This window comes from Trachypithecus francoisi, unplaced genomic scaffold (genome assembly GCF_009764315.1).
Source record: "Trachypithecus francoisi isolate TF-2019V2 unplaced genomic scaffold, Tfra_2.0 Lachesis_group10, whole genome shotgun sequence".
Taxonomy (NCBI): domain Eukaryota; kingdom Metazoa; phylum Chordata; class Mammalia; order Primates; family Cercopithecidae; genus Trachypithecus; species Trachypithecus francoisi.
The window spans coordinates 15,037,564-15,109,652 of record NW_022681455.1 but is presented as its reverse complement, the minus strand read 5'-3'; the positions used below and the strand labels follow the sequence as shown (position 1 = coordinate 15,109,652).

General features: G+C 44.6%; 1 non-coding gene across 1 annotated transcript; it reads left to right on the top strand.

The window, feature by feature from the left end:
* Positions 1-37,055: 37,055 nt before the first annotated feature.
* On the top strand, positions 37,056-37,118 carry LOC117088862. The gene has a single exon (XR_004439380.1). It is a non-coding gene; the product is annotated as a U7 small nuclear RNA (small nuclear RNA).
* The last annotated feature ends 34,971 nt before the right edge of the window (positions 37,119-72,089 follow it).

Here is a 72,089-nt window from a genome sequence, read left to right as displayed (position 1 = left end):
TAGTATTCCATTGTATGTACAGACCACATCTGCTTTACTTATTCATCCATAGATGGACATTTGGGCTACTTCCACCTCTTGGCTATTGTGAATAGTGCTGTTGTGAACATGGGTGTGCAAATATCTCTTCAAGATCCTGCTTCAATTGCTGGATCACATGATGATTCTAGTTATTTATTTAGAGACGGGGGCTTGCTAATGTTGCCCAGGCTGGTCTTGAACCCTTGGCCTCAAGCTGTCCTTCCACCTCTGCCTCTGAAGTAGCTAGGACTATACGTATGTGCCATCATGCTTGGTTAATTTATAATTTTTTTTTTTTTTTTGAGATAGGGTCTTAATCTGTCACCCAGACTGGAGTACAGTGGTGCAATCATGGTTCACTATACTCTTGACCTCTTTTCTTGGTAAATTACCCAGTCTTAGATAGTTCTTTGTAGCAACATGAGAATGGGCTAATATAGGGGGACAGAATTCAACCTTAACAGTACACGTCAGGCACTACACTAGAAGTTAGACATCTTCACTCATTTACTCCTGACAGTGACCTTATGAGATCAGTATTTATTATCCCAATTACATAGATGAAGACTTGGAGCTTTAGAAGAACTCAGTGACTTGCTAGGCTTTCCGACTGGGGATATCACCCTCCAGCCACTTGCCTTTGCAAATAAGCAGGCACTCTGACACTTAGAGAAGAAGCTTTGCTTCTGGGGCAGTCTTGCATATTTGTGTTTTTTTGTTTGTTTGTTTTAAGATGGAGTCTCGCTTTGTCGCCCAGGCTGGAGTGCAGTGGTGCGATCTCGGCTTACTGCAAGCTCTGCCTCCCGGGTTCACGCCATTCGCCTGCCTCAGCCTCCAAGTAGCTGGGACTACAGGCGCGCACAACCACATCCGGCTAATTTTTTGTATTTTTGGTAGAGATGGGGGTTTCACCGTGTTAGCCAGGATGGTCTCGATCTCCTGACCTTGTGATCCGCCCGCCTTGGCCTCCCAAAGTGCTGGGATTACAGGCGTGAGCCACCGTGCCTGGCGCAAATTGGTGTTTTAAAGATGGTTTTTATTACGCTTCTGTTTGATCCAAAGATTTTCCAGACGGTCAGTTTACCTGGCCGCAAAAGGAAGTTTCCCTTAGACTGCAGCAGGCCTGTCTGGTCAGATTTTGTTCCATTCTTCCTGGACATGAATACAATGTCTGGGAAGACAATTTCCAGGAAGAAATTCTAGGTCTTTCTGTACTGCTGCTCCTAAGCCCAAAGCTCCTTTTAAGGAGTACAGAAAGATCTAAAATCCAAGACTTAGAGGAAAACTAGAGAAGACTGCAAATGTACATGGGTAGTGATTTCCTGGTTGCACAGATGTTATACATAGCCATACACAAGACCTGAGATGAATACATGGGTTATTGTCCTTCGTGGAGCAGAGTCTGTTTCTATCTCTGACCTTTCCTAATTCTTGCTTTCTTCAGACTGATCATTTTGGGGAAATGGAGGCAATTCCGTGTTACTCTCCTCCCTTGCCCTAAAATTGCTCTCAAGAAAACAAATGCCAGTGAAACCCAAGTATACATGTCTAACTCTTCTCAGGAATCTTTATCTCTTAGCAGAAGACAAAGACAAAGGAATTGAACTGGGTCAATTCTTGTTCCTTTTGTGGGGTCCCTGGAGCTCCTCTTTGCTCCTGGGGCAGCCTTCGAGGTCCCCTCCGCAGAATCCTTAGGGCTTTGGGCAGCCCAGTTACAAACCACTGGCCCGGGTCACCTTTCAATTTTCTTGAGTGAAGAAAGATCTCTAAGACACATGAAGAGAATAAAGTGAGGGACAGAATAGCACATGTGGTCTGGATTTCATTTCTCCATTATTTATGCACACACAAAAGAGAAAGAACTAGAGCAACCCACAAGGCCTGTGACGAGCATCTAGAAAGGCAGAGGGATTAGAGCGGGGAAATCAAGAGGACTTTCAATCCTGAGTTGTTCGAAAGATTTTTGCCAAGCTGGGTACCGTGGCTCACACCTGTAATCTTAGCACTTTGGTAGACTGAGGTGGGAAGGTCACATGAGCCCAGAAGTTTGAGGTTGCAGTAACTGAGGATTTTTAAGAAAAAAAAAGAATTGTGTGTTTGTGTGAGTGTGTGTGTGTGTGTTCATGCATTTAGATGTTACTTAATTAGAAAGAGATTTAGAGCTGGGCATGGTGGCTCATACCTGTCATCTCAGTCCTTGAGCCCAGGACTTGGAGACCAGCCTGGTCAACATGGTGAAATCCCGTCTCTACTAAAAATACAAAAATTAGCCAGGTGTGGTGGTGGTGCACGCCTGTAATTCCAGCTACTCGGTTGGCTGAGGCACAAGAATCGCTTGAACCCAAGAGGTGGAGGTTGCAGTGAGCCAAGATCACACCACTGCACTCCAGCCTGGGCAGCAGAGTAAGACTGTCTCAAAAAAAAAAAAGGAAATGAAAAGAATGAATTAAACCCCCTATATAGGGCTATATGTCTGTAATGAATTTCAGTTGTCAGCTCACAACATATTAGCAGAGTATTTTTGTTTGGATCACATAATAATTTTTTTTTTCTTTTTTATACACAGCCATATTCAGATGTGGTATACCTTTAGTAGCTCTGAGATATTTGATCCATCTTATTTGTGATTTATTTATAGGTAATGACATGGTGCGATTCTTCAAAGGATAAACTGATACAAGACTCAAGATGCCTTTGACAAAAAGCCCTGTGCCTCTTCCTCTTCACCTAATCAATGAAAAGTCACTTTTGACCAAAGGCAGACCCTGACCCAAGGATGTTTGAGGAGCCTTTCCGATAGAAGGCATTCTTCTCACATTGAGAGAAGTTATTTTATTTTTTCTCTGCCTAGCTGGGCAGGCTCCCAGAGCAAGGGTTTCCCTTAAGCCTGAAAGGAAACCAAGTGGACTATTTTTTTTTTTAAAAAGAAGGGTTTATAGCTGCCATAGCTTTCACCACCAGCTGCCTAACACAAGGTTTCTGTTTTGAAGAAGGGATGGAGGTGTGCAGGGCAAATAGTTACACTCACTCTTGGTTCCCTGCCTCTTGATATAATGTATTAACAGTTAAGACCTGCAGTGATTAAGATTTGTTGCGATTCCAATAGTATCATGCCTCTGCCAAACTAGGATTGATTTTCCAAGTTGTGGTCCTCTTTCTCTGTGCCTTTTTAAAACTGCATATATATATGTGTGTATACACACACACACACACACACACACACACACATATATATATGTTTGCAGCAAAACTCTGACAAGACACAGAATCATACCTGCAAACTAACAGAGATAGGGTAGGGAAGGAGGACTGCCTTGAGGACTCAAGAAAGTGTTCATTCATCCATTCACCTAGTAGTTCATTGAGTTTCTTTTTTCTTTCTTTCTTTTTTTTTTTTTTTGAGATGGGTCTTGCTCTGTTGCCCAGGCTGGAGTGCAGTGGTGTGATCTCGTTTCACTGCAACCTCTGCCTCCCAGGTTCAAGTGATTCTCCTACCTCAGCCTCCCAAGTAGCTGGGATTACAGGCGCCCATCACCACCTCTGGCTAATTTTTGTATTTTTAATAGAGATGGGGTTTCACCATGTTGGCCAGGCTGGTCTTGAACTCCTGACCTCAGGTGATCCGTCCACCTTGGCCTCCCAAAGTGCTGGGATACAGGTGTGAGTCACCGTGGCTGGCTCCATTGAGTTTCTATGTGCCAGCTATAGTAATAATTACTGGGGATGAAGAAGTGATTGGGACACGATTCATAGCTTAACCTAAACAGAGTCCACATTCTTAATAGGTTGATATTTTTGAAGAATCGCAGACCACAGATTTTAGAGTCAAAAGAAAATGTAAAAATACTTCCCATCCACGTCTTAGTAACTGGGCTTGTTTCAGTTACAAACTGAACACACCTACCTAGATAGTAGGAATATGCTCATCTATATCTGTTAGAAATTGATGTATCGGTATGTATAGCTTGATAAATTATAAATTACCATTTTAAAAATTCTTGTGTCTTTTTTTCTTTCTTTCTTTCTTTCTTTTTTTTTTTTTTTGAGATGGGTCTTGCTCTGTTGCCCAGGCTGGAGTGCAGTGGTGTGATCTCGTTTCACTGCAACCTCTGCCTCCCAGGTTCAAGTGATTCTCCTACCTCAGCCTCCCAAGTAGCTGGGATTACAGGCGCCCATCACCACCTCTGGCTAATTTTTGTATTTTTAATAGAGATGGGGTTTCACCATGTTGGCCAGGCTGGTCTTGAACTCCTGACCTCAGGTGATCCGTCCACCTTGGCCTCCCAAAGTGCTGGGATACAGGTGTGAGTCACCGTGGCTGGCTCCATTGAGTTTCTATGTGCCAGCTATAGTAATAATTACTGGGGATGAAGAAGTGATTGGGACACGATTCATAGCTTAACCTAAACAGAGTCCACATTCTTAATAGGTTGATATTTTTGAAGAATCGCAGACCACAGATTTTAGAGTCAAAAGAAAATGTAAAAATACTTCCCATCCACGTCTTAGTAACTGGGCTTGTTTCAGTTACAAACTGAACACACCTACCTAGATAGTAGGAATATGCTCATCTATATCTGTTAGAAATTGATGTATCGGTATGTATAGCTTGATAAATTATAAATTACCATTTTAAAAATTCTTGTGTCTTTTTTTCTTTCTTTCTTTCTTTTTTTTTTTTTTTGAGAGAGAGTCTTGCTCTTGTTGCCCAGGTTGGAGTGCAATGGCACGATCTCAGCTCACTGCAACCTCTGCCTCCTGGGCTCAAGCGATGCTCCTACCTTAGTCACCAGAGTAGGTGGGAATACAGGCGCATGCCACCACATCCAGCTAATTTTTGTATTTTTAGTAGAGATAGGGTTTCATCACGTTGGTCAGGCTGGTCTCGAACTCCTGACCTCAGGTGATCCACCTGTCTTAGCCTCCCAAAGTGCTGGCATTACAGACATGAGCCACCGTGCCCAGCGTTTTTTTCTGTTTTTAATGGCATGTGAATTTGCCTTTTCTCATCTAGTTAACTGTTGACAAGGGAACCTTCATTTATTTGAGTATGTAGAAAACAGCAAGAAAAAATGTGTGGGACTTTGGGACTGTCCTCTCGCCTCAAAGGCCCTGGACCAGCTCTAAAGATCATTCTTCGGATGCTTGGGTAACCTTAAATATGGGCTATGTAGCAGTGCTGTGCTGGTGCTAAGCTTCCCAACATGGTCACTGTGCTGTCGTCATGCAGGAGGACCTCCTTGTTCCTGGAAGTGCTGATGTTTTTGGGAGTGAAGTGTCATGTTGTCTGTTAGAAATTCTTCAATGATTCAGCTGAAAATAAACATTTAAAATAAACAGAAATAATTAAAATTATATGTATACATAGTCATGTGCTGCATAACAACGTTTTGATCAACTATAGACCCCATATACAATGGTGGTCCCATAGGATTATAATGGAGCGGAAAAATTCCTCTTATCTAATGATGTGGTAGCTCTGGTAATGTCCTGGTGTAATGCATTGTCTTTCCATGTTTAGATACACAAATACTTACCATTGTGTTCCAGTTGCCTACAGTATTCTGTACAGGAATATGCTGTGCAGGTGTGCGGCCTGGGAGTAATAGGCTGCACCATTTAGCCTAGGTGTGCAGTAGGCTATGTCATCTAGGTTTGTGTAAGTACACTGAGATGTTCACCCAAGGACAAAATTGTCTAATGACACATTTCTCAGAATGTATTCCCATTTTTAAGTCACACATGACTATACACAGACACACACACACACACACACAAACATACACACACACACACACACAACGTATCATGATTTGAATCTCCCCCACTGTCTACCTTTTGGGAAAATCTGTAATTGTTCTTATGATTTATATTGCTCCTCTCTGGGGGAAAGATTATACTTCCCCTGTCCCACAACTGTCAAGCTTTGGTCCCTTGACTTCCTTTGGACAATGAAATTTGCATGCAGTGGCACTCACAGGTAGAAGCTGAAGAGCCAGGTGTTGTTGTGGCCCCTCACTACAGAGTCCCAGTACCATGCAGCACACATCGGCACCGCTACCCTGGGGTTTACGTCTCGGGCCGGGTCTGGGATCCCCACCATGTTACTAACCTCCAAATAATAATTTGGGCAAGAGTAATTGGACATTTTATCCAATTTTTAAAAAGACATACACACATTAGTCTGTTCTTTTGGCCTTTTCCCTTTGCCCCTGTCTTGCTCTGCTGCTCCTCTGGAGTCCTCTTTACCCCATTGAGTCATCTGACAATAAACTCTCTTGCTTCTGGCTGGGACACGCCAAGGTTTCTGTAGAACAATTAAGCATCATTTCAGGGTGAGCTAATTTCATGACAGCTTTCTGTGGTTGAGAACCATCCGCTGTAGTGGATCAGAGCCCAGGGTCTGCTCGGCTGAGGCATGGAAGCCATCCTGACAAGCATTCCTTTTGTTTCCATGCCCTTGTGTCTAGATATTTCTGTGCCGTCTGCTTTCCCTGCGATTGGGCATTTACATGCCTTTCCTCTCCTCCACATCTACTTCCTCCTTGTGCTAGTGCTTCGCTGACTGGCTCCTATTTCAGACTCTTCTCCTCCAAATATCAGTTTGCTTATCTGTAAAATTGATATAGGAATGTTGCAGTAGGTAGTTAGGCAGACATGAGTAGGGCAGGAGAGGGCTCCCCCAAACAGGAACACTTGGGGACCATCAGGTGATGGTCAGGCGTTTGTTCAACTGTCTCTTTAAAATAATAATGGGGCTGAACGTGGTGGCTCACGCCTGTAATCCCAGAACTTTGGGAGGCTGAGGTGGGCAGATCACAAGGTCAAGAGATCAAGATCCTGGCCAACATGGTGAAACCCCAACTCTACTAAAAATACAAAAATTAGCTGGGTGTGGTGGTGCACACCTGTAATCCCAGCTACTCAGGAGGGTGAGGCATGAGAACCGCCTGGGAGGTGGAGGTTGCAGTGAGCCAAGGTTGCGCCATCACACTCCAGCCTGGGCAATATGAGCAAAACTCCATCTCAAAATAACAATAATAATAATGATAATGATAATGATGATGATGATAGGTCACAGCCAGTGCCAAGGAAAGGCAGTCTCCCAATAGATAGGGAACACCTGAAACTGGTGATCAACAGCTTCCCAATAAGATCTCAGGAGATGGGTGAGTGGGCTCATGAGTATGTACTAAGAGGCCAAGTAGCAGAGTTTAACTTACCATTTGAGCATCCCTAGTCGACTTCTGCAGTTGACAGCCCTTCCCCCTGATAAGGTATATGACCTCCCTCTAGGAACGCTCGACTGGTAAGGGAAAGACACCTCAAGTGAACATGTGCACAACTTCAGTAAACACATTGCACATGTGGCCCCTCCCAAGGGCTGGCAGGCCACTGTGCATGTGGACAGCCCACCCCAAGGGAAGAATCAGGGGAGAAGTAATGCCGACCATGGAAGCATGCCAACATATAAAACCCCAAGTCAGCTGGGCATGGTGGCTCATGCCTGTAATCCCAGCACTTTGGGAGGCTGAGGCAGGCAGATCATGAGGTCAGGAGATCGAGACCATCCTGGCTAACACAGTGAAACCCCATCTCTACTAAAAATACAAAAAATAGCCAGGTATGGTGGCGGGTGCCTGTAGTCCCAGCTACTGGGGAGGCTGAGGCAGGAGAACGGCGTGAACTCGGGAGGCGGGGCTTGCAGCAAGCCGAGATTGCACCACTGACTGCACTCCAGTCCGGGCAACAGAGCAAGACTCCATCTCAAAAAAAAAAAAAAAAAAAAAACCCAAGTCAAGGGCAAACCATGCACTTGAATCTCTCAAGTCACCTGATTGGCCCTTTTCCAAGTGTACTTTACTTCCTTTTGTTCCTGCTCTAAAACTTTTTAATAAAGTTTCCCTCCTGCTCTAAAATTTGCCTCTGTCTTTCCCTCTGCCTTATGCCCCTTGGTCTAATTCTTTCTTCTGAGAAGGCAAGAATTGAGGTTGCTGGCTGGGTGCAGTGGCTCTTGCCTGTAATCCCAGCAGTTTGGGAGGCCGAGGCTGGTGGATCACCTGAGGTCAGGAGTTCAAGACCAGCCTGGTCAACACGGTGAAACTAAAAACACAAAAATTAGCCAGGCGTGGTGGCGCATGCTTGTAATCCAACTACTTGGGAGGCTGAGACAGGAGAATCGCTTTAACCTGGGGGACAGAGGTTGCAGTGAGCCAAGATCGCACCACTGCACTCCAGCCTGGGCAACAGAGCAAGACTCCATCTAAAAACAAACAAACAAACAAACAAACAAACAAACAGTTGAGGTTGCTGCATACCCATATGGATTCGAGGCTGTTAGAGGCTTTAACAGCAATACCTATGTAGCAAGGCTACCAGAAGTTTCAAGCATAGGATAGAGGTAAAGCCCTCAGCACAGGGTCTGGGACAGAGCATTCTTAGCCTGATAGTGTTGCTTCTTCTTCCACCCTTAGCTTGGCTGATAGGGATGGTGGTGAATGGGGTTGGGGGGGTTCTCTAGCTGTGTCTTTGCTTGTTATAGATATACTTCTCTATTTGTTGTGGTGTCTAAAATTGCTGCTGCTTCTTTTTTTTTTTTTTTTTTTTTTTGGTTACCATAGCAGGTGTTACATTTTAGCCCTGCCAGTTGGGATTCATTTTGCTCTTCTGTTCCACTCCCAAGCCACTCAGCACCAACCTCCCCCATCTTTGGTTTTGTCTGTCCTCTAGGTTTTCATTGTCCTCCCCAGGGGCCGTGAACTCCTCTGCCATCTGCCCTCACCTGGCCCGGCTGCTTTGTAGGTCACCTATTTCTTTTACATTATCCCCTTTCCAGATAATCAACAAATGGCTGTATTTTCCAAGTAGCTCCCACAGATGCAGCCTCCATTTCTTCAAAAATACTTGGCATTGATGTTTCAATACAACTCCAGCTCCTGCAGATGCCTCCTCCGAACTTCTCACACCCACTCCCTTTCAAGGGGAAAGGGGATCTCTCTCACCAGCTCCTTGAGGGGCACATTCTCTTGAAGATGCCCCCACCACAGTCTTGTGCAAGGATAGAATCTCCAAAGTTGGAATCTATCCATGCTTTGAATATAGAGGCAAGAAGCCCTCAGAAATCCCAAGGGCAGCCTGAAGGGCACTTCTGACCTGTTCTGAATTTTATCTGTAGTTTCCAAATGAGCTGGGGATATGTTCCTTTCTATCCACCTGATTGGAGGAACTCATCCGTAACCTGCTAACATTTCAAACTGACTTCAGGAACATTTGTTCCCCTTTTCGAATACACTCCCCGTAGGATTTGAAATGAAGGATGACATTGTAGAGCACAAAGTAGTTATCTGTTCACCCCAGACCCCCTCCCCTAAAGTCTAGTCAAGAGACTTTCAAGGAAACAAACCAAAATCTCAGAAGGAAATATGGAAATAAAGAACACTGACTCTTTTGCTTTTTTGGCAGGAGTTCACACCAAGTGCTCAAATAACGCAACATATGCTGCATTGGTGTTCTGAGGTGACCAGAGTGGACTAGTCAGGAATGAGGGTCAGTGATGAAGGCTTTTCATTGTCACAGAAAGGCAGCTGAGCTGAGCCAGACCTTCCGTTTCTGCCTCTGCCCTTAACTAGTTGTTTGATGTTGGGCAAGTTACTGAACTGGTCTACGTTTTAGATTCCTGGGGATCATGAAACCTCTGTTACTGGGCTGTCCCACTGGAATGATGTCACACACAAGGAGCACTTGGGACCACGTGGGTACCTAGGGAGTGACCGTGATTGCTGCAGGAGTGAGAGTAGACAAACTCTGAAGGTCAGGCAGAGCTCTATTTGGAGTTGTCTGGGCTTTTCTAGCTACGGATGGACTGTGTTCATATGATCAGTCCAGAACTGGGATAACCCGCTAATTTCAGGCAAGGTTATATGATTCTGCAGGGCAAAGCCCACATTAGTGCCTGTTTTATAGCCTGTGACTTTTAATGGCTCCTGCAGCTGACAGTCCTTCTCCCTGAAGCTAAAGTGAACTTGTTATCCTGCACTTTATTTTGTATTTAAATAATGCTTTGCATTTCCAAGGTGCTTAACAAGCATTAATTCATTCTTCTTCCTGCTAGGTCCTATTCTTTTCTACTGTTTATTTATTTACTGACTTATTTTGCAGACTGGGGAGTTTACTTGGGGGATTTGCCCAAAGTCATGCAGACCTAGTCAGGATTTTGCAATTCTATTCATGTTCACACCTCCGTTCTGGGCTAAGTTCCCTTCTCACTGTCCAGGGGTCATCAGGTGAAATCAAAAGACTTTTGGGTCTTTGGGAAAGGATTCCCAAAGTGTCTTTTAGGACTACTCTTTTTATTTTGGGCAAATTTTGGCGGGAGAGAATATTTATGTATAGGTCCTCAAACTTTTATGATTTTGGAGCACCACATGATTCTAGGGGAGATATACCAACTGGCTGTCAGCCTCTGTCTCAGGTTACTGTGAGTCAGTTTGGCTCCAGTTCAAATGTTGATCCAGTCATTTGGGTAAAACGGCTGGATCAGATTTTTCTGTTGTCTTTTATAAAAAACTTGTGTTATAAGAAATCACTCTAATTTGTTCCCCTGAAACCAGAAATGATCTACTCACTGCTCCCCAAATGCTCACACCTCCTTTTTCCTTCTTCCAGGTCTGCAGCCACTCCTCAGACACTTGCTCAAGTTCAGAAAGTGTTAGGTATTTGGCTTATTTTTTATTTTTATTTTTTGGAGGCAGAGTCTTACTCTGTCACCCAGGCTGGAAGGCAGTGGTATGATCACAGCTCATTGCAGCCTTGAACTCCCAGGCTCAAGCAATCCTCCCACCTCAGCCTCCTGAGTAACTGAGACTACAGGCACGCAACATCACACCTGGCTAATTTTTGAACTTTTTTTTTTTTTTATAGGGACAGGATCTTGCTGTGTTGCTCAGGCTGGTCTCGAACTCCTGGGCTCAAGTGATCCTCCTGCTTCAGCCTCCCAAAATGCTGGGATTACAGAAGTGAGCTACTGTGCCCGGACTTTGTTTCTACTTAACAAAACATTCAATATCCATATCACAATTAAGTCACTTACCAGGAACATTTAATTCAGAGGTAACATACATATGCTATTACCACCAAAATCATTTTAAGTTTCTGCTATTCAGTTTTGTGAAATAGTGAAAGTTTTCCATTTTTTTGAGACAAGATCTTGCTCTGTCAATCAGGCTGCAGTGCCCTGGCACAGTCAGAGCTCATGGCGGCCTCCATCTCCCAGGCTTCAAAGGATCCTCCTGCTGCAGCCTCCATAAGTGTGTACCACCATAACCAGTTTTTTGTTTTGTTTTGTTTTGTTTTTTATTTTTTTATTTTTGAGACGGAGTCTCGCTCTGCCGCCCAGGCTGGAGTGCAGTGGCCGGATCTCAGCTCACTGCAAGCTCCGCCTCCGGGTTTATGCCATTCTTCTGCCTCAGCCTCCCGAGTAGCTGGGACTGCAGGCGCCCGCCACCTCACCTGGCTAGTTTTTTTGTGTTATTTAGTAGAGATGGGGTTTCACCGGGTTAGCCAGAATGGTCTCGATCTCCTGACCTCGTGATCCGCCCGTCTCGGCCTCCCAAAGTGCTGGGATTACAGGCTTGAGCCACCGCGCCCGGCCTTGTTTTGTTTTTTTAAGAGATAGGGTCTCACGGCCAGGCATGGTGGCTCACCCCTGTAATCCCAGCACTTTGGGAGGCTGAGGCAGTTGGATCACCTGAGGTCAGGAGTTCCAGACCAGCCTGACCAACATGGCGAAATCCCGTCTCTACTAAATACAAAAAATAGCCAGGCGTGGTGGCATACACTTGTAATCCCAGCTACCCGGGAGGCTGAGGCAGGAGATTCGCTTGAACCTGGGAGGCGGAGGTTGTGGTGAGCCGGGATTGTGTCATTGCACTCCAGCCTGGGGAACAAGAGGGACATTCCATCTCAGAAAAAAGAGATGGGGTCTCACTTTGTTGTCCAGGCTGGTCTCAAACTCCTGGGCTCCTGCCAAAGTGCTGAGATTAAAGGCGTGAGTCGCCAGGAAATATGGAAATTTTTTGACAGATTTTTTCCTTTTGTTGTGTCTTCCTACTTCATTTTAATGTAGTCATTCTTGGATGCCTTGAAAAATCTTGATTCTAGAGAAAACTCAGGTGACTGAAATTGCAAGTGCAGAAAAGCAAAAGAGAAGGATGTAGCAAAAGCGGCATAGCTGTGGAAAAGTATTAAAATAAAACCCTAGGCCGGGCGCGGTGGCTCAAGCCTGTAATCCCAGCACTTTGGGAGGCCGAGACGGGTGGATCACGAGGTCAGGAGATCGAGACCATCCTGGCTAACACGGTGAAACCCCGTCTCTACTAAAAAATACAAAAAACTCGCCGGGTAAGGTGGCGGGCGCCTGTAGTCCCAGCTACTCGGGAGGCTGAGGCAGGAGAATGGCGTGAACCCGGGAGGCAGAGCTTGCAGTGAGCTGAGATCCGGCCACTGCAGTCCAGCCTGGGAGACAGAGCGAGACTCCGTCTCAAAAAAATAAATAAATAAATAAAACCCTAGACAAACAAATTGAAGAGTTTAATTGAGCAAAGAATGATTTGTGAATCAGGCGGCTCCCAGAATCAGAATAGGTTCAGAGAGACTCTGGGCTGCCACATGGTCAGATAGCATTTATGGACAGAAAAACCAAAGTGCCCTACAGAAAACAGAAGCAAGGTACAGAAACAGCCAGATTGGTTGGTTACAGCCCTGCTTTTGCCTTATGTGAATACATTATGAACAGCTGGCTGCCTGTGATTGGCCAACACTCGGCTGCTGTGATTGGCTGAGCCTCAGCTGCTGCGATTGGCTGACTCGGTTACTTCTTATTAGAGTAGGTTACAGTTTGTTTATAGGAGCAGTAGGTAACAGCTCACTGTGTATAGAGAAAGCTTTAGGCTGAACCGAACTATGTAAGGAGGCTAAACGTAATTTAAGAAGTATTCAGGCTTCAGGCTAAACTTAAGAAGTATTTATCCTCCCAGCACTTGGGAGGCCGAGGTGGGTGGATCACGAGATCAAGAAATCGAGACCATCCTGGGCAACATGGTGAAATCCTGTCTCTACTAAAAATACAAATATTAGCTGGGTGCAGTTGCACGTGCCAGTAGCTATTTGGGAGGCGGAGGCAGGAGAATCGCTTGAACCCAGGAGGTAGAGGTTGCAGTGAGCCGAGATCGCACCACTGCACTCCAGCCTGGCAACTGAGAGAAACTGCGTCTCAAACAAGCAAACAAACAAACGAAGAAGTATTTATCCAAACAAAGTACCATTCACTCTTTTCAATCATTCTTGCTCTCTCTCTCTCTCTCTCACCAAAGAAGCTCAGTTCAGGGCCTGGGCGCGGTGGCTCACGCCTGTTATCCCAACACTTTGGGAGGTGGAGGCGGGCAGAACACCTATTGTCTTCCATAACTCTCAGTTGAAACATTTTATTTTCGCTAAAACACCATTGTTCTTGCCAGGCGCGGTGGCTCACACCTGTAATCCCAGCACTTTGGGAGGCCGAGGCGGGGGGATCACGAGGTCAGGAAATCGAGACCATCCTGGCTAACAGGGTGAAACCCCGTCTCTACTAAAAGAATACAAAAAATTAGCCGGGCATGGTGGTGGGCACCTGTAGTCCCAGCTACTGGGGAGGCTGAGCAGGAGAATGGTGCGAACCCGGGAAACAGAGCTTGCAGTGAGCCGAGATCAGGCCACTGCACTCCAGCCTGGGTGACAGAGCAAGGCTCACTCCATCTCAAAAAAAAAAAAAAAAGTTCAGTTCAGGGACGTACTACTTACATTCTAGTAGTGAGTCTTTAGTGAGCACTACACCTTTTTACACCTGTGACAACCTGCTGCTGTTTGGGGATGGGGACACAATTCACTCTAAACCAGTCCTTGACCACCAGGCAAACCTATCACATAAATATCCAAAATGCCCAATGAAGACTGTGGCTACTCTTGAGTGCAGAAGTGTTCTTTCACCTTCCCTGTGCACCTGCCATGGCTCCACAGTGCCTTTCTAAGGTACCAGTGTCTATTTTCCTATGGATATTTCCATTTTCTGGAGATTACCCAGCTATGGTTAGCAGAGTTGATCAATATACTTTACTGAGAATGTCAGGGTCTTTGAATTGCTGTTTTGGTCTTAAAATTTATTTTTCTTTCTGAAGAGTGGTTTCCTTTAAGCTACTTGAGAGCACACTTCAAGGACAAAGGTGGGCTTTCGGACAATAACATGGGAATGGTTGGGTAGGAAGATAGGTTCCAGAGATAAATGTAATCTTTGCTTTTCGGAAAAACATATGGACACAGTCCACATCATTCCTGAAAAGAGAATTCAATGTGAGGTCACTACTGTTATAATACCTAGTATTTCTATGAGAGTTGAAAGTATTTGAGATTTGAAAATATTTGAGAATGCAAAAAATTTGGCTTATAAATTTGTGAGTTCCCTGAACTAAGATGAAAGATAACTTCCAGGTAGATGAAATGAGCTCAAGAAAGGGTGGGGGGTGGCCAGGCATTGAAATAACAATTTATAAACTGATAAACATTTGTTACGAAGCCACTGTGAGTTCAGCCTAGAAATAACTGAGATAAGCCAGGTGCTGTGGCTCATGCCTGTAATCCCAGCACTTTGGGAGGCCAAAAAGGGTGGATCACGAGGACAGGAGTTTGAGACCAGCCTGGCCAACATAGTGAAACCCCATCTCCACTAAAAAAGCAAAAATTAGCTGGGCATGGTGATGCGCACCTGTAGTCCCAGTTGCTCGGGAGGCTGAGGCTGGAGAATCGCTTGAACCCGGGAGGCAGAGGTTGCTGTGAGCCAAGATCGGACCAGTGCACTTGAGCCTGGGCAACAGAGCAAGACTCCGTCTCAAAAAAAAAAAAAACTGATATGAGTAAAACAAAACTCCTGACCTAAAGTTCTCAAGTAAGTTATAATAGAACGTGATGAAAATTACAATAGAAATACGGAGAAGGCACAGAGTAACCTTATCCAGAAAGGGAGGACTACGTAGTTAAAGTTCCAAGGCCCGTGGTAATTCTGAGCTCAGTCATGAAGAATAAATAAAAGATCATGAGTTGGGTAAAGAAGAATGTTATAGGAATGGGAATTGTGGGCCAGGCGTTGTGACTCATGCCTGTAATCCCAGCACTTTGGGAGGCTGAGGCAGGCGGATCACCTGAGGTTGGGAGTTTGAGACCAGCCTGACCAACATGGAGAAACCTCATCTCTACTAAAAATACAAAATTATCTGGGTGTGGTGGCACGCACCTGTAATCTCAGCTACTTGGGAGGCTGAGGCAGGAGAATTGCTTGAACCCGGGAGGCAGAGGTTGTGGTGAGCTGAGATCGTGCCATTGCACTCCAGCCTGGGCAACAAGAGCGAAACTCCACCATCATATTTGGAAATAGGGTCTTTGTAGAGGCAATTAGTTAAATTAAAATGAGATCATACTCTATAATAATTTAAATATTTTATATTTATTTATTTTTAGAGACAGGGTCTCACTCTGTCTCCCAGGCTGGGGTACAGTGGCACGATCATAGCTCACAGCAGCCTTGAACTCCTAGGCTCAAGTGATGCTCCTGCCTCAGCCTCCCAAGTAGCTAAGAGTACAGGCAAGGGCCACCATCATATTTTTGTGTGTGTGGAGATGGGGTCTCACTATGTTGCCCAGGCTGGTCTCGAACCACTGGCTTCAAGAGATCCTTCTGCCTCAGCCTCCCAAAGTGCTGGGATTACAGGTATGAGGCACCACACTCAGCCCTATTTCTTCTTGTTAAATTATTATAGAGTATGGGTCAGGCATGGTGGCTCATGCTTATAACCCCAGCACATTGGGTGGCCAAGGTGGGAGGATTGCTTGAAACCAGAGGTTTGAGACCAGCCTGTGCAACATAAGGGACCCTATCTCTACAAAAAAATGTAAACAAACAAACAAAACAATTAAAAACCAGAAAACAAGCTTTGGCAAGGGTGTAGAGAAATTGGAAAGCTTGTGTTGCTGGTGGGAATGTAAAATGGTGTAGCTGCTGTGGAAAACAGTATGGTGGTTCCTAAAGAGTTCAACATAAAATTACCGTGTGATTCAACAATTCCAGTCCTGGGGGTATGCCCCAAAGAACTGAAAATAAGATTCACACAGATATTTGTACACCAGTGTTCATAACAGTGTTATTCGCAGTAGCCAAAAGGTAGAAGCAACCCAAGTGTCCACCAGCAGATGAATGGAAAAACAAAATGTCTATCTCCAGGCTGCAGAATGCTATTCTGCAACTAAAAGGAATGTGAGTCTGATACCTGCCCAAACATGGATGAGCCTTGAAAACATTATGCTATTTGAAATAAGCGGGTGGGCGCCATGGCTCACGCCTGTAATGTCAGCACTTTGGGAGGCCGAGGCAGGCGGATCACCTGAGATTAGGAGTTCAAGACTAGCCTGGCCAACATGGTGAAATCCCATCTCCAATAAAAATACAAAAATTAGCAGGGCGTGGTGGCAGGCACCTGTAATCCTAGCTATTTGGGAGGCTGAGGCATGAGAATCTCCTGAACCCGGGAGGCGGAGGTTGCAGTGAGCCGCCATTGCACTCCAGCCTGGGCAACAACAGCAAAACTAAAAAAAGAAAGAAAGAAAGAAGCTGGACCCCAAAGGACAAGTCTTATATGACTCCAGTTCTATGAGGTTCCCAGGATGGGCAAATCCATAGAGAAAGAAAGTAGAATAGAGGTTACCAGGAGCTAGGGAATGAGGACAATAGGATGTTATTGCTTAATGTGTACAGTGTTTCTGTTTGGGGTGATGAAAAGCTTTTGGAGACAGTGGTGATAGTTGCACAACTTTGGGAATGTAATCAGTGCCACTGTTGTCTACATTTAAAAATGGTTGGGCTGGGCGTGGTGGCTCATGCCTGTAATCCCAGCACTTTGGGAGGCCGAGGCGGGCGGATCACAAGGTCAGGAGATCGAGACCACGGTGAAACCCTGTCTCTACTAAAAATACAAAAAATTAGCCGAGAGTGGTGGTGGGCACCTGTAGTCCCAGTTACTCAGGAGGCTGAGGCAGGAGAATGGCGTGAACCTGGGAGGTGGAGCTTGCAGTGAGCCAAGATTGTGCCACTGCGCTCCAGCCTGGGGAACAGAGCGAGACTCTGTCTCAAAAAAAAAAAAAAGGTCAAAATGGCAAACTTTTAAATACATATTTTACCACTATAAGAATAATGAGGTTGGCTGGGTGTGGTGGCTTACCCCTGTAATCTCAGCATTTGTGGGAGGCCAAAGTGAAAAGACTGCTTGGTGTCAGTAGTCCAAGGCCAGCCTGGGCAACATAGCAAACCTCATCTCTACTAAAAAAGAAAAAAACTTAGCCACGTGGTGGTGCATACCTATAGTCCTAGCTACTCAGGAGCTGAGGTGGGAGGATGGCTTGAGCCTGGGAAGTTAAGGCTGCAGTGAGCTATGATCTTGACACTACATTCCAGTGTGAGTGACAGAACAATACCCTGTCTCAAAAAAATAAATAAATATAAATAAAAAAGAAAAGTATAAAAAGAAAATAAAGGCCCGGCACGATGGCTCATACCTGTAATCCCAGCATTTTGGGAGGCCAAGGTGGGCGGATCACCTGAGGTCGGGAGTTGGAGATCAGCCTGATCAACATGGAGAAACCCCATCTCTTAGTAGCCGGGCGTGGTGGCACATGCCTGTAATCCCAGCTACTAGGGAGGCTGAGGCAGGAGAATCGCTTGAACCCAGAGGTGGAGGTTGTGGTGAGCCAAGATCGCACCATTGCACTGCGGCCTGGGCAACAAGAGCGTAACTGCATCTCAAATAAATGAATAAATAATAAAAACAATGAGGTCATATTGATTTAGAATGGGCCATAAATTCAATCACTTGTGTCCTTAGAAGAAAAGACACAGAGGCAAAGAGAAACACATAGAGAGGAGAAAACCTCATGAAAATGGAGACTGAGATTGGTGCAATGTGTCTACAAGCCAGGGAATGCCAACGTGGCCAGCAACCACCAGAAGCTGGGAGAGAGGCATGGAACAGAGTCCTCGGAGCCTCCAGAAGGAACCAACCCTGTTGATACCTTGACCGAAAACGTCCAGCCTCCAGAACTGTGACTGAATTAATTTCTGTTATTTAAAGTCATTCAGTTTGTGGTAATTTGTTACATCAGCCCTGAACAGCGAACACAGATGACCCAGGTTTAAATCCTAGTTCTTCCACTTATGAGCATGGGTATATAACTACTGTCTGGAGCCCCAGTTTTCTCATCCGTAAAATAACTTCATACGGTTATTAAGAAGATCAAATGAGATACAAATATAAATTCTTAACAGTGTTGGAATGTTAATCGTTCAATAAATATGAGTTATTTACAACAATTTCGATAGTGATGAATAACACAGAGAAATGAGAATTGACTTAGCAGAGAATGGCTTGGCAAACCTGTATGCCAACAAAATTTGCTTGGAAATCAAAAGTATTTACTTCAGACTGGGCGCAGTGACTCACACCTGTAATCCCTGCACTTTGGGCAGATCACTTGAAGTCAGGAGTTCGAAACCAGCCTGGCCAACATGGTGAAACCCCATCTTTACTAAGGGAGGAGACCACCCCTCATATTGTCTTATGCTCAATTTCTGCCTCCAAAGAAAGAAGTAAAAACTAAAAGGCAGAAATGAAATCCACAGGCAGACAGCCCAGTGCCACACCCTGGGCCTGGTAGTTAAAGATCGACCCCTGACCTAATCGGTTCTGTTATCTATAGATTACAGACATTGTATAGAAAAGCACCGTGAAAATCCTTGTCCTGTTCTGTTGCGTTCTAATTACCGGTGCATGCAGCCCCCAGTCACGTACCCACTGCTTGCTCAATCAATCATGACCCTCTCACACAGACCCCCTTAGAGTTGTGAGCCCTTAAAAGGGACAGCAATTGCTCACTGGGGCTGCTTGGTTTTTGGAGACTTGAGTCTTGCCAAAGCTCCCGGCTGAATAAAGCCCTTCCTTCTTTAACTTGGTGTCTGATGGGTTTTGTCTGCAGCTTGTCCTGCTACACTACTAAAAACACACAAAAAATTAGCTGGGTATGGTGGGGTGCACCTGTAATCCCAGCTACTGAGGAGGCTGAGGCAGGAGAATTGCCTGAACCCGGGAGGCTGAGGTTGCAGTGAGCCCACTGCACTCCAGCCTGGGTAACAGAGTGAGACTCTATCTCAAATGGAAAAAAAAAAAGAAAGAAAAAAAGAATTTACTTCAAGGAAAATTTACTTTCCCATTCTCATTATGGAAAAAAGTGCGGGGGAAATATGTTATTTGAGCTAGCATCACTGAAATGGATATGAAAGTTGGATGATTTCTCAGGCTCTGAGAAGTTTAGAGAAATTGACAAGCTCATCAACCTCCCCCTTTCTCTTGATAAAAGAAAAACTTCAGCTGAATTAAATTTAAAGGAGTTTAATTGAGCAATGAACGATTTGTCAATCAGGCAGCCTTTCCAGCCAGAGCAGGCTCAGAGACTCCAGTGCAGCCACGTGCTGGAAGATGATTTATGGACAGGAAAAGGAAAGTGACGTACAGAATATGGAAGCGAGGTACAGAAACAGCTGGATTGCATTATTTGAGCATGGTTCGAACAGTTGGTTACATTTGATTGGCCAAAACTTGATGTTTGTCACAAGTGTAGGCTATGGTCTGTTTACACCTCCACTTATTATGGTTCACGATGTACAGAAAAACCTTTAGGTCGAACTTAAAATATTTAGGAGATAGCTTTAGGCTCTACTTAATTTAACACTGACATACCTACCCGTAAGCCCACTCGGGCTTTTACACTTAGAAGAGAGCCCTGTTCTTACATTCTAAGGGTGTTCTTTCTGCCCAGCGGCATGGGGAAGGAAGGTACCTCAGCTGCACAGGTTCAAGCTCCTCGGGAGCTCTATGCAAATTCGAGACCCTGCTGGGATACCCACAAAGCCAGAATCGCTTGCTGCAGGACTAAAGAGGGAGTGTATTTGATTTTTTTTTTTTTTTGGTGATAAATGGGGAAAAACAATGCATTTTTTCAAGAAGCAGTCCAATACCCTGATGTACTGTAAAGTGGAGTTTAATCCATAAGAGAGTGGGAGGCACCAGGAATGGACTGGGTGGGGTAGCAATAGCTGTTGTCTATCACCTATGGTTAGATTAGCTGTTATCTCTATCAACACTTTCATTGCCATCATTGTCATCACCAGCATTAATATGCCCACCTCCTACAGGGGCTGTGTTGGACTGGTAAAATGGGCATGCTTTTTGGAGCTTGCAACAATTTACAGATATGAATTCACAGGTCTGTCTAGGCTGAGCTTATATTCTTAGTGCAGACAGCCCTCCTCATTCTCAGATTCTGCATCTGCAGGTTCAACCAACCACAAATCAAAAACATTTGGAAAACACAGCAATAAAAAATAACAACACAATAGGACCTAAAGCAAATTTTAAAAACAATACAGGCTAACAACAATTTACATAGCATTTACATTCTATTTGGTATAGGTATTTTTTTTTTTTTTTTTTTTTTGAGGCGGAGTCTCGCTCTGTCGCCCGGACTGGAGTGCAGTGGCCGGATCTCAGCTCACTGCAAGCTCCGCCTCCCGGTTTACGCCATTCTCCTGCCTCAGCCTCCCGAGTAGCTGGGACTACAGGCGCCCGCCATCTCGCCCGGCTAGTTTTTGTATTTTTAGTAGAGACGGGGTTTCACCGTGTTAGCCAGGATTGGTATAGGTATTTTTGAGAGCAAGTTGAGTCCACCATAAAGCCAGGAGGCTGAGCCCCCTAAGCCTTGGTCTTCTGGTGACCCATCAAATTCTGCTTACCCAGCACCCTGCTGCCTCCCCAATGTGGGCCCATTGCCTGTACTGAACTCTACAGGATTCTCCAGACTAACGTTCTCTACCTCATCATTTAGCACGCTATTGGATATTGTGTGCTGAATTGCTTGCCAGCTGTTCCACAGAGATCAGCCTCATCCACCTGTCTTAGTTTTCCTTTCATTGCTCTTAGGATAAAACACAAACTCCTTACTATGCCCACCAGGCTCCATCCTCTCACTCCGGCTCCCTCTGGCCACGGCACCCCTTGCCCTGCATTCCAGCTACATGGCCATCTTTTAGTTCCACTTGGCCTTTCTTACTCAAACTTCATCTCTTAGTTTAAAGGTTGTTTCGAGAAGCATTCCCTGAATCCCTTGGGTAGGATGTCTGCCTATTCCTTCTTGAAACACTAGTGGTAAAATACATATAACATAAAATTTACCATCTTAACTATTTTTATTTATTTATTTATTTAATTTATTTTTTTTGAGATGGAGTCTCACTCTGTCACCCAGGCTGGAATGCAGTGGTGCGATCTTGGCTTACTGCCACCTCTGCCTCCTGGGTTCAAGCAATTCTCCCGCCTCAGCCTCCCAAGTAGCTGGGACTGCAGGCTTGCGCCACCACGCCCAGCTAATTTTTTGTATTTTAGTAGAAACAGGGTTTCACCATGTTGGCCAGGCTGGTCTTGAATTCCTGACCTCAAATGATCCACCCGCCTTGGCCTCCCAAAGTGCTGGGATCACAGGCATGAGCCACCAAGCCTGGCCTAACTATTTTTAAAGGTATAGTTCAGTAGTGTTAAGTACATTCACATTGTTAGGCAACCAATCTCTACAACTCTTTACATCTTGGAAAACTGAAACTGTATACCATTAAACAACAAATCTCCATTCACTCTCTCCCCAGCCCCTGGCAATCACCATTCTACTTTCTGGAACTTGACTATTCTAATTACCTCTTATAAGAAGAATCATACCATAGTTGTCTTTTTGTGGCTGGATTATTTTACTTAGCATAATGTCCTGAAGATTCACCCATGTTGTAGCATGTAGCAGAATTTCCTTCCTTTTTAAGGTGGAATAATATTCTGTTGTACATATAGACCACATTTTGTTTATCCACTGTCATCTGTCAGGGGACACTTGTGTTGCTCCCACCTTTTGGCTGTTGTGATTAATGCTATTAGAACATGAGTGTACAGCTGGGTGCGGTGGCTCATGCCTGTAATCCCAGCACTTTGGGAGGTCGAGGCAGGCAGATTACCTAACTAAGTTCAGGAGTTCAAGACCAGCCAGGCCAACATGGCAAAACCCTGTCTCTACTAAAAATACAAAAATTAACGGGGCATGGTGGTATGTGCTACTCGGGGGGCTGAGGCAGGAGAATCACTTGAACCCAGGAGGCAGGGGTTGCAGCGATCGGAGATTGCACCACTGTACTACTCTGTTGCCTGGACAACAGAGACAGACCCTGTCTCAAAAAAAAAAAAAAAAAGAACATGGGTGTACAAATATCTCTTTGAGACACTGCTTTTAATTCTTTTGGGTATAAGAGGTGAGCGCTTTGGGAGGTGGTTAGGCTATGAGGACTTTGCTGTCAAGGATAGGTTTAGTACCTTTATGAAAGGGCTTGAGGGAGCAAGTTCATCCCTTTTGTTCTTCCCTTTTTTCTGCCATATGGGGACACAGCATTTGTTCCATTTCCCCTTCTGCTATGTGAGGATGTGGCAGTAAGGTGCCATCTTGGAAGCAGAGCGTGAGCCTTCATCAAATCTGCTGGTGTGGTTGTTACAGAGGGTCCTGCTCCCAGAGCTCCCAAGATGGCGGCGGGCCACTTCCAAGATAGTGGCAAACTTGGTGTTCTCTGACCTGGGGTTCTTGGCCTCATGGATTCCAAGGAATGGAATCTTGGGCCAGCGATGAGTGTTATAGCTCTAATAGAAGCCCTGGGTCACGGATGAGAACCGTGGAACCCAGTGACTAGTGTTGAGCTCCATTAGGACAAACCCAGGCACTTAGCCATGCAGGAAAAATGGCAAGCCTTTAGCCGGAGGAGGAGTGGCAATGGGCGCCTCACTGGATCAGGAGCATAGCGGACACCCTGCCGGATCCGGAGGGGTGGAAGTCAGAGGCCGGTCTGTGACAGCGGCAGACAACAGTGGTAGATGGCGAGCGAAAGCTCAGCTCGAGCTGTAACAAACACGGACTAGAAGAGTGCAGTTGCAAGATTTAATAGAGTGAAATAGAGTGAAAACGGAGCAACTGTACTAAGGGGGAGGACCCAGAGAGGGTAGCCCTTGCCAGCTGGAATGCCTGGGTTTATATCCCCATCCTTGTCCCTCTCGCTGTGCTCTCAGGCAATAGGTGATTGGCTATTTCTTTACCTCGTTTTTTGCCTAATTAGCATTTTAGTGAACTCTCTGATTGGCCGGGTGTGAGCTAAGTTGCAAGCCTCGTGTTTAAAGGTAGATGTGGTCACCTTCCCAGCTAGGCTTAGGGATTCTTAGCCTAGGAAATCCAGCTAGTCCTGTCTCTCACTGTGATCTTGAACCTCCCAGCCTCCAGAACTGTGAGAAATACATTTCTGTTGTTTATAAATTACCCAGTCTAGGTATTTTGTTATAGCAGCAGGAACAGATTAAGATAGAGGATATTTTGTTGCAGTTAAGTCCAAGGCACAGACAGCTTTTTTCTTTTTTCTTTTACTTTTTTTTTTTCTCTCAAGAGTCTTGCTCTGTCGCCCAGGCTGGAGTGCAATGGCTCCATCTCAGCTCACTGCAACTTCTGCCTCCTGGGTTCAAGCGATTCTCCTGCCTCAGACTCCTGAGTAGCTGGGATTACGGGCACGCACCAGCACACCCAGCTAATTTTTTTCTTTTTTCTTTTCTTTCTTTCTTTCTTTCTTTCTTTTTTTTTGAGACGGAGTTTCGCTCTTGTTGCCCAGGCTGGAGTGCAATGCCGCGATCTCGGCTCTCGTGATCTCGGCTCTCCACAACCTCCACCTCCCGAGTTCAAGCGATTCGCCTGCCTCAGCCTCCCAAGTAGCTGCGATTACAGGCATGTGACACCACACCCGGCCAATTTTGTATTTTTAGTAGAGAAGGGATTTCTCCTTGTTGGTCAGGCTGGTCTGGAACTCCTGACCTCAGGTGATCCACCCACCTCGGCCTCCCAAAGTGCTGGGATTAGAGGCATGAGCCACTGCACCTGGCCTAATTTTTTGTATTTTTAGTAGACACCGGGTTTCACCATGTTGGCCAGGCTGGTCTTGAACTCCTGACCTCGTGATCCGCCCACCTCGACCTCCCAAAGTGCTGGGATTACAGGCGTGAGCCACGATGCCCTGCTCACAGATAGCTTTTTATTTTTATTTTTTTATTTTTTATTTTTATTTTTATTTTTGAGACGGTGTCTTGCTCTGTCGCCCAGGCTGGAGTGCAGTGGCCAGATCTCAGCTCACTGCAAGCTCCGCCTCCCGGGTTCACTCCATTCTCCTGCCTCAGCCTCCTGAGTAGCTGGGACTACAGGCGCCCGCCACCACGCCGGCTAGTTTTTTGTACTTTTTAGTAGACGGGGTTTCACCGTGTTAGCCAGGATGGTCTCGATCTCCTGACCTCATGATCCGCCCGTCTCGGCCTCCCAAAGTGCTGGGATTACAGGCTTGAGCCACCGCGCCCGGCCTATTTTTATTTTTATTTTTATTTATTTATTTATTTTTGAGACGGAGTCTCGCTCTGTCACCCAGGCTGGAGTGCTGTGGCCGGATCTCAGCTCACTGCAAGCTCTGCCTCCCGGGTTCACGCCATTCTCCTGCCTCAGCCTCCCGGGTAGCTGGGACTACAGGTGCCGCCACCTCGCCTGGCTAGTTTTTTGTAGTTTTTAGCAGAGACGGGGTTTCACCATGTTAGCCAGGATGGTCTGGATCTCCTGACCTCGTGATCCACCCGTCTCGGCCTCCCAAAGTGCTGGGATTACAGGCTTGAGCCACCGCGCCCGGCACAGATAGCTTTTTAATCAGCAATGTACACTCAGTCAACGTTAGCCTCCCGTACTGCGTATCTGAAAAAAAAAAAATTTTTTTTTTTTTTTTGAGACAGAGTTTCACTCTCTAGCCAGGCTGGAGTGAAGTGGCCTGGTCTCAGCTCACCACAACTCTGCCTCCTGGGTTCAAGCGATTCTCCCGCCTCAGCCTCCTGAGTAGCTGGGACCGCAGGTGTGTGCCACCATGCCCAGCTAATTTTTTGTGTTTTAGAAGAGACAGGGTTTCACCATGTTGGCCAGAATGGTCTGGATCTCCTGACCTCGTGATCCACCCACCCCAGCCTCCCAAAGTGTTGGGATTACAGGCGTGAGCCACGGCGCCCGGCCAATGCATCTAAATATTTAGAAGTTGCAAACTGCTAAATAATTTTTTGCCCTCTACCTTGTCAAATATATTGTCATTAACAAATCTAAAAATCTGTGTAAATCTGTGGTTTTTATATCAATTGGCACTATATCAAAGCCAATTGAATGGAATTATTATTGCCATGAAAGAGTGTTCTTCTAATGGGCATGAGGTGTTTGGATCAGCAATTAAGATGTACATGGCCGGGTGCAGTGGCTCACGCCTCTAATCCCAGCACTTTGGGAGGCTGAGGCAGGCAGATCACGAGGTCAGGAGATTGAGATCATCCTGGCTAACACGGTGAAACTCCCGTCTCTACTAAAACTACAAAAAAAATTAGCTGAGCGTGGTGGCGGGCGCCTGTAGTCCCAGCTACTTGGGAGGCTGAGGCAGGAGAATGGCGTGAACCCGGGAGGCGGTGGTTGCAGTGAGCCGAGATTGGGCCACTGCACTCCAGCCTGGGCGACAGAGCGAGACTCCGTCTCAAAAAAAAAAAAAAAAAAAGTACGTAATTCATCAACCTCATTAAGATATAGTTGACAAGTAAAAAATTGTATATATTTAGGGTATACAATGTGATGTTTTGATCTATGTACACATTGTCAGATGATTAAATTAAGCGTAACATATTGATCACCTTGGTACTTATAATTTTTTTGGAGTGAGAACATTTAAGATCACTCAGTAATTTTTAAGTATATAATGTGTTATTATCAACCATAGTCACCATGTTGTACCATAATCTCGATAACTTATTCTTCCTGTCTAATTGAAACTTTGACCACCTTGACTAATATCTCTTAATTCCTCTCTTACCCCCCAATCTCCTAGCAATCTCCCTCAATCTCCTAGCAACCATGAGTTCAATATTTCATAACATTTATTTTTCTTATTTTTGTTTCATCAAAATCATTATTTTGGTATATTCACAATTTTTACATAATTGTGCTTTATGGATTTTAGTGATCTTTAACAATTTCTTTTAGAGATGGGGTCTCACTCTCTGTGTTGCCCAGGCTGGCATTAGACTCCTGGGCTCAAGTGATCCTCCTACCTCAGCCTCCCTAGCAGCTGGGACTACAGGTGTATGCCGTTACACTCAATTGATTTTTTAACAAATTGAGTGTACTTTAATTACAAAATCTAATGAAAGTACAGTTGACCCTTGAATCACATGGGTTTGAACTGCATAGATTCACTTATATGTGGATTTTCTCGCACCCTCTGCCACCCATGAGAAAGCAAGACCAACCCTTCCTTTTCTTCCTCCTCCCCCTCCTCAGCCTACTCAATGGGGAAGATGATGATGAAGACCTTTATGATAATCCACTTCCACTTAATAAGCAGTAGATATATTTTCTCTTCCTGTGATTTTCTCTCTTTTTTTTTTTTTTTTTTTGAGACAGAGTCTCGCTCTGTCGCCCAGACTGGAGTGCAGTGGCCGGATCTCAGCTCACTGCAAGCTCCGCCTCCCGGGTTCACGCCATTCTCCTGCCTCAGCCTCCGGAGTAGCTGGGACTACAGGCGCCCGCCACCTCGCCCGGCTAGTTTTTGTATTTTTTAGTAGAGACGGGGTTTCACCGTGTTAGCCAGGATGGTCTCGATCTCCTGACCTCGTGATCCGCCCGTCTCGGCCTCCCAAAGTTCTGGGATTACAGGCTTGAGCCACCGCGCCCGGCCTTTTTTTTTTTTTTTTTTTTTTTGAGACGGAGTCTCGCTCTGTCGCTCAGGCTGGAGTGCAGTGGCCGGATCTCAGCTCACTGCAAGCTCTGCCTCCCAGGTTCATGCCATTCTCCTGCCTCAGCCTCCCGAGTAGCTGGGACTACAGGCGCCCGCCACCTCGCCCGGCTAGTTTTTTTGTTTTTTTTTAGTAGAGACGGGGTTTCACCGTGTTAGCCAGGATGGTCTCCATCTCCTGACCTCGTGATCCGCCCATCTCAGCCTCCCAAAGTGCTGGGATTACAGGCTTGAGCCACCGCGCCTGGCCTATGTGATTTTCTTAATAACATTTTCTTTTCTCTAGCTTACTGTATTATAAGAATACAGTATATAATACATATATAAAATATGTGTTAATTGACTGTTGATGTTATTGTTAAGGCTTCCAGTCAACCGCAAGCTATTAGGAGTTAACTTTGTGGGGAGTCAAAAGTTTTACATGGATTTTCGACTGCATGAGCAGTTGGCGCTCCTAAGTTCTGCATTGTTCAAGTTTCAGCTGTAAATGTTAAAAAGTGAAAAATCAAAATTATTTTTCACATGTTTTCAAATTGTTTTCTAAAAATTCAAAATTTTCAAAAGCAAAAGGTGAAATATGAATTATAATTAAAATGTGTATAGATTTCAAAATAAAAATACTTTAGGCTGGGTGTGGTGGTTCACATTTGTAATCTCAGCACTTTGGGAGGCTGAGGAGGGTGGATCACCTGAGGTCAGGAGTTCAAGACCAGCCTGGCCAACATGGTGATACCCCCTTTCTTTTTTTTTCTTTTTTTTGCGATGGAGTCTCACTCTGTCACCCAGGCTGGAGCACAGTGGTGCGATCTTGGCTCACTACAAGTTCCACCTCCCAGGTCCATGCCATTCTCCTGTGTCAGCCTCCCAAGTAGCTGGGACTACAGGCACCTGCCACCATGCCCGGCTAATTTTTTTGTATTTTTTAGTAGAGACGGGGTTTCACCGTGTTAGCCAGGATGGTCTAGATCTCTTGACCTCGTGATCCGCCCGTCTCGGCCTCCCAAAGTGCTGGGATTACAGGCGTGAGCCACCGCGCCCAGTGTGAAACCCCCTTTCTACTAAAAGTACACAAATTAGCGAGGCATGGTGGTATGCACCTGTAGTCCCAACTACTCAGGAGGCTGAGGCATGAGAATCACCTGAACTAAGGGGGCAGAGGTTGCAGTGAGCCAAGATCGTGCCACTGCACTCCAGCCTGGGCGACAGATATTCTGTCTCAAAATAAATAAATAAAAATAAAAATTATTTAAATAGAGACAATATTTTTATTTTCTTTGTTTGTAAGTTTAATTACATCTTACTCAATGTTTTTATAAAAATAAAACTATTACGGCAGCAAAAGCAAAAATTGACACATGGGATCTAATTAAACTAAAGAGCTTTTGCACAGCTAAAGAAACTACCATCAGAGTGAACAGGCAACCTACAGAATGGGAAAAAATTTTTGCAACCTACTCATCTGACAAAGGGCTAATATCCAGAATCTACAAAGAACTCAAACAAATATACAAGAAAAAAACAAACAACCCCATCAAAAAGTGGGGAAAGGATATGAACAGACATTTCTCAAAAGAAGACATCCATACAGCCAACAGACACATGAAAAAATGCTCGTCATCACTCGCCATCAGAGAAATGCAAATCAAAACTACAATGAGATACCATCTCACACCAGTTAGAATGGCAATCATTAAGAAGTCAGGAAACAACAGGTGTTGGAGAGGATGTGGAGAAATAGGAACACTTTTACACTGTTGGTGGGATTGTAAACTAGTTCAACCATTATGGAAAACAGTATGGCGTTTCCTCAAGGATCTAGAACTAGATGTACCATATGACCCAGCCATCCCACTACTGGGTATATACCCAAAGGATTATAAATTACTCTACTACAAAGACACATGCACACGTATGTTTATTGCGGCACTATTCACAATAGCAAAGACTTGGAATCAACCCAAATGTCCATCTGTGACAGACTGGATTAAGAAAATGTGGCACATATACACCATGGAATACTATGCAGCCATAAAAAGGATGAGTTTGCATCCTTTGTAGGGACATGGATGCAGCTGGAAACCATCATTCTTAGCAAACTATCACAAGAAGAGAAAACCAAACACCGCATGTTCTCACTCATAGGTGGGAACTGAACAATGAGATCACTTGGACTCGGGAAGGGGAACATCACACACTGGGGCCTATCATGGGGAGGGGGGAGGAGGGAGGGATTGCATTGGGGAGTTATACATGATATAAACGTCATGCACATGTACCCTAGAACTTAAAGTATAATAAAAAAAAAAAAAAAAAAAAAAAAAAAAAAAAAAAAAAAAAATAAAACTATTTGCAATTCTAGCATTCTATGTCCATCCAGTTGCCAATATTAAAGAATTAGTATCACTGAATTAGTATCATGGTATTTATACTCCTACAAATATACGTTTGTAAATTTAGAGTAATATGAGTTGTTTAATACTGTAGAATTGTTCTTGGCTGTCATGTGCAACATTTGGAAAACTGTGCTAACTTATGAGTAACTTTGGAATCACTAATTGGAACAGAGAGAAGCAAGAAATGATCCTTTGTTATGCAAGAATCTATGGCATTTATGCAGCCTGAGAGGGAGTTTTTGACAAATAATTTGGAATTTTACCTTAACTTAAAGCTTCTGCTTTTCAAGTCTTCTCGGCACTTTGAAGGAGGGTCTGTTGCAGATGTTGGCAGTGACAAAATTCACAGATGTTAATGGTGCTGGGATGCAGTTGTCCTATGACGGAATTAGGCAGGATAATGGGGAAACACATCCCTGGGGCCTGAGTGAGGTCAATCTGAATGCTGTGTGAGGCCCTTTAATACGTGGGCTAGGCAGAACCCTCTAGCTGGGACTTCCAGCCCACACTTCTGAGTCTGCTTCTCCAAGGCTCTGATATGAGTTTATGCCGATGGCAATTGCTTTTCTAATTAGCATAGTGAATGTTGGAGATGGTGTTCTATTGCTGAAATCAGTGGCTTGTTGTTAGGTTGATGGATTCTAGAAATGGGCTCCTGGTGAAATTGTAGGTACTCAGCATTTGTGAGTTGGTTGGAATATTTTAAAGACCTCCTACCTTACATGAACAGAGAGTAAGAATGTAATGAGTTTATAGCCTATACACATGGGAGGCGTTCCTGAGGCTTGATTCTGAAGGGGCCCATCATATGCTACAGCAACATATGCTACTTTGGTATATTGATGATCTTGAGCTGAAGACAAGTGAGAAACAGCAGACACAGGAAGAGCTCTCTGCCCTCCGCATATCTGCCTACGAGCAGGGCATAACTTTCTCAAGAGAAAGTGCTTTCCTTGCACCAGGAAAAGGAGCACAACTCTTATCACCAGCAATGGAGAGTCGACAATAAGATGAATCTACATAAATATACCTTACTAAAATAATCTTTATCTTCCGTTAGTTTCTTCTATATATTTCCTAGTCACTTTCCCACAACTTATCATCTGTAGGAGCCCAAACCCCTTTTCCTTTGTGTAGTCACTTCTCCACAGTTTGTCACCCTTTGCTAGAACGGTATATATGACCCTGTGTGTAAATGCTTCTTTGGATTTCTACTTCTTTTTTGTGAAACCTCTGTGCATGTTACCATAACATCAATAAAAATTATGTCTTTTCTTCTGTTAATCTGTCTTTCGTCAGTTTGACTCACAGGCCCCAGTCACTGAACCAAAGAGGATCGAGGGAAATTTTGTTTCTCCTACATGACTTTTTCTTAGTTAAAAATTTGAATGTTAATGGTCCACATAAATTGTTTTAAACTTATAGTCATCATTCGATGGAGAATTCCATGTGTAAAATTTTATAAAGAAGGACTAGACATGTGATCACCTCCAGTGACTAGTAGGGAGTCTGCAGAACCCACAGCATGTTATAGCAGGTAGTGATTGAAATTTTCAAAGACTTTGACAGTGAGAGTCAAGTGGACAGCAATCCAGGCTGACTCTTGTGCATTTTCGTGTATCTGGAGCTTGATATCCTGCACTGTTTTTAAGCATTCCAGTATTGACAAAGATTCTACTTTACCATGGCCTAGGCAACCAATGGCACTGGCAACCGATGGCACTGTGCCAAAAGCTGGCAATGCTGCCTGGGGGTAATTTTCACTCCCAGTGCTGTAGGCTCACACGCTGGGCCTCCAGCTCCTGCAGCGGCAGTACTGCTCATATGTCTTGTTAGTGTGAACATCCCTGAGCCCTAGCCCAGTGCTTGGCACACAACAGGCACTCAGTTAGGATTTTTAATGTTGCAATTGAGCAAATTTGGCTTTTACTCCCTTCCACCCAACAGCTCTCTCACACCTGCGGGCTTTTCTCTTAAGGGAGCAAACTCCACCCCTCCTCCCTCATCCCCACCCCCACTGCCGCCCCATTGCCCTAGTTCTCTCCAAGACCCTTGGGACAGATCCCATTCAAACCTGCTTACTTTCGTCTACTCCCCAACAGTTAAAACTTCCACCTTCTGGGTGGAGCTGAATTTAGCTAGGAAGATAGCAACCTGATAAAAAATAAGTCACTCTAAAGCTTTACCCTTCTGTGGGAGTATTTGCATTTTAAAAAATAGTTTGGTGTTGGAAATACTTTGCTAGATAGGCCCTAGGTAAGAGGGACTTTTAAGCCTGAGGGACTTCCTCCTGCACCTTATTTAACCCAGGCTGTTGGGATTATAAATGAATCCACCCAAACCTCCAGCGGTACTCAAGGCATGTAGTGCATGGACAGCACCTGGGAGCTTGTGAGAAGTGCAGGGTCCACCTCAGGCTACTGGAGCCCACTGTACTGGTTGAGAATCTGCATTTACCTTCAAGTTTGAGACCACTGAGCCTCCATCCTGTGTTCTCAGGGGCATATAAGGATGCACTTCCACAGGTGAAAACAATGGGTGTCTTGGTTCCTCACTTGGGAGAAGTCTGTGATCCTTGCACTATAATTATATATTTTATCAGTAGTTTTCAATTTATTTATTTATTTATTTTGATACAAAGTCTTGCTCTGTCACTCAGACTGGAGTGTACTTGTGTGCATATAGCTTGCTGTAACCTCAAACTCCTAGGCTCAAGTCATCTTCCCACGTGAGCCTCCAGGGAGCTGGGATTACATGTGTGCCACCACACTCGCTAGTTTTAAAATTTTTTGTAGAGGTGGAGCCTTGCTATTATTACCAGAAAGGGGTCCCAATCCAGACCCCAACAGAGGGTTTATGGATCTTGTGCAAGAAAGAATTTGGGGCGAGCTCATGCAGTAAAGTGAAAGCCAGTTTATTAGAGAAGTAGAGAAACAAAAGAATACTCCACAGACAGAGTGATGGCATGGGTTGCTCAACTGAGTCCACTTATGGTTATTTCTTGATTCTATGCTAAACAATAGGTGGATTAATAATGAGATTTCTGGGAAAGGGGTGCGCAGTTCTGGAACTAAGGTTCCTCCCTCTTTTAAACCATATAGGGTAATTTCCAGACATCGCCATGGCATTTGTAAACTGTCATGGTGTTTGTGGGAGTGTCTTTCAGCATACTAATGCATTATAATTAGCATGTAACGAGCAGTGAGGATAACCAGAGATCACTTTTGTTGGCGTTTTTGTTTTGGTGGGGTTGGCGGTTTTCTTTACTGCATCTTTTTTTATCAGCAGGATCTTAAAAAAATTAGAATTTTAAAATTAAAAAAAAATTTTAAACTAGCTGAGTGTTTTAATTTTTTTTTTTTTACCCATCAATTCGTCATTTATATCAGGTATAACTCCCAATGCAATCCTTCCCCCTCCCCCCTCCCCATGATAGGCCCGGTGTGTGATGTTCCCCTTCCCGAGTCCAAGTGATCTCATTGTTCAGTTCCCACCTATGAGTGAGAACATGCGGTGTTTGGTTTTCTGTTCTTGTGATAGTTTGCTAAGAATGATGGTTTCCAGCTGCATCCATGTCCCTACAAAGGATGCAAACTCATCCTTTTTTATGGCTGCATAATATTCCATGGTGTATATGTGCCACATTTTCTTAATCCAGTCTGTCACTGATGGACATTGGGTTGATTCCAAGTCTTTGCTATTGTGAATAGTGCCGCAATAAACATACATGTGCATGTGTCTTTATAGCAGCATGATTTATAACCCTTTGGGTATATACCCAGTAGTGGGATGGCTGGGTCATATGGTACATCTAGTTCTAGATCCTTGAGGAATTGCACACTCTTTTCCATAATGGTTGAACTAGTTTACAATCCCACCAACAGTGTAAAAGTGTTCCTATTTCTCCACATCCTCTCCAGCACCTGTTGTTTCCTGACTTTTTAATGATTGCCATTCTAACTGGTGTGAGATGGTATCTCATTGTAGTTTTGATTTGCATTTCTCTGATGGCAAGTGATGATGAGCATTTTTTCATGTGTCTGTTGGCTGTAAAAAAAGATGTCAATTCCCAGGCTCAAGTCTGAGCAACAGAGCAAGACCCTCAAATAAACTTGGCATCTTGTGACACCAGTCCTGATGACCTCCTATCTCATCCTGTGACTAAGAATGCCTAGCCTCCTGGAAATGCAGCCCACTAGGTCTCAGCCTTATTTTACCCAGTCCCATTCAACATGGCGTTGCTGAATGGCTCTGGCGCTATGTTTCCTAGGCTGGTCTGGAACTCCTGGCCTAAAGTGAGCCTCCCACCTTGGCCTCCCAAAGTGCTGAGATTACAGGTGTGAACCACTGCACCCAGCCTCAAAGTTTCAAATTTTTACTGTGCATGAACCTCATTAGAGGGCACTAGTTAAAAATGCAGATCGCTCTGAGAGTCTGACTCAGTAGGTCTGGGATAAGGCCCAGGAATTTGCATTTTTTCTTTTTTTTTTTTTTTGAGACAAAGTCTGGCTCTGTGCCCCAGGCTGGAGTACAGTGGTGTGATCTCAGCTCACTGCAACCTCCACCTCCCAGGTTCACACCGTTCTCCTGCCTCAGCCTCCTGAGTAGCTGGGACTATAGGCGCCCGCCACCACACCTGGCTAATTTTTTGTATTTTTAGTAGAAATGGGGTTTTGCTGTGTTGGTCAGGATGGTCTCGATTTCCTGACCTTGGGATCCGCCCGCCTCGGCCTCCCAAAGTTCTGGGATTACAGGCCTGAGCCACTGCACCTGGCCTGGAATTTGCATTTTTAACAGGCAACTCAGGTGACTCCTAGGAAGTTGTAGGTTTAACAAGCAACTCAGGTGACTCTAGTTTCACACTCTGAGGAATCTAGTCCTTAACCTGGACCAGCTGGGCAGGGTGATTCCTGAGGACTGCAGAGTATGCCACACTGAAGCCTGCCTGAGGAAATGCTGGGACTCGCCTGGAGCTTCCTTAAAAGCCCTAAATGTATAGTCTAAAGTCCTTGTTATTTACAGACTGGATCTTCTGCCTGTTGCTGGCTAAGGAAATGTGAGAACTTCACCTTTCAGGGTTGGTTTAAGGCAAGTAATTGGAAGTTATGTTTACCACCTGGGTATCTGTTTTACTCTCTGCAAAAGAAATGCGATTTTTTCCCCCCACCGCCTGGCCTCTGTTTCTCTGTGGCTTTCCCTCCTGCCCCTGGGACCCACCCTTGGGCTGTTCACACTTTTGGAAGCCTGGGGAATGGCTGCTGACTACAGCAGGCGAAAGCTTTGCAGGTGGTTGATAGGGAAGGAGATGGAATTGCATCAGTTTGTTGGTCTCTTCTGAGTTATTACGGAAAATGAAATCGTTGGCTGTGGGGAATTAATTGAATATGATGAGCCCAGAACTACTAAGAAAATACCTGTCCCGAGATGTTCTGGAAAGGAACGCTACAGATTGCATTTCCAATTTGCCATTCTTTCCCTAGGGTTTTGGCCAGTAGGACTGCTGAGACAAAGGGTAAATGTGGTGACACATTAGGTGACGCTAGCATACATATATTTGCAGAGAGCACAGATAGACAACGCGTGCCATTTGTTGGCTGTTCCTGAGTGTGTTTAAATGAAGAATCAATGTGTCAGGATTGTTCACGCTGCAATTCTGAAGACTGTGATTGTTTCTTAGGCTTTGGGTGTCTTCCGTAAAAAGACTGTTGAATATTCCAGAATGTGTGTTCTATTAGGAATGTGATAATTGCAACCATGTGTGATGTGGCAGTTCTTTCACCTGATGAGAGGACCTGGGAGAACAAAGACAGCTAGGAAGTTCATGTGTATTTGTTGTACAAATTAATACAAACTAATTGTATTAATTGTTGCTTACTAATTAAGCAAATTCCTAACATTCTGTCTCACCCAACACTGGGCTGAGATGTAGTCATCTGCACCTCTTGATGTTCATCCTGTGGTGTCTTTTTCTCAGCGAGAAAGGCAGTTACTGTTTTATGAAAATGTCTAAAATGGTCACATTTTAGATGTCCTCATACAGCAGGGGAAATCTCATTTGTTTGAACACCTCTGCCCAGTCCTTCCTTGTAAGCCCCAAATGGTGCCTTGGCCTTCCCCTTGATGGATTCATTGTGTTGATTTAAGCCAATGTGGCAGAAAATCTGATGTCATCTGCAGCTGCTACACTGAGATTCAAAGAAGCAGCCATTAACCCTTACAAAGATCCACATGACGGCACTATGGCCTTTCCAATATTCTGTCTGTCAATAACCATCGTGTGAGTCAGATTTCTGTATTGTCTTTAACATTTATTGGGCATTGGCAAAGGAGCTTTTGGCTCTTGCATACGTTTAATAAATACACATTTACTGAGGCCCTGCAATGTGCCAGGCAAGTATGTAAACTCAGCTATGTCTGTAGTCTCCCTCATCTCTAGGTGCCTTAGGAATCCCCCAGGCTTTAGGAAACCTTTTGGTCCATGAGCACCGGGGAAGGAATTTCGCTTCTAGGAAAGGCACTGGGAACCCTTGACGTGCTCCTGCCGGGAAGCTCTCTCTCACACTGCCGCCGAGAGCCCTCCCAGGATGCGAGGAGGAGGATTCTGGCATGGACAGTGATGCCATGGGGCAGTTGCTGTGGTAACAGGAGTCCTCATGCTGTTGGAGTAGGGTCTGGGAGTCCTTAGGACTCTTTTTTTTTTTTTCAGACGAAGTCTTGCTCTGTAGCCCAGGCTGGAGTGCAGTGAGGCGATCTCGCTCATTGCAAGCTCCGCCTCCCGGGTTCACGCCATTCTCCTACCTCAGCCTCCCGAGTAGTTGGGACTACAGGCACCCTGCACCACGCCCGGCTAATTTTTTGTATTTTTAGTAGAGACGGGGTTTCACCGTGTTAGCCAGGATGGTGTGGATCTCCTGACCTCATGATCCGCCCGCCTCGGCCTCCCAAAGTGCTGGGATTATAGGCGTGAGCCACCGCGCCCGGCCAGGACTCATTCTTAGAGGTCAGGAGGAGGCCCCCAAGCCTGATCTCTTATATTGAAGTTTTTGAATATCCTCAATGGCTACTTTTTTTTTTTTTCCATACTAAAGGCAATTCTGAAATTTATTTCAATTTTAGGAATTAACATTTTATTGGATGAGTATAGTAGCTTATGTTTGTAATCCCAGCATTTTGGGAGGCCAAGGTGGGAAGATGGCTTGAGCCCAGAAGTTTGAGACCAGCCTGGGCAACATAGGAGACCTTATCTCTACAAAAAAAAAAAAAAAAAAAATTAGATGGAGTCTTTCAGTTCCTTTTTTTTTTTTTTTTTTTTTTGAGACAGAGTCTTGCTCTGTTGCCTGGGCTGGGGTGCAGTGATGTGATCTCAGCTCACTGCAACCTCCGAACCTCCACCTCCCGGATTCAAGTGATTCCTTTGCCTCAGCCTCCCGAGTAGCAGGGATTACAGGCATGTGCCACCATGCCCAGCAAATTTTTTGTAGTTTTAGTAGAGATGGGGTTTCACCGTGTTAGCCAGGGTGGTCTCAATCTCCTGACCTCGCGATCTGCCCACCTCAGCCTCCCAAAGTGCTGGGATTACAGGTGTAATCTCAGCTCACTACACCTGGCCTCAGTTCTTTTAAAATTTGTCTAGCAGGCTTTCCAGTCTTCACTGGAAAGCCCCCTAAAGAAAAGATTTAGTAGGGCATAGTGGTGCTTGCTTGTAGTACCAACTACTCAGGATGCTAAGGTGAGATCTTTGAGCCCCGGGAGGTTGAGGATACAGTGAGCTAGGATTGCACACCTGCTCTCCTGCCTGGGAGAGAGATATCCTGTCTCTAGAAAACAAATTATTAAAAAAAGAAAAGAAAAGAAAAAACCCCAAACCATTTTATCGACTGCAGTTACAAATTCAAAAATCTAGATCCTTCTTATGTTTTAAGTTCAATTTAAGAATCCTATTCTAGCTATCATACTAGCATGTTTCAACAATCAAGTTTAAGGGGCCTTTGAATTATGTTTGTTCCAATTCATAAACTTAGTTAATTGAACTCCTTTATGTATTTTAAACTGCACTTATAAAATTAACACATTATATTTCCTTTTTCAGTACCTAAATGATCTGACAAACTTTTTAATCATTTAAGTAGTTTTTACAAATATAATAAACATATAAATATGGTGGACCTTAAGTGCTTTTTAAATGTTTCAGTAGTGTATAAGCACTTGGTAAGATTTCAACTTAACATCATAAGCCTAAATCACTTATCAACTACACATTCTAAACTGGAATTATAAAGCTGAACTGTTATTCTAATTGGCTATATTATCTTAAACATTGTAAAATTTTAAAACACCAAATGTATCAGCTGAGTTCCTAACACAAAAATATTTGCCTTTAATTTTATTTTTTGATTTTTTTTAGACAGAGTCTTGCTCTGTTGTCCAGGCTAGAGGACAGTGGCATAATCTCAGCTCACTACAACCTCTGCCTCCTGGGTTCAAGCAATTCTCCTGCTGCAGCCTCCCAACTAGCTGGGATTATAGGCGCACCACTATGCCCGGCTAATTTTGTATTTTTAGTAGAGATGGGGTTTCATCATGTTGGCCAGGCTGGTCTCAAATTCCTGACCTCAAGTGATCCACCAGCCTTGGCCTCCCAGAGTGCTGGGATCACCGGCATGAGTCACAGTGCCTGCCTGCAGTTTTTATACTAGATTCTTATACTAGATTCTAAATCTTCCTAGGATTGAAAGGTGTTGACCCATTACACAAACTGTTATGTGCTTAGAGCAAGTTTGGGAAAATGTTCTCAGACTTGACTGATGAAGGTGGGAGAGTTCAGCGGGCACCCTGTGAGCATTCCTGTTGTACATCCTGATGGGGCACGTGGAGCCCTAGGAACAGTGCAAGGCAGGGACCCTGACTCAAGGTGCTCCCACATGGTGGACATCCATGGTGTACTTGAAGAAGCCTGACATGTCCACGGAGGTCGTTACATTGTATTTTGTATTTCTTTGGGTCCTAAGGTGATAGAAATGTCTTTTGCATCTAATTCCAAAGGACATTTGAATTGAATGGACATTTAAATCTGCATCCTTTTTCACAGAATGTTTCTCTCTTACAACCATGAAACTCTTAGAAGTATTAAAACACGAGGCCGGGTGCGGTGGCTCACGCCTGTAATCCCAGCACTTTAGGGGGCTGAGGCAGGTGGATCACGAGGTCAGGAGATCGAGACCATCCTGGCTAACACTGCCAAACCCCGTCTCTACTGAAAATACAAAAAATTAGCTGGGCATGGTGGCGGGCGCCTGTAGTCCCAGCTACTTGGGAGGCTGAGGCAGGAGAATGGCCTGAACCCTGGAGGCGGAGCTTGCAGTGAGCTGAGATCGCACCACTGTACTCCAGCCTGGGTGACAGAGCGAGATTCCATCTCAGAAAAAAAAAAAAAAAAGAGAAGAAGTATTAAAACACGATCTGACTTCTTTCTGCAAATCTCTTTGCTTTGCCTTATTATTTGACTGATGTAGGGTCCAAGGAAAAGCTTCTCCTCTGTACTCTGAAGGTTCACTGAAAATGAACTATCAACAGACAGATTAATAGGAGAAAAGGCCTATAGGTTTGTTTAATATGCCTGGCACAGGGGAATTGCAGAATGATTACCCAATAACCCCATGAGGTCCAGTTGCTTCTACACCCATCTTCATAGGAGAAGGGAAGCTGGGGGCGTGTAACAATTTAAGGTGTAGCAAATGACTTTTTAGGGGGAATAAATGCCCCCAGTGTGTAGACTATGGTTAATACATAGTTCTCTTTGGGAATGGAATGGAACCTAAAAACAGTTTGGGATGAAGTTAGTCTGGCTTCTAGGTGTGGTATGTAATGTTTAGTCTCCTCCTCTGTGATATAAGTTTTAATTTTCTCTGAATAATGAAATTTCAGGGAAGGTGTTGAAGGCAATTGTGTTTCTCTTTTGGGGTCTAGTTTCTAGGTAGATAAGGGGACTTCAGAGAACAGCTTCCTTCTGTGCTTTGAGAGAGGCAGAGTATGGCAGAACAGGGCTGAAGGTCAGAGAGACCTTGAAGCTGTTTGTTTAGTTCTCTGGGTCAAAGCACCGTATTTTGGGGTACTGTTTCCTGAGCCCCAACATATTTGACTGATAACTGATGATTTGGACACAACTTCTCATCTACAAATACATCTTGATTACAAATGGGATAATATCAGGCATATAAATGCACATTTTTAACCTTCTGCCTGGTGCCCAGGATGCCCAGCTAATGGTGCTTATTATTATTGGAGATTTTTGAAGGGATTCTCAAACCATTAAGAAGATCCAGTGGTCAGCCGGGTGCGGTGGCTCACGCCTATAATCCCAGCACTTTGGGAGGCCGAGGGGGGTGGATCACAAGGTCAGGAGATCGAGACCATCCTGGCTAACACGGCGAAACCTGTCTCTACTAAAAATACAAAAAAATAGCCAGGAGTGGTGAGGGGCACCTGTAGTCCCAGCTACCTGGGAGGCTGAGGCAGGAGAATGGCATAAACCTGGGAGTCAGAGCTTGCAGTGAGCCGAGATCGCACCACTGCACTCCAGCTTGGGCAACAGAGTGAGACTCCATCTCAAAAACAAAAACAAAAACAAAACAAACACAAAAAAAACCCCACAAAAGGTCCAGTGGTTACACTAGGTCTTTGACAAATACTGAAAGCTAGACAAGCTATAAAAAAGAAGAGATATCCCCTGACTGGTAGGTGTGAGAACTCGACAAGAAAGAGGAAATGGATAAAAGGGAGAAAATAGGCAGAAAATCACCTATAACCATATAGAGATATTTATATTTAGTAAAATATTTTCAGCTTCAGCTTACACACACAAAAAACCAGTGAAGCATCCGGTTGAATACACGAATATGTCACTGCAGGGAGACGGTGCTTCACAGAGAGATTTTCTTCATAAAGAAATAGAGCCTCGCCTATTCAAAAGCCATTCCATTTAATGCAACACTGCATTGAACAGGGTTCCTTTTCAAGGGGTTCCTATTAGAAGCAAGATTATTATCTTCAGCATTTAGATGGCGTGCTGACTGGGGCCATAACACCAGGGCACTTAGGCGCTCCCATTATCAATGGACAGTATAATCTTTGGAAGTTTAAAATAGCTTTCATGGCTGGGCACGGTGGCTCACGCTTGTAATCCCAGCACTTTGGGAGGCCGAGGTAGGCGGATCACTTGAGGTCAGAGTTTGAGACCAGCCTGGCCAACATGGTGAAACTCTGTCTCTACTAAAAATACAAAAATTAGCTGTGTGTGGTGTCGCGCGCCTGTAATCCCAGCTACTCAGGAGGCTGAGGCGGGAGAATCACTTGAACACGGGAGGTGGAGGTTCCAGTGAGCCTAGATCGTGCCACTGCACTCCAGCCTCGGCAACAGAGTGAGACTGTTGCCTAAAAAAAAAAAAAAAAAAAAAAAAAAAGTAGTCTAGAGTAGTACCAGCTACTCTAGAGATTGAGGCAGGAGGATTGCTCTAGAGACTGAGGATGCTTTATGAGGTGTTGAGTTTCTAAGTGCTTAGACATATTTGAATAGATTCTGGGGGACACTGACTGGGCCAGCTATATAGATGATATTCAAACAAAAGGATCTTCCAAAGGCAACAGTGAGCAAAAGAGAGAAAAAGCCAAGAGTAAGGGAAAGTTTGGATATGGTTTATTCCTGGAGGCATGAGCAGAGGAGAGTGGAGTCACCCCGTGATGGGAGCCCTGGGGTCAGTAGGTGCCTTCTCCTAAGAGGGCAGCAACCACTGTGGCTGCTGAGCCAACAGCACTGCTGTGTGCTCCAGACAGGGCCTGCTGTCTGTAACTGTCCGCCCTGTGTTGCCCACATGATAACCACCAGGCACATGTGGCTGCTTCCATTTAAAATAATTAAAATGTTGGCCAGGCAGTAGTGGCATGAGCCTATAATCCTAGCTATTCAGGAGCCTAGGGCAGGAGAATCGATTGAGCCTGGTAGGCGGAGGTTGTGGTGAGCTAAGATCACACCACTGCACTCCAGTCTGGGGAACAGAGTGAGACTCTATCTCAAAAAAATAAATAAAAATAAAATAAAATAATTGAAATGAGAAAAACACAACACCTCCATCACATTTGCCACATTTTGAATGCTCAGTGCCCAGTGAATGACCCTGGAATTGAAGATTGCCGAGAACGTGTTTGTCTTCACAGAAAGTTCTGTTGGACAGCAAAGATTTATACGGTTTATTGTGCTCATCACTTCCCCATGTATCCTTACCTGAGATAACTGGACCTCGCCCCTATTCTATGCCTTCAGAGTCCCCCAGGTACAGTGACTGAAGGTCTCTTTAAGCCTTACCTCCTATGTAGAGGTAGATGTGTGTGCTATGAGGTGTTCTGGCTAAGACTGGGCCCCAAGGCAGTTCCCCCACTATTTATTTATTTAAAATACACATAACATAAAATTGACCTTTTTTTTTTTTTGAGATGAAGATTTGCTCTGTTGCCCAGGCTGGAGTGCAGTGGCGCCATCTCGATTCAGTGCAACCTCCGCCTCCAGGGTTCCAGTGATTCTCCTGCCTCAGCCTCCTGAGTAACTGGTACAACAGGCGCCCACCAGCACGCCCGGCTAATTTTTTTTTTTTTTTTTTTTTTTTGTCTTTTTAGTAGAGACGAGGTTTCACCATGTTAGCCAGGATGCTGAATCTCCTGACCTCATGATCTGCACATCTGGGCCTCCCAGAGTGCTGGGATTACAGGCGTGAGTCACTGAGCCGGCCCAGGATTTCTTTTTTTAATATTCCATTGTATGGTTGTAGCCTCTTTTGTTAATCTATTCATCTGTTGATGGACACGTGGGTTGCTTCTACCTCTTGGCCATTGTGAATAATTCTTTTTTTTTTTTTTTTTTTTTTAAATACGGAGTTTAGCTCTTTTTGTCCAGGCTGGAGTGAAACAGCATGATCTCAGCTCACTGTAACCTCTGCCTCCTGGATTCAAGTGATTCTCCTGCCTCAGCTTCCTGAGTAGCTGGGATGACAGGCGCCCACCACTGTGCCCAGTAAGTTTGTATTTTTAGTAGAGATGGGGTTCACCATGTTGGCCAGGCTGGTCTCAAACTCCTGACCTCTGGTGATCTGCCCACCTTGGCGTCCCAAAGTGCTGGGATTACAAGCATGAGCCACCGCGGCTAGCCCATTGTGAGTAATTCTGTTAGGTACATGAGTGTAGAAATATCTCTTTGAGTCTCTGCTTTAAATTCCTTTGGGTATACTATATACCCAGGAGTGAAATTGCTGGATCAGATGGTAATTCTATGTTTAATTGTTTGGAAGAACCATCATACGATTTTCCATAGCAGCTATTCCACTCTACATTCCTACTAGCAATATGTAAGGGTTCCAGTTTCTCCACATCCTTATCAACACTCATGTTTTGGTTTTTGTTGAAGATAGATCTCCTAATGGGTGAGAGGTGTTATCTCATTGTGGTTTCAGTTTGCATTTCCCTAATGATTAATGATGTTGAGCATCTTTTCATGTGCTTATTGGCCAAAGTTTATTTTGTGAAACATCAATGGCTAAAAGTAGGGGGAAAATGCATTTAAAAAGTTTAACTCCAGCTGGGTGCAGTGGCTCACGCCTGTAATCCCAGTGCTTTAGGAGCTGGAGGCGGGAGGATTGCTTGAGGTCAGGAGTTTGAGACCAGCCTGGGCAACAAAGTATTTTATGGCAAAGTATTTTATTTTATTTTATTTATTTATTTATTTTTATTTTTTTTATTTTTTGAGACGGAGTCTTGCTCTGTCGCCCAGGCTGGAGTGCAGTGGCCGGATCTCAGCTCACTGCAAGCTCCGCCTCCCGGGTTCCCTCCATTCTCCTGCCTCAGCCTCCTGAGTAGCTGGGACTACAGGCGTCCGTCACCTCGCCCGGCTAGTTTTTTGCACTTTTTAGTAGAGACGGGGTTTCACCGTGTTAGCCAGGATGGTCTCGATCTCCTGACCTCGTGATCCGCCCGTCTCGGCCTCCCAAAGTGCTGGGATTACAGGCTTGAGCCACCGCGCCCGGCAAGGCAAAGTATTTTAATGGCAAAAATCACAATTGTTTTGCACCAACCTAAATAAGACCCTGTGTCTTAAGAAATACAAAAATCAGCTGAGTGTGGTGGGGTGTGCCTGTAGTCCACTCTAGAGACTGAGGCAGGGGAATCACTTGAGCCCAGTAGTTCCAGGCTGCAGTGAGCCATGATTGTGCCACTGCACTCCAGCCTGGGCAACAGAGTGATACATTGTCTCTGAATAACAACAACAAGGACTACAGCAAAAGAAGTTTAACTAGTTGTTTTGATGTCTTTGTGTTACTTTGTTTCTATTTCTCTGGTGTGGGAGCTTTATTTCAACTTAAGGACAGACTATTTTACAGGGGCCTTTAGTTAAACAATGGTGAAGCAATGATCCTTTTCAGAAGTGGAGAAGTTTGAGACATTGAGAACTAAGGACCTTGAAGTTTGTCTTCTTTGTAGGTGGAAACAAGTGTCTGCAGATGTCTTTTTCTGGAAAAAGCTTTCCTTAATCTTTAGGAGGTTGGGCTTGGACATTCTGGTGGGGAAAGAAAACTGATCCCGGCTGGGCACGGTGGCTCGTGCCTGTAATCCCAGTTCTTTGGGAGGCCGAGGTGGGTGAATCACCTGAGGTCGGGAGTTTGAGACCAGCCTGACCAACATGGAAAAACCCTGTGTCTACTAAAAATACAAAATTAGCTGGGTGTGGCGCATGCCTGTAATCTCAGCTGCTCGGGAGGCTGAGGTAGGAGAATCACTTGAACCTAGGAGGCAGAGGTTGCGGTGAGCCGGGTGCAGCATTGCACTCCAGCCTGGGCAATAAGAGTGAAACTCCGTCTCAAAAACAAACAAACAAACAAACAAACAAAAAACTTAAGCTGTGAATTAAAGAAATTAAGTCAAAACTGAATTGGTCAACTTTTCAAATCCTCAAAATCAATTTTTTAAGCTAATTTTATTTTACTGAAATTGAATAAAGGGAGAATTTAAAACAGATGCCACCAAAATGAGAGAATCAAAAGCCCCAAAATAAGCAGGAATGATTGGATTCATCAGTTAGCTTAAAGGATCAAGAGAAGATGATTGTAAAATCAGGTTTTTGTTTTAGGCTCCTAATTTAGGAATAATTGGTTAAGCCAGGTCCCTTGCTTTAGACTTTTAATGCTATTTCCCTCTCTCATTTCCCCTTTCCTCCTCCTCGGTATGCCTTTTGTGGAAAGTACCTTCTCTGAATAACCACCAGGACAAGCATCAGCTATCAAAAGCAGATGTTTCCAATTTTCAGCCTACCTTGTTTGGGAAACCTCATGTTGAATAATGTTGCATTGTTTGTTTTTGTTTTTGTTTTTGTTTTTAATTTTTGGGTTTTTAAAAATAGAGACCAGATCTCATTGTGTTGCGATGGCTGGTCTCAAACTCCTGGACTCAAGTAATCCTCCCGTGCATGGCCTCAGAAAGTGCTGAGATTACAGGTGTGAGCCACCACACCTGGCCTAAATGTTATCTCACCAGTGTCTCATTGATGGGCATACACTGGGCTGTTCCAACATCATACCACCCGCTCCCTGTCCCCACCAACCTGACCTGATTCGAACATCAGGATAATTAATCCATCAATTCAAAGCAAAGTGCTTATCCACTCTAAAATTTCAGCTTCTCTGTTGTACCCTGAGGTGGCTTCAGTTTGAGTGCTAAAACATATGTATATGCATATACGTAATTTATATCAGGAAAAAATCAACTGATCAAAAAAGATCCCAAAAATGTATTAAAAATAGAATAAGGCCGGGCGCGGTGGCTCAAGCCTGTAATCCCAGCACTCTGGGAGGCCGAGACGGGTGGATCACGAGGTCAGGAGATCGAGACCATCCTGGCTAACACGGTGAAACCCCTGTCTCTACTAAAAAATACAAAAAACTAGCTGGGCGAGGTGGTGGGCACCTATAGTCCCAGCTACTCAGGAGGCTGAGGCAGGAGAATGGCGTGAACCCTGGAGACGGAGCTTGCAGTGAGCTGAGATCCGGCCACTGCACTCCAGCCTGGGCAACAGAGCAAGGCTCCGTCTCAAAAAAAAAGAAAAAAAGAAAAAAAATAGAATAAAAGCAATGTCTTTTTTACTGTCCCTTTATGTCAGTTTCTGGATATAAAAGTTGTATTAAAAGGCCGGGCGCGGTGGCTCAAGCCTGTAATCCCAGCACTTTGGGAGGCCGAGACGGGCGGATCACGAGGTCAGGAGATCGAGACCATCCTGGCTAACACGGTGAAACCCCGTCTCTACTAAAAAATACAAAAAACTAGCCGGGCGAGGTGGCGGGTGCCTGTGGTCCCAGCTGCTCAGGAGGCTGAGGCAGGAGAATGGCATAAACCCAGGAGGCGGAGCTTGCAGTGAGCTGAGATCCAGCCACTACACTCCAGCCTGGGTGACAGGGCGGGACTCTGTCTCAAAAAAAAGAAAAAAAAGTTGTATAGAGATTACATTTTTGGCCAGGCGTGGTGGCTCACGCCTGTAACCCCAGCACTTTGGGAGGCTGAAGCGGGCAGATCTTCTGAGATTGGGCATTTGAGACCAGCCTGACTGACATGGAGAAACCCTGTCTCTACTAAAAAATACAAAATTAGCCAGGTGTGGTGGCGCATGCCTGCAATCTCAGCTACTGGGGAGGCTGAGGCAGGAGAACCACTTGAACCCCTGGAGGCTGAGGTTCCAGTGAGCTGATATCACGCCATTGTGCTCCAGCCTGGGCAACAAGAACAAGACTCCATCCCCCACCCCGCCAAAAAAAAATTAAATTTTTTTCTCACAAATGAAGATACACTCCTCTACATTCAATAAGACACTAATTCCTAATTTCCAAATACACAGAAATTGATAGCCATGTTTATAAGTATTACATGAGTAAATTAAAACATAACAGTACAAAATAATGCAAAAGCCATCTCTATTTGGCTTAAGGGTCTATGTGTTATTTGTATGTATGTATTATATGTGCTATTTGGGGATGGGAGAAGAACTGACCTTTTATGAACACATATCAACCCAAGGCCAGGGAAGGCAGCCTAGGAACATGCTGAATTTATGAGGAAAGCCAGGCAAAATGCATCCTCCCAGACCTACCCACCCATCTGGCTTTGGGGTAGCTCTCAGAATTGCCCCCTCTTCATGCCCTCAGTATCCTCATGGTCCATTCCTACCACCCCACACCTGAACCCCAACATCAGACTCATATCTGGTCTCACCACTACCTCCCTCCTCAAAGCCATCCTTTCCAGAGGGAGTAGTGTTGTCCATATCCAGGATGACAGGGCCTTGCAAAGACGGAGAGAAGCCCAGGCCACTTACATTTTTTGAGGCTTCCAATATGTTATCAAAGAGGAAGAAGGAGGAGGAGGAGGAAGGAGGAGGAGGAGGAAGGAGGAGGAGGAAGAAGAAGAATAAAGGCCAAGGTGCCCATCCTGGCCAACATGGTGAAACCCCGTTTCTACTAAAAATACAAAAAATTACTGGGTGTGGTGGCACGTGCCTGTAATCCCAGCTACTGGAGAGGCTGAGGCAGGAGAATCGCTTGAACCCTGGAGGCAGAGATTTCAGTGAGCAGAAATCACGCCACTGCACTCCAGCCTGGTGACAGAGCAAGACTCTGTCTCAAAAAACAAAAAACCAAAAACAAACAAAAAAGGCCGAGGTGGGCAGATCATCTGTGGTCAGGAGTTTGAGATCCGCCTAGCCAACATGATGAACCTCGTTTCTACTAAAAAATACAAAACTTAGCTGGGTATGGTGGTGCACGCCTGTAATCCCAGCTGCTTGAGAGGTTGAGGTGAGGGAATCACTTGAACCTAGGAGGCAGAGGTTGCAGTGAGCTGAGACCCAGCCACTGCACTCCACTTTGGGTGACACAGCAAGACTCCATCTCAAAAAACAAAACAAAACAACACACACACACACAATGCAATCTCTTGTGAAAGTCAGGAAAGTGAAATTCCTCTGGTTAAAGGCTTACTGAGCTTCCTCCTTCGAGGTCCTCAGGAAACACCTCAGAACCCCAGGACTGAGAGGCAGACAGATTGAAAACGGTTGATCTGATTTAGCCTGTGTGCTTACAGATGAGAGAGCCCGGGCTCAGACCAAAATAACACCTGCAAATGCATTCAATCTTTACTGAAGCATTTATAATGCCAATAATAGTAATAATAAATAACAGTAATATATTACCATTATAATATTAATATATAAATATAATAACATATAATATAATAAAATGTAAAAGCCCCTCTTTAGAGCCTCTTTTTAACTTCTCTCTCTCACCTTACCTGTGCCTCTCTGCCTCTCCCTGCTCTCTCCACTTCTCTAATAGGATGTCACAGAACATGCTACCACACAGAATCAAAACACGGAGTGGGTAGACTTCAAGCCAGCCAAGTGACTTCCACACCCACCACGAGGACTCCCAACCCACTGTAACCACCCAATGGGTTCACCTTGCTTGGTGCCTAGATAGAGCCGATTTATCAAGACAGGGAATTGCAATAGAGAAAGAGTAATTCACACAGACTTCTACCAGGTTCCCTTCCCCACATCGCAGCGGGAATCTCCAGGGAATGCCCACATGTTCCACAAATCTGTCCTACTTGTCACTAGCACTTCAACCACCCTCTGTCCCGACGCCACAGCTCTACCCTCCTTGTCCTGAAACCTGACTCTCTAGGCAGCTGCCATTACCTTGATTTCACCCCAAGCATGGGCACAAACCCTCCCCTTAACTCCCTTCAGTGGCAGTGAATCTCGGACTGCAATATTTGCAACAGATGAATGAGGCATACATGACCCAGGATAACTGCCATCTTGCCTGACCAAGCATTTTTAAAACATAAATACCATGGACAGCCAGGCATGGTGGGTCACGCCTGTAATCCCAGCAATTTGGGAGGCCAAAGTGAGCGGATCACTTGAGGTCAGGAGCTCAAGACTAGCGAGGCCAACATGAAACCCTGTCTCTACTAAAAATACAAAAGTTAGCCTGGTGTGGTGGCTCATGCCTGCAGTCCCAGCCACTTGGGAGGCTGAGGCAGGAGAACCACTTGAACCTGGGAGGCAGAGGTTGTAGTGAGCTGAGATCACGCCACTGCACTTCAACCTGAGTGACAGAATGAGACTGTCTCAAAAACAAACAAACAAATAATGTCATCAAGTGTATAAGATAAAGTGCATTTACAAATATTTTTAAAGACCAAATTTGCCATATAGTAACATATGTGCGGCCAGGCGCGGTGGCTCAAGCCTGTAATCCCAGCACTTTGGGAGGCCGAGACGGGCGGATCACGAGGTCAGGAGATCGAGACCATCCTGACTAACACAGTGAAACCCCGTCTCTACTAAAAATACAAAAACTAGCCGGGCGAGGCGGCGGGCGCCTGTAGTCCCAGCTACTCGGGAGGCTGAGGCAGGAGAATGGCGTAAACCCGGGAGGTGGAGCTTGCAGTGAGCTGAGATCCGGCCACTGCACTCCAGTCCGGGCGACAGAGCGAGACTCCGCCTCAAAAAAAAAAAAAACAAAAAAAAAAAACATGTGCTTCTCTATTGGTGCCTGAAACAACAAGACCTAGTGGCAGATCTAATACTTACAATAATTTCAAAGTAGTAGTATGTAGAAATGACATTTTGTGATGTCTGTAACAATCGTAGGTGATTTTTATTGATGACAAAGTCACAGTTACTGCTCATACTACTGTAGTTTATTGCCTACATTCATAATAGAAGAAAAACTTCAGTTAGATTCTAGTGAAAACAAAAATATATTTGGCCCAACTTTTGACTACCTTGAATTCTATCTATGGGCACCTTGAGGAGTCTAAAGACCCCAGCTGAAGAACCTTTGCTTTAGAAGATGGCAGATTCTTAAATTTTTAAATGCTTGTTTTGATAAAATATCTATTTCCTCTGTTGGTATTTCTCTAACTCAAGTTCTAAGCAGAGTATCCTAAATATACATTGTATTCAATTAAAGATTCCTGTCTTAGTCCATTTTCTGTTGTTTATAACAGAATATCTAAAACTGAGTAATTTACAAAGAAAAGGAATTCATTCTTATAGTTATGGATGCTGGGAAGTCCAAGGTAAAGGGGCTGCATCTGATGAGGACCTTCTTGCTATGGGGATTCTGCAGAGTCTAGAGGAGTTGCTGGGCATCACGTGGTGAGGGGGCTGAGTGCGCTAGGTCTGATTTCTCTTCTTCTTCTTATAAAGCCACCAGTCCCATTCCCATGATTGCCCATTAGTCCATTAGTCCATAAATGGATTAATGTATTTCTTAGGGCAGAGCCCTCATGACCCCATTGCCTTTTTTTAAGAAATGTAATTAAATTTATTTTTTTATCTAGAGACAGGGTCTCACTCTATTGCCCAGGCTGGAGGGCAATAGTACAACCTTGGCTCACTGCAACCTCCACCTCCCAGGTTCAAGCAATCCTCCCATCCCAGCCACCCAAGTAGCTGGGATTATAGGCGTGTGCCACCATGCCTGGCTAATTTTTGTATTTTTTGGTAGAGACAGGGTTTCACCATGTTGGCTAGACTGGTCTTGAACTCCTGACCTCAAGTGATCCACCTGCCTTGGCCTCCCAAAATTCTGGGATTACCGGCCAAAACCATGGCACCTGGCCCCCAGTCACTTCTTAAAGGCCTCACCTCTCAGTACTGCCACACTGGAGATTAAATTTCAACATGAGTTTTGTGGGACAAACATTCAAACCACAGCGGTCCCAAACTCCGATTTTTGTCTCCCCATCACCTTGAGACTTCAAAGCTTTACTCACCTTTTCAGCTGCTTTTGGTAAGCCCTCTTAGCTTCTTGCTAAAACCTCTAAACACAGCTTAGGAATTAACCAGTGACTGGAGGGGAAACCAGTGAGGAGCCTCAAGATTCCTTCTTCACATCTCTCTCCTATCCGGCATTTTGGCCCCACCTCTCCGTTGCCCTGACAGCCACCGCTCCATTTTTTGTTTGCCTAGACCTGAGGGATTCTTCAAAAGCTCTGCATTGATTTTTAGCCTCTAGCTCAAAACTGCTTGAAAACCAGCAAATGAAGTGTCGGCTCCCTCCAGGAGCTTCGTTCTTTCTGGATCCCAGTGCTTCTGGAGAATTCCATAGCTTCCCAGTGCATCTGAACAGATTATTTTTGTATTTTATCCAAATCTTCTAGTTGTTCAGAACCAAAAGCAAAGAAATTCACAATTGAAAAACCACTTTTTTTTTTTTGAGATGAAGTCTCATTCTGTCACCCAGGCTGGAGTGGAGTGGTGTGATCTCGGCTCACTGCAACCTCTGCCTCCCAGGTTCAAGCAATTATCCTGCCTCGGCCTCCCTAGTAGCTGAGATTACAGGTGCCCACTACCAAACCTGGTTAATTTTTGTATTTTTAGTAGAGATGGGGTTTCACCATGTTGGCCAGGCTGGTCTCAAACTCCTGACCTCAGGTGATCCACCTGCCTCAGCCTCTCAAAGTGCTGGGATTACAGGTGTGAGCCACTGGGCCTGGCCAAAACCACTTTCTTATAAGTTCTCATGTTTGAGCTTCACAAACCCTCGTGCGTCAGAAAGGGCTTGGGTCACTACTCCCACTTGACAGAAGAGATCCTTGACTGGAGGAGGTGGGAAGTCTGAGGAGTGGAGAGGAGAAATTTCATCTGCCTCACAGCAGGGCTGAGACTAGAACCCACATCTCTTGGTTCCTAGCAAAATAGATACTATTTTCTTTTACACCATCTTGCTTCTCCATGTGTATTCATTTGCAAGGGCTACCAAAACAAAGAACCACAGACTGGTGATTTAAACAACAGGTTTATTTCTTTACAGTTCTTAAGACTAGAAGTCCGAGATCAAAGTGTCAGCCTGGGCCGGGCGCGGTGGCTCGAGCCTGTAATCCCAGCACTTTGGGAGGCCGAGATGGGCGGATCACGAGGTCAGGAGATCGAGACCATCCTGGCGAACACGGTGAAACCCCATCTCTACTAAAAAATACAAAAACTAGCCGGGCGAGGTGGCGGGCGCCTGTAGTCCCAGCTACTCCGGAGGCTGAGGCAGGAGAATGGCGTAAACCCGGGAGGCGGAGCTTGCAGTGAGCTGAGATCCGGCCACTGCACTCCAGCCTGGGCGACAGAGCGAGACTCCGTCTCAAAAAAAAAAAAAAAACAAAAAACAAAAAACAAAAAACAAACAAACAAACAAAAAAAAACAAAGTGTCAGCCTGGTAGGTTTCTTCTGTGGCCGCTCTCCTCGGCTCACAGGTGCCATCTTCTCCCACGTCCTCGCATGGTCTTCTCTGTGTGCCAGTCTGAGTGCTAATCTCCTCGTCACACAAGGACACCAGTCAGATAAGATTAGGGCCATCCCTGCTGACCTAATTTTAACTTGATTATCTTCTTAAAGACCCTAGCTCCAAATATAGCCACATTCGGAGATACTGGGAGTTAGGGCTTCAACATACGAATTTTGGGAGTAGGGGCGAGCTGCACAGTTCAGCCCGGAGCACCACATAAGTGGCTTATGATTGTAATGACCAGTTTTCTTAAAATGTCTGTAAATTAAATGTGGCCCCCTCAAAAGAGGCCCTCTCTTTGCTTTAGCATGGAGTTCTCAAAATATGGCACTGGCTCCATGACAATCTGCAGCTTTAGCATCAACATTAGCACCAGCACAAACTGGTTAGAAATGCAAACTCACTCCTTACCTTAGACCTACTCCATTAGGACCTCCAGGAATGGGCCCAGCAAACCACTCCGGTGATTCTGATGCTGCCCAAGCAGTTGTGCAAAGGACAGCTCTGAGGCAGAATTGGTTCAGCTGTAAATTCTGGTCATGCTGTTCCCCAGTTCTTTTCTAAAGGATGACTCTCCTGAGACATCAGGTTATGATTGATGGCCAGATCTGTCAGATAGCAGCATTTAAATCAATGCTAATCTGTCTTGTGGTATCATTTGGCATTCAAATATCACCTACTCATTTGAGGATGTATAAAGGAGGCAACTTTCAGTAGGAAGCTTTCTTATTTGAGAAATTAGATTCTTTGCTAATCTGGGCCTCAGTTTTATTATCTTGAAAATGAGAAATCTGCATTCCTTTTTCAGTGCAGACAGTCTGCAGTCACAGAAATGATCAGAGCAACTAGTATCCCAGAAGCAACAGTGTTATGATGTTCTGGGGTTCCCCGAATGGTCAGACTAAGCAACCCAAATTGCACCTGGCAGAGTGCCTCAAATTGGAAATTTTTAGAGGCGAGCATGAGATTTGCACCCAATCATTGCTCTAGCTCTGGCTGAATATATGTAATGGGTGCTTGATAGACGTGGGAGGGTTTAGATCAGAATTTGTATATTGCCCCTAAGATCTCAAACTCCCCCAAACCCACTACCTAGTTTCACCTACTGGTGAGGGCCCTGGCGGAATTGTGGGGCTCAGAGTCCCTGCCGCCTCACTGCTGTGCCCCAGATTCACAGTGAGCAGCAGCATCTTTCTTCTACACAAGCTCTTTTTAAAATTTCTCTTTTGGCCGGGTGTGGTGGCTCATGTCTGTAATCCCAGCACTTTGGGAGGCCGAGGTAGGTGGATCACGAGGTCAGGAGATAGAGACCAGCCTGACCAATGTGGTGAAACCCCATCTCTACTAAAAATACAAAAATTAGCTGGGCGCGGTGGTGGGTGCCTGTGATCCCAGCTACTCAGGAGGCTGAGGCAGGATAATTGCTTGAATACAGGAGGCGGAGGTTGCAGTGAGCCCCGAGATCACACCACTGCACTCCAGCCTGAGTGACAGAGTGAGACTCTGTTTCAAAAGAAGAAAAAAAAAAGAAAAAATTTCTTTTTTGAGACAGGGTCTCATCTGTTGCTCAGGCTGGAGTGTAGTGGCAGCATCATGGCTCACTGCAGCCTTGACTACTTGGACTCAAGCAATCCTCCCACCTCAGCCCCCTGAGTAGCTAGGACTACAGGTGTGTGCCACCACGCCCACCTAATTTTTTTAGTTTTCCTAGAGACAGGGTCTCTGGATTGTGTTGCTGAGGCTAGTCTTGAACTCCTAGGCTCAAATGATCCTCCTACCTCTGCCTCTCTAAGTGCTGCGATTACAGGCATGAGCCACCGTGCCCAGTCCTTACACAAGCTCTTTCAATCTCTTTATCACAACCTCACAAAGCAAGCAAGCCAGGTTTTATTATGTCTATTGTACTACATTACAGAAACCTTGAGAAAGGTAAACACTGGTCCAAATGTACAAACTGGCAGGTGGTGAAGGAGCTAGGAAGAAAATCCCCTTGGCCATTGCCAAGGTACTTACCCTCCTCGAAATCTTTGTTTTGGGGGCTGGAATAAATTGGAGAAAAAACACACGAAACAACCAAACTCCTGAAAAATGAGGCATGCCTTCAAGATTCTGCTGTGGGTGGCCACAGAGCTCTGAGCAACTTCTCTTCCCTGATACAATCAAATTTATTTTTAAACACGCCGAGTTGATTAAAGTGTCAGGTCGGGATGGAGTGGGTGAGTAGGCAGAATAAGACCGGGTTGGATCCTACATTAATTTTCTCCTTATAGCTGTGGAAAATCTAACTGAAAATTCAACCCACCATGTTTCTGGGGAAATTTAGAAGGCTATTGGTTATTCTTATCAAAGGGAACTGTGGCTTGGCCTGCGTGGAAGGAAATCAATAGGAGGTGAGGGCTGTTGTGGGCAAAGCAGCAGGCTGCAAGCTAGATTCCCTGAGGCAGGTCCAGCATTGCTGCATGTCTGTTTGCAGGACTGTAGTCCATTTGCATGCTGTAATGACGTATTGTCTATGCATTCGTGTTCAATTTTTTCTTTTTTTTTGGAGATGGAATCTTGCTCAGTCACCCAGGCTGGAGTGCAATGGCATGATCTCGGCTCACTGCAACCTCCGCCTCCCGGGTTCAAGTGATTCTCCTGACTCAGCCTCCTGAGTAGCTGGGACTACAGGCACCTGCCATCATGCCATGATAATTTTTGTATTTTAGTAGAGATGGAGTTTCACCATGTTGGCCAGGCTGGTCTTGAACTCCTGACCTCAGGTGATCTTCCCTCCTTGGCCTCCCAAAGTGCTGGGATTACAGGCATGAGCCACTGCGCCCGGCCCGTGTTCATTTTAAAATGACCCTAACTACTATTAACATGTGACCATGCCTCATTAAAATTAATGTGCAATTGGGCTGGGCGCAGTGGCTCACGCCTGTAATCCCAGCACTTTGGGATGCTGAGCCGGGTGGATCACTTGAGGCCAGGAGTTCAAGGCCAGCCTGGCCTACATGGTAAAACCCTGTCTCTACTAAAAAACACAAAAATTACCCAGGTGTGGTGGCACACACCTGTACTCCCAGCTACTCAGGAGGCATGAGAATTGCTTGAACCTGGGAGGTGGAGGTTACAGTGAGCCAAGATCACACCACTGTACTCCAGCCTGGGCAACATAGCAAGACTCTGTCTCCAAAAAAAAAAAAAAAAAAAAAAAAAGACTGAATGATGAATATGTAATTGTGTCTGTCAGTAATGATATTTTTTAAATGGACTATGGGACATTAATTCTAGTCCTTTAGATCCTTCACTACCAATTCTCCAGGTAGAATCCAGAGCCCAAACAGTCATTTCATCTACCCTCTTATGTCTGAGTGCAGTTGTGCTTAAGCTATTTGAGATGATGGTTATTTTACTTATTAACACACATAAACACACATATACACCTCTTCTTAACTCTAAAACGTCTACATCCATTCTTGGGCAATTTGCTTTAGTGTTTTACAACTGACCCCCAAAAGGTTTCTGCCTAGGTCAAACCTAAGTTATTTTTGATGTCTGTAAAGCTCTTTCCCTCTTTTTTTTTTTTTTTTGAGATGGAATCTTGCTCTGTCACCAGGCTGGAGTGCAGTGGCACGATCTTGGCTCACTGCAACTTCTGCCTCCCGGGTTCAAGTGATTCTCCTGCCTCAGCCTCTTGAGTAGCTGGGACTACAGGCGTGTGCCACAACGCCCGGCTAATTTTTTGTATTTAATTCTTAGTAGAGACAGGGTTTCACCATGTTGGTCAGGATGGTCTCAATCTCTTGACCTCATGATCCACCCGCCTGGACCTCCCAAAGTCCTGGGATTATAGGTGTGAGCCACGGTGCCTGGTCTCTTCTCTCTCTTTTTTACTACCCCAGAGCACAGCTATTCCCAACCTTGAGAGTTGCCCTTGGGACATCTGGTTCCACTTCTGTTTCAGGGGTGGTACTCCCCAAGAGGGCATTTGGAAATGTGTGGAAGATGGTTCTGTTTTTCTTGTGTTTTTGTTTTGTTTTGTTTTGGATGTCACAATGTCCAAGTGCGTGATGGACATTTCCTAGGCTGAGGCCGGAGTTGCTAACAATGCTTAGTTCAGTCTCATCCGACAAAACATTGTTCTGGTCGAAATGCCAGTAACACCCCTATCAAGAAATACCTCCTTAAGCCTCCCTCTCCCTGGGCTGTGGGACAATGTGAGGTTTTTTTTTTTTTTTGAGATGGAGTCTCACTCTATCACCTGGGCTGGAATGCAGTGGTGCAACCTTGGCTCACTACAGCCTTTGCCTCCCGGGTTCAAGTGATTCTCCTGCCTCAGCCTCCTGAGTAGCTGAAACTACTGGCAGGTGCCACCACGCCTGGCTAATTTTTGTATTTTTAGTAGAGATAGGGTTGTGTCATGTTGGCCAGGCTGGTCTCAAACTCCTGACCTCAGGTGATCTGCCTGCCTTGGCCTCCCAAAGTGTTGGGATTACAGGCGTGAGACACCGCACCTGGACCCAAGTTTCTAGTTTTTATGTTTGCTGGGGTGATCTCTGACCGTTCGCATCTCTTACTACTGAAGACTTGCAGTTCCCTCTGTGAAACAACATCTCCTGTCATCAGTGTCTTCTTTTTTTAAAACAAAAAAACAAAACACCAGTGTTACTCTCAAAGCCAGAAGAGCTGTTTCTAGAAAGGATCTGAGTCCCTAGTCTCCTTGACACTATCCCAATATAAATGCAGAACAGACACCTACTTGGAGAAGAAAGAAAAATATACTTGTTATGTGTTTAAACACAGATGCACTTCAGATGTTGTTGTTGTTGTTATTATTGTACATTGATGGTCTTGCCAGCCATTATGGTCGGAAGTTAAAACACCTGGTTTACATTATTATGACTTGTATTTCAGATTAGTTCACAGGAATTTGGGCAGAGGAGGCGTGCATGCTCAGGAAAGTGGTATCTGATCCTTACTGGGGATTTTTTTTGATTTATGTTTCCCTTTTCTCTCTCTCTCCTATTGCATTTCCTTGAAGGTTGCTTCTCTCGTCACAGGTGCTGTTGCTGCTGGCTGGCATTGGTGTGGTCTTCCCTCACCAAGGAGACACAGAAAGCCAGATGCCTCGTCTTCTCTTAGCCTTTCCTCCCTCTTATGTGCCATTTTACTTAATCCTTGAAAGTAGTTAGTAATTTAGATGGGACAGGATGTGAGTATGCGCAGCAGATGGGGCTTCCATCTCTGATCTCTTTTCTTTTCTTTCCTTCCTTCCTTCCTTCCTTCCTTCCTTCCTTCCTTCCTTCCTTCCTTCCTTCCTTCCTCTCTCCCTCCCTCCCTCTCCTTCCTTCCTCCCTCCCTCCCTCTCCTCCCTCCCTCCCTCTCCTCTCTCTCCCTCTCCTTCCTCCCGCTCCTCCCTCCCTCCCTCTCCTTCCCGTCCTTCCTTCCTTCTCTGTCTCTCCTTCCTTCTCTATCTCTCCTTCCTTCCTTCCTTCCTTCCTTCCTTCCTTCCTTCCTCCTTCTTCCTTCCTTCCTTCCTTCCTTCCTTCCTTCCTTCCTTCCTTCCTTCCTTCCTTTCTTTCCTTTCTTTCCTTTCTTTCTTTCTTTCTGATGGAGTCTCACTCTGTCTCCCAGGCTGAAGTGCAGTGGTGTGATCTTGGTTCACTGCAACCTCTGCCTCCTGGTTCAAGCGATTCTCATGCCTCAGCCTCCCGAGTAGCTGGGATTAAAACACCTGGCTCATTTTTGTGTTTTTAGTAGAGATGGGGTTTCGCCATGTTGGCCAGGCAGATGTTGAACTCCTGACCTCAAGTGATCCACCCGCCTTCGCCTCCTAAAGTGCCAGGATTGCAGACATGAGACACTGTGCCCAGCCTCATGTTCCTGTGTACCTACAAAACAAGAGAGCAGGCTCTTGGATGCCCAGGTGACTTCTGGGGGCTGATTGTCCATTTTTCTTGTTTGATCACCCTCCTTTTGTGTTATTTTTGACAGTAGGGGGACTGTTCAGCCAATTTAACACCCGTTGGAAAGCTGCAGGGGGTGGCTTGTTTTGAGTAAGATGGAGAAGTTTTATGAGAACAATAGTGTTGGGGGAATATAAAAATTTTGAACATTTGCAATCGTCTGTCAGTCTTGTAAACCAGTTTACCAAGATCGTGACTGAGGAGGTCTGGGGTGGGTTAACGGACTTGTAGATGGCTGGAGTCTTCTAGGTGATGAAGAATGACATTGCACTGCTGTTGATAAAGCCTTTGAGTTTCTCCGCCTTCTCCCCAGCCAGGTGAGTTCAGTTTGTTTTATGACTTTCCCAGGGGTGATCATCCTCTGAGGACTGATGCAATCTTGTCTAACTCCCAACAGGGTGATTAATGTCCCAGAAAGCTGAGGTCTTATTTTATGATGGGGCTATACGTATGATGACTGCCCAGGAGATCTTTGCCTTGGCTTCTGTCCTCCTGATGAAACCTGGATGTCAACTCTCCCCCTCTGCTCTGATTCTATGGCTCCATATCTGAATGTAGAAGTTAGAACCTCCTCTGGTTCTTGTTTTTCTTTCCTTTTTTTTTTTGAGACAGAGTCTTGCTCTGTTGCCCGGGCTGGAATGCAGTGGTGTGATCTCGGCTCACTGCAGCCTATGCCTCCTGGGTTCAAGAGATTCTCCTGCCTCAGCCTCCAGAGTAGCTGGGATTACAGGCTCGTGCCACCACATCCAACTGATTTTTGTATTTTTAGTAGAGATGGGGTTTCACCATGTTGGCCAGGCTGGTCTCAAACTCCTGATGTCAGGTGATCCACCCACCTCAGCCTCCCAAAGTGCTGGCGTGTGTCAACACGCCTAGCCTCTCCACAGGTTCTTTAAAAGAGCAGCAGATGCTTTAGTGAATGTGCTGTGTAGGGGAGATACAGATGGGGACTTAAATCAAGTCTCAACAGCAAATAGCCTAAAATGCATTCAATATTTCTGTTGTCTTCAAAGCCCCTTCCATTCCACCCAGTGCCTAACTTTGCCTGTTCTTTTCCTTCCCTCTGCTCTGCACCCCCTTCCTGACTTTCCTATAAGTTTCTTTTTGAGACAGTCTTGTCGCCCAGGCTGGAGTGCAATGGCACAATCTTGGCTCACTGCAACCTTCTCCTCCTGGGTTCAAGCGATTTTCCTGACTTAGCTTCCCAGGTAGCTGGGATTACAGGCACCCACCACCATGCTGGCTAATTTTTGTATTTTTAGGAGAGACAGAGTTTCATCATGTTGGCCAGACTGATCTTGAACCCTAGACCTCAGGTGATTCACCTGCCTTGGCCTCCCAAAGGGCTGGGATTACAGGCGTGAGCCACTGCACCTGACCCTTTCCTGTAATTTTAAAATCCTTTACATTTTCATTATGCAGAGCAATTTTTTTGTTTTTATTTATTTATTTATTTATTATTATTTTAAAATTTTACTTTAAGTTCTAGGGTACATGTGCACAATGTGCAGGTTTGTTACATATGTATACCTGTGCCATGTTGGTGTGCTGCACCCATCAACTCATCAGCACCCATCAACTCATCATTTACATCAGGTATCACTCCCAATGCAATCCCTCCCCCCTTCCCCCTCCCCATAATAGGCCCCAGTGTGTGATGTTCCCCTTCCCGAGTCCAAGTGATCTCATTGTTCAATTCCCAACTATGAGTGAGAACAGGCAGTGTTTGGTTTTCTGTTCCTGCGATAGTTTGCTGAGAATGATGGTTTCCAGCTGCATCCATGTCCCTACAAAGGACACGAACTTATCCTTTTTTATGGCTGCATAGTATTCCATGGTGTATATGTGCCACATTTTCTTTTTCTTTTATTATTATTGTTATTATTATTATACTTTAAGTTCTAGGGTACATGTGCATAACGTGCAGGTTTGTTACATATGTATACTTGTGCCATGTTGGTGTGCTGCACCCATCAACTCGTCAGCACCCATCAATTTGTCATTTATATCAGGTATAACTCCCAATGCAATCCCTCCCCCCTCCCCCCACCCCATGATAGGCCCCGGTGTGTGATGTTCCCCTTCCCGAGTCCAAGTGATCTCATTGTTCAGTTCCCACCTATGAGTGAGAACATGCGGTGTTTGGTTTTCTGTTCTTGTGATAGTTTGCTAAGAATGATGGTTTCCAGCTGCATCCATGTCCCTACAAAGGATGCAAACTCATCCTTTTTTATGGCTGCATAGTATTCCATGGTGTATATGTGCCACATTTTCTTAATCCAGTCTGTCACTGATGGACATTTGGGTTGATTCCAAGTCTTTGCTATTGTGAATAGTGCCACGATAAACATACGTGTGCATGTGTCTTTATAGCAGCATGATTTATAACCCTTTGGGTATATACCCAGTAGTGGGATGGCTGGGTCATATGGTACATCTAGTTCTAGATCCTTGAGGAATTGCCACACTCTTTTCCATAATGGTTGAACTAGTTTACAATCCCACCAACAGTGTAAAAGTGTTCCTATTTCGCCACATCCTCTCCAGCACCTGTTGTTTCCTGACTTTTTAATGTTTGCCATTCTAACTGGTGTGAGATGGTATCTCATTGTGGTTTTGATTTGCATTTCTCTGATGGCGAGTGATGATGAGCATTTTTTCATGTGTCCGTTGGCTGTATGAATGTCCTCTTTTGAGAAATGTCTGTTCATATCCTTTGCCCACTTTTTGATGGGGTTGTTTGTTTTTTTCTTGTAAATTTGTTTGAGTTCTTTGTAGGTTCTGGATATCAGCCCTTTGTCAGATGGGTAGATTGCAAAAATTTTCTCCCATTCTGTAGGTTGCCTGTTCACTCTGATGGTAGTTTCTTTTGCTGTGCAGAAGCTCTTTAGTTTAATGAGATCCCATTTGTCAATTTTGGCTTTTGTTGCCGTTTATGCAGAGCAATTTAATTGTGACCATACTCATAGTGAAGTTTACCTGCTCAAACCCACTGAAAGGCTCACAAAATAAAAGACCCTAAGGTCTTGAGACTTCCCGAGAAAGCAGATTGGCGTTATTGTTTATTGCTTGGAATCTCATTCCTCAACCCATCTGGCTAATCAGTGGATTTCTTCCTGGTAAATATAGGACTGTCCCTAAGAGGAAGTCTTGTTCCAGCTGCTAAGAAGAAAAATTTCTTCTGTCTCATTACACCGGAAACTGGAAAGCAACACTAGTAATTAGAATGTTGTTCAGTTTTCAGGGAATCAGAGTGAAAGTAGCTGGGAGGCTCTTAGGGAGACTTCAGGCTAAGCGAAGGGCAAATTTGGCACTTGCGCTCTGGGCTTGAGTGTGTCATTCTAATGATGGTGTGACTGTGGCCAGGTTCATGGATGGGTAAACCCTAATTATTGCTTCCTTCCCAGCTTGCCTTTTGGGCTCCATCTAGACTTTCCCCTCTCCACTTGATCTGTCATTATAATACTTTGTGACTTCAACACTTTCCCAATAGAGTATGTGTTCATATTTTATTGATTTCATTTTGTATGATAATTAGTTGCTTCCAAAGGCAGCTTCATTTCAAGAGTTAGAGTTTTCCATGTCTCTCTTGTAGGATGTACTCACAGTAGAGGAACGATTTCTTTTTCTTACCCATTGCTAGGTTCATGACTGAGGCCCTTATAATAAAAGACAGATTAATAAGAGAAAAGCATACAAATTTATTTGATGTTAGTATTACATGCCTGGGTGAAGTGGCTCATGCCTGAAATCTCAGCACTTTGGGAGGCTGAAGTGGGAGGATCACTTGAGCCCAGGAACAGAAGACCAGCCTAGGCAACATGGTGCGACCCCGTCTCTATTTAAAAAAAAATAATAAAGTTTTACGTGATGCAGGAACCTTAGAAATGAAGACTCCAAGAAACAGGTAATCTTGCATATTGTTATGCTTAGATTAGATGAAGTAGATGGTCTTGCAGAAATAAGATTGGACAAAGGGATAATAAACCGGGGTGAACTTAGGCAGGCCTGTTAGTTAGATTCTTCTCCATGCCCTTGTGTTTTCAGAGACAAGGGTGTTCCTTTCTTCAGGATACAGCAGGGGTACCTCTTGAATGACGGTCTCATGACGTACTTCAGGGAGAAGGGCAGTGGGGATAAGGTGAGAGGGACCTTCCTCCTTCTGCTATTTTCTCAAACGTCAAGGTGCCATATTTTGGGGTAGCCTGTCCTGAACGCTACCACGCTCTTCAGAAAGCATTCTTGGCAATTGCTAATCTGTAGACTCATCATAGCTATTAGAACTGCGAGAAACCTGCACACCGTCAGTCCTCCTTTTACTGAGGCTCAGAAGAATAAAAGTACTTGCCCAAGTGCACACAGTTTGCGCTGTAGCCAGGAGTAAATCCCCGCTCTTCTGTGTCTAGCTGCTATGTTTCAGCAACGGGACGGCCTTATCTCGCTGCCTATCAGTGTAGTTTGTGCTTGTTCTTTTCTCTGTGGCTCTTCGATTAGGCCATCATCTCCTTTAAAAGTGGAAGTGTATCTTCCTAAGATATGTTAGGTTCCCAGTGGGCACCCAGTTTCTGTTGTCTATCCATTTAGCAGACAATTTTAGAGCTCTCACCATATTAGAGCATGTTCTGTATATATGTGCTAGTGCTGGAGATGTAGAAGATGAAAAAGACATACTACCTTTTTATAAGGAGCTCATTGTCCATGGGCAGCTATAATAGATGTACAGAGACAATATATATAAGTACAAGGGAAGGAGAGAGAAATTTCATCAAGGGGCTCAGAAAACTTTTTTTTTTTTTTTGTTTTGAGACGGAGTCTCGCTCTGTCACTCAGGCTGGAGTACATGATCTCAGCTCACTGCAACCTCCACGTCTTGGGTTCAAGCGATTCTCCTGCCTCAGCCTCCTGAGTAGCTGGGATTACAGGCACCTGCCACCATGCCTGGCTATTTTTTGTAATTTTTTTTTTTTGGAGACGGAGTCTCGCTCTGTTGCCCAGGCTGGAATGCGGTGGCATGATCGGCTCACTGCAACCTCCGCCTCCTGTGTTCAAGCGATTCTCCTGCCTCAGCCTCCTGAGTAGCTGGTACTACAGGCGCACGCTGCAATGCCTGGCTAATTTTTTATATTTTAGTAGAGATGGGGTTTCACCATTGTTGCTCAGGCTGGTCTTGAACTCCTGAGCTCAGGTAATACACCCGCCTCGGCCTCTCAAAATGCTAGGGTTACAAGCGTGAGCCACCACTCCCGGCCTAAATTTTGTATTTTTAGTAGAGACGGTGTTTCACCATACAGGTCAGGCTGGTCTCAAACTCCTGACCTCAGGTGATCTGCCCGTCTCGGCCTCCCAAGGTGCTGGGATTACAGGCATGCACCACTGCGCCTGGCCGGGGCTCAGGAAACTTTATGGAGAAGGTAGGACTAGGTCTGGGTCTTATGAAAGAATTTCACTAGAGTAGTAGGGAATCTATTAGTAGCAGCTTGAACAAACACTTAGAGGCAGGAGAGCACAAAGGTATGTTGAGGAATGGCCCACAAGCCCCTGTGGCTGATATGCGTGGGTTGCAGTAGGATGTTTGAGGCTGAAAAAGGAAGACATTGTACAGGGCTTTGAGCGTGAGCCTTTGAATGAGCATGCAACAGTGCAATAATGCACTCCTCTACCATCTGTTTGAGATAGAACCTGGTCAAGAACAGATACTTAATCAATATATGTAGAAATTAATAATAAGTATGCTCCAGGTCTACTGACTAGAAATTATGGTATCCAGAGGCAGTATATTGTTTAACAGCAAGGACTTTGGAGCCAGAATGGCTACGTTTAGAGCCTAGCTTTGCCAGTTACAAGCTGTGCAACCTGGGAAAGGTTTTTAACCTCTTTGAACCTCAGTTGTTTTAATTTCTGTGAAACGTGGATGATAATAGTATCCACCTCATAGGTTTGTTATGATTAAATTAACTGAGTTAGTATATGCGAGGCACTAACAATTTACAATAGAAACTGGTTCATAGTATTATATTTCTTTTCTTTTCTTTTTTCAGACAGGGTCTCACTGTGTCACCCAGACTGGAGTGCAGTGGCGAATCATAGCTCACTGCAGCCTCAAACTCCCTGTCTTGGGTGATCCTCCCACCTCAGCCTCCTGAATACCTGAGCCTATAGGCAAGTGCTACAGCTTTTTTTCTGTGGGATGCCCTTGTAGAGACAGGGTTTTGCCATATTGCCCAGGCCAGTCTTGAACTCCTGAACTCAAGAAATCCAACCACCTCAGCCTCCCAAAGTGCTGGGATTACAGGTGTGAGCCACTGTACCTGGCCTTATATTTCTTAATTATTTGTATTATTATAACAATTATTGCTGAAATATTGTGAAATATTACATCACAATAGGAAAAAGCCTGTCTTCTAAAAAATGTCTTCTACTCTACTGCCTTACTGTCTGAAATTCTCCCCGTAGGGCTTCTTTAAAAATTCACAGCTCTTTATTAAAATACATATGTAATTAGGAAGCCAACTCTAGGATATCAGTCATTAATTCTTTAGCAAGAATTCAGTTGCCCCTAATAGAGTCCAGAGGAAATGGGCTATATAACGATAAGTCAAAAAAATTAATATGGCCAGGCACGGTGGCTCACACCTGTAATCCCAATACTTTGGGAGGCCAAGGCAGGTGGATCACAAGGTCAAGAGATCGAGACCATACTGGCCAACATGGTGAAACCCCATCTCTACTAAAAATACAAAAATTAGCCAGGCATGGTGGCGCTCACCTGTAGTCCCAGCTACTTGGGAGGCTGAGGCAGGAGAATGGCTTGAACCCGGGAGGCGGAGTTTGCAGTGAGCTGAGATTGTGCCACTACACTTCAGCCTGGCAACAGAGAGAGACTCTGTCTCAAAAAAAAAATAAAATAAGAGGAAGAAGAATTAATATTAGTACAGCTAAATAGTTCACTTATCTGGAACAGGGTACTTAATGGAAAATATAATTGCCCAGATCCTAGCAATGTTTTATAAACCTTATATTCTGGTGAAGGTACTTCCACAAGTGTTTTATAATGTTTCATTTAAAAATAATAACTGTGAAAAATATGTGCTGAAAAATGATACATACACAATGCCAAATATTTAAAAAATAGGAAGTTACCAATATTTTATTATTTGCTATTGATTAATGAATTTTTGTACAGACCTTATAATACAGCTTCTTCTGTATCCTCTGTTTAGTAGAAGAATAAATATCTTGAGATTGTAAGATGACCTGGGAAGCAGTTGCAAATGATGTTTCCAATCTTTGTTAGTCAAAAATTTCTGGAGATTGTATAACTAAAACAACATACGGAAATAAATTGGATAATAAGGTTGCTAGAAGACTGCTATTGTCTTCCATAACTCTCAGTTGAAACATTTATTTTCACTGAAACACCATTGTTCTTGCCGGGCGCGGTGGCTCAAGCCTGTAATCCCAGCACTTTGCGAGGCCAAGGCGGGTGGATCACGAGGTCAGGGGATCGAGACTGTCCTGGCTAAAACGGTCAAACCCCGTCTCTACTAAAAATGCAAAAAATTAGCGGGGCATGGTGGCGGGCGCCTGTAGTCCCAGCTACTCTGGAGGCTGAGGCAGGAGAATGGCGTGAACCCGGGAGGCTGAGCTTGCAGTGAGCCGAGATCACGCCACTGCACTCCAGCCTGGGCCACAGGTGAGACTCCATCTCAAAAAACAAAACAAAAGAAAATAAAAACATCATTGTTCTTATTGACTTTATATTAAGTATCACTAAGTTTCTTAAACTGATGCCTATGAAGTAAATATCACTTTTATCACTTTCATGTGTTAAAATTCTCTGTGTGATGATTTCATATGAAAAAAAGGTCTCTGATGCTAAAAAAATTTTAAAACCCATCCAATCTGGAAAGTAGCTTTGAACTTGGAGATGGGATAAATGAGAAATGGAAAATATCTGTTGGGCCTTGTAGAATTGCTTATAGGAGAGGCTGAGTGAGGACTTCAGCTGAGTGAGTGCAGTCAGCTAACATGACTGGGATGTAGAGTCTCTTTTGTGTCTCTGAATTTAACATTTGTGGTTTTAACTATTTCCAAACAATTCTAGAAGGACAATGACATATAACATGTTATTTTACTGAGGCATACATTTTTAAAATAATTCTGCACAAATGCATGAATCAGAAAAATGATACAATCTTCCAAGATAAAAATTGAGGCATGGCCGGATGCGGTGACTCAGGCCTGTAATCCCAGCACTTCGGGAGGCCGAGGCGGGTAGATCACCTGAGGTCGGCAGTTCAAGACCAGCCTGACCAACATGGAGAAACCCCGTTTCTTCTAAAAACACAAAATTAGCCGGGGTGGTGGTGCATGCCTGTAATCCCAGCTACTCGGGAGGCTGAGGCAGGAGAATTGCTTGAACCTGGGAGGCAGAGGTTGCGGTGAGCCGAGATAGCGCCATTGCACTCCAGCCTGGGCAAAAAGAGCGAAACTCTATCTCAAAAAAAAAAAAAAATTAAGGTATGAACTTGAATCATATTTGCCACCAGTCTAAGGGTGGGGTGTGGGCAGCAAAAAGTCGGCCTAATGAGGGTGCCCAGCAGATGGATCACCCAGCTTTCATCAGCCTCTCAATTCTGCTTTATTCTCTACTGGCCTTGTCTGCACTGTAACTCTTTTGTTTTGTGATGGAAACTCAAATTCTTTGTAAAAAATGGCCCTGGAGCTCCTTGTAGAAATGACTGATTCTATGACTGGGGCAGGAAATACACAAGATGAGATGGAACATATTTTAGTGCCTGCAAGTAAGGCAGTGCTCAACAAAACAGAACCAAAAAAACCCAAAACCAAAAACTCCCTGGGTCCTCACGATATTGAGGGGTATGCCAAAGGGTCACAGGGGTCAAATGAAAGAGCTCCCAGTGGTGAAAGTTGCAGCGATTTGAGATGCAAAGTAAATAAAGCAATATTGAATTATAATCCAACATATAAAGTAAATATCCATGAGTCCTTATGAACATAAATGAATGACTAAGTAAATTAATAAATGGGGATGAAGGGCCAAATCTCCTGTGCAGAAAAATTCCAAATAATTTATATACATACCCTGTCGTCAATGAGGGAGAGCTTAACTCCCCACTCCTTAAGTGTGACCAGCTCATAGTGACTTCTTTCCAAAAAGGACAGTTACAGAAAGGCAGAAAAAAGGGGTATCTTTGGAAAAATCTGTCAAGTATAACTTCAGCCAGGTGATCAGAATCAGCATCAGCAGTGAGATATCAGGCTGATCGTCTGTGTCCTTAATATGGTATGACAAAAATGGCACTTTACCTCAGGGATCTTCCTCCTTCAAACTCATAATCCTAGTCTAATTATGAGAAAAACAGAAAATTCCTACAGGGGCACATCTTACATAATATCCGACCAGTATTCTTCAAAGATCCCAACGTCATCAGAAACAAGGAAGGTCTGATGTATTTTCACAGCCAAGAAGAGCCTAAGGAGACACAGCAATGAATTGTAATGTGGTTGCTGGGCATCGTGGTTCACGCCTGTAATCCCAGCACTTTGGGAGGCTGAGGCAGGAAGACTGCTTGCATCCAGGAGTTTGAGACCAACCTGGGCAACATGGCAAAACCCCGTCTCTACTAAAAATACAGAAATGAGCCGGATGTGGTGGCGTGTGCCTGTGGTCCCAACTACTCAGGAGGCTGAGGTAGGAGGATTGCTTGAGCCTGGGAGGTCGAGGCTGCAGTGAGCCGTGATTGCATTAATGCAGTCCAGCCTGGATGATAGACTGAGACCCTGCCTCCCTGCCTCAAAAAAAAAAAGGAAAAACAATGTATGTGTGTGTGTATTCAATATGATTTCCTATGTGGGATTCTGAGACAGAAAAAGTATGTCAAGGACATTTGGTTAAAACTAAGGAAGTCTGAATTAATAGTAGGGGAAACTGGGTATGTGGTGAGCATGGGGGAGAGATGAAATTCTCTTTACTGTGTCCTCAATTTTTCTATAAATAAAACAGTCCTAAAGGAGAAAGTCTAATGTAAGACCCCAATCTATGAAATTAGTAGAAGAAAACATAGGTGAAATGTTTTAAGGCATTGGTCTGGGCAAAGAAGACCTCCAAAGCACAGACAACAATCCAGGTGGATTCTTGGAGCTAAAAACAAAACAAGGCCAGGCACGGTGGCTCCTGCCTGTAATCCCAGCACTTTGGGAGGCTGAGGTGGGCAGATCATGGGGTCAAGACATCGAGACCATCCTGGCCAACATGGTGAAACCTCGTCTCTACTAAAAATACAAAAATTAGCTGGGTGTGGTGGCAGCCGCCTGTAGTCCCAGGTACTCGGGAGGCTGAGGCAAGAGAATCGCTTGGAACCGGGAGCCGAAGATTGCTGTGAGCCAAGATTGTGCCACTGCACTCCAGCCTGGCAACAGAGCAAGACTCCGTCTTAAAAAAAAAAAAAAAAAAAAAAAAGGCACAGACAACAAAAGCAAAAATAGACAAATGGATTATATAAAATGAAAAGCTTCTGCACAGCAAAGGAAACAATCAACAGTGAAGAGACATTCTGTAGAATGGGAGAAAATATTTGCAAAGCATTCATCTGACAAGGGATTAGTATCCAGTTTTTACAAAGAACTCAACCAACAGCAAAAAAAAAAAAAAAAAAAAAAATCTGATTAAAAAAATGGGCGAGACAGGCGGATCATGAGGTCAGGAGATCGAGACCATCCTGGCTAACATGGTGAAACCCCGTCTCTACTAAAAAACACAAAAAACTAGCCAAGCGAGATGGCGGGCGCCTGTAGTCCCAGCTACCTGGGAGACTGAGGCAGGAGAATGGCGTAAACCCAGGAGGCGGAGCTTGCAATGAGTCGAGATCCTGCCACTGCACTCCAGCCTGGGCGACAGAGCGAGACTCCGTCTCAAAAAAAAAAAAAAAAAGAAGACATACAAACAGCCAACAGGTATATGAAAAAATGCTCAGCATTACTTATCATTAAGGAAATGCAAATCAAAACCACAATGAGGTATCATCTCATTGCTGTTAGAATGACTAGTATAAAAAAGACAAAAAAAATAACAAATGCTGGCAAGGACACATAGAAAAAGGAACTCTTTGTTTCCACTATTGGTGGGAATGTAAATTAGTACAGCCATTATTGAAAACAATATGGAAATTCCTCAAAAATCCCAAAACAGAACTACCATATGACCAGCAATTATACTCCTGGGAGTATATGCAAAGGAAACGAAATCAGTATGTCAGAGAGTCATCTGCACTTCCATGTTTATTGCTGCACTATTGTCAATAGCCAAGATATGGAATCAACCTAAGTGTCCACCAACATATGAATGGATAAAGAATATGTGCTATAATGTACAATGGAATTCTATGTAGCCATAAAAAGAACAAAGTTCTCTGATTCGCAGCAACATCAGTGAGCTTGGAGGACATTACATTAAGTGAAATAAGCCCAGGCACAGGAAGATAAGGACCACACATGTTCTCACTCACATGTGGGAGCTAAAAAAGTTGATCACATAGAAACAGAATAGAATAATGGTTACTAGAGGCAGGGAAGGGTAAAGGGAAAGAGGGAGTAGCCAGAGATTGGTTAATGGATATAACATTATAGCTGGACAGGAAAAATAAGTTCTAGTGTTCTTTAGCACTGTAGAGTGACTATAATTAGCAAAAATTTATTTTATATTTTCAAATACTTAGAAGAACAGATTTTTAAAAGAATTATTATTATTATTATTTTCTGAGACAAGATGTCTGTCTGTTGCCCAAGCTGGAGCATAGCGGCACGACCACAGCTCACTGCAACCTTGAACTCCTAGGCTCAAGTGTTCCTCCCATCTCAGCCTCCAAAGTAGCTAGGACTACAGGTGTGAGACACCACCTTGGCTAAAAAGAAGAGGCAGAATCTCGCTATGTTATCCAGGCTAGTCTCAAACTCCTGGCCTCAAGCTGTTCTCCTGCCTCGGCCTCCCAAAGTGCTGGGATTACAGGCGTGAGCCACCATGAAGAGCAGATTTTTGAATGTTTCCAACACAAAAAGATGATAAATGTTTGATGTAATAGATATACTAATTACTCTCATTCAGTCATTACCCGTTGTACATAGTTTTTGAAATATTACATTGTACTCCATAAATATGTACAATTACATTAATATCACATTGTACTCCATAAATATGTACAATTTTCATGTTAATATTTAAAAATAATAAAAGAAAAAGATAAAGTCTAACAATTAATTTAAAAAGAAAAAAGGCCAAAAAAAAAAAGGCCCTAGAAAAAAATGCAACCACTAGTGCTGCCAATGCAATGAGGAGATGTGATGAGTATTGTTCTTAGACAGACAGGAGAAGTTTCATGGGAGAAACTGAATATGAGAATTTATGAAGACCTGGGTATACACCCCTTTGGATGTCAAAGTTTACTCTTTTTTTTTTGAGATAGAGTCCTGCTCTGTCACCCAGGCTGGAGTGCAGTGGTGTGATCTTGGGTCGCTGCAACCTCCGCCTCCTGGGTTCAAGCAATTTTCCTGCCTCAGGCTCCCGAGTAGCTGGGACTACAGGTGCCCACCACCATGCCTGGCAAATTTTTTTTTTTCTATTTTTAGTAGAGACACGGTTTCACCACATTGGCCGGACTGGTCTAGAACTCCTGACCTCAGATGATCCACTTGCCTCAGCTTCCTAAAGTGCTGGGATCACAGGTGCCCGCCACCATGCCTGGCTAATTTTGTTTGTATTCTTAGTAGAGATGACGTTTTACCATGTTGGCCAGGCTGCTCTCAAACTCCTGACCTCAGGTGATCCAGCTGCCTGGGCCTCTCAAAGTGCTTGGATTACAGGTATGAGCCACTATGACTGGCTGATAGATGAATTCTTTTGGTTCTTTTGGAAGGTTCTGCTTTTAGGTATAAGGGGAGTTTAGAAAAAATAAAATTAAACAAAAAGACCCTTCACAGGCCCCTTCAGTGGAATGCGGGGTCTCCCAATGTCCCCAACATAGCCTGTGTTTACTGTCACTCAGTCACAGCTCTGACAGTGTCTCTGGAGGGGGTGGCAAGGTGGAAATGGATTGAGAAGCAGAAACTTAGTTTAAGGCATGTCTTTGCAGTGTGGAGGCTTGATTAGGATTGGGTAAGGATCATGATGATATTGTCCAGGATTGGTGGAAACAGTGAGGTGAGGATTCTGAGGTGAGGGGCTCAAACATTTTAGGCCTCACACCATCTGTTTTCTGTTTTCCATGGAAGAGTTAATGAGCCTTCTAGAAGTTCCTGTTATGGACAATCACGACAGTTACCACTAGAGTCTGCAGGAATGGGAAAATCATGCTAATGAAGACGATGGAACAGTCAAGTCATGTTCATGTAAGCTAGGGGTTTGTGGGAGGTGTGGTGGGGTCATTTTAGTCCTCAGCATCCAAAGCTATATGCTTAGTTAGAGGGTTTTGGTTCTCAGATTTCACTGCAAGACTAAAAGAAAAAAGATCAATATATAGTAAACAAAAATGGATTCATGCTTGCCACACTGCTGCTGCTTTTTCTTTGACCTTAATAATCTGTCATGGCTGCCCTTCCATGTCTTACAGCCAGGTCGAGGTCGTTCCTTTTAATAGGAGAATCATTGCAAAACTCCAACGTCCAAGTTGCTTTGTGGCTGGTGGCCCTATCTTCTGATTGCTTAGTTGGGACAGAACTGGCAAGGGGACGGGTTCTTAGGCCATGACTTTCACTGTCTTATTTTTACTTTAAAGCAAAACAAATAACCCTCTCCCGGATTCTCATGGCAACCTTCTCAAGGGGAAGAAAATCCAAGTCTTCCCTGTCAGTCTGCACTTGGCTTGGGGGAGAGCAACTCCCTCACTGCTTTGTCCCCATGAAGCTGGCTGGGTCCCCTCTGCAGGTTTGGGAGCACAGGATGAGAATGTCAGAGGGTTTGGAGACTCAGAAGCTCAAGGTTACTTGGCCAGCACCATAAAAGTGATCTGCCTGGTTGAAGAGTCATTTGAAGAATATAGTTTTGAAGGCACACTCCCACTTAAGGAGTGACTGCCCAGGGGATGAAATCCTCCCTGGTATGCAATGCAGTTTCTAAGCAATATTTTCATCTAATTTTCAAAAATATACATGCAGTATCCTTTCTTTATGACTGTTCTCTGGTCACCCTGATGTGTGTGTTTTGCAAGCCTGGGTGTAAGTATCCCTCCCATCCTGCCGAAGAGGCCTGGGATATGCCCCCAGAGTTTTCTGGAAAGTTCAAGACAGCCCTTTTTG